The following is a 72,089-nucleotide window of genomic DNA, read 5'->3' as shown; positions in this document are numbered from 1 at the left end:
GATGCCTTGCTATGATAATCCTTCCCCTCCACCATATTTTTATGATTATGATACAACGGTGGAGGATGGTTATTACTCTGATGGATGGGATCGGGACGAGGATACTTATTATGAGCCAAGGACGGATGGACGATGTTTCTGTTGCGGTCGTTATCATACTTCTTATGATGAGGATGTGTGCGCGGTGTATTTGGAAAATCCAGAGTATTGGAATAAAAAAATGATGGATGCATACATCTCAACACCGTATCAGGGATACCGACAGTATCATCCCGAGGAATATCCTGAGCCCGAGGGTGTCTATACTTATCAGACCGAGGAGGAGAAAAAGCTTGCTACGTTGGAAGCGAGTTTGTCCAAACTCGAACAATATTTATTAGCACCCAACCTTTCCGATGAAGATCGAATCAGCTGCCTAGTTTCCAAGTGTCAGAAGTTAAAAATGAAGATAGAAATAGAAGAACGTCTCTCACCATTACCTGTTGATATTAGAGATTATTCTCACATGGAGGATGAGGTTGTGGAGGATAATACCACACCAATGAATCCTTTATCTGATGAAGAGTCACTGGTGGATCAGATGGTGTGTGAGGATGAGGAGGCAGAGCAGTCTGATGAGATGAATGTGTGTACCGAACCTCTCCCCATATCAGTCATTCAAATTAATAAGTGTAGGGAAGAGGGTTCGAGGAAGAAGATGAGAAGGGTGAAACAACAAGACATCAGGGTATATTGCATGAAGTGGATTAGCGAAACTCGCATGTGCTTTCTAAACATGCCAATTGTACTGATGAGCTTATGGAGATGGCATGTAAATTTCCGGGCATTCGTTGGAAATGTTTGGGGTAAATGTGCATTGAGACCACCGTAGCACATATCAGGTACGGTCTGGCTGAAGACCTTTAAACTTAGCGCTCTCGGGAGGCAGCCCGAGGATGTGGAGTTTGTACTTTGTTTTGGTTTCGTTTTGGTGTGTTTGTGTTTTGACAGGTTTCTACGTTCCATCTCCGCGGATGCAATGAGTCAAGTGTGGGGATGTTTGGCAACATCCCCGATGAGATATCAGAGAATCCAAGAGATCTTTACGGCCCTGTCTGATCACAGCAGCCGCACCGCTACAGACACTTGCTGATTGAATTATCAGGTTCATGTGTCTCTCTATCCTGTCTTTTATTTTTATTTGTACAATTGGTGGTGTGAATCTTTGTGTTGGGAATGGTGTCAATTGTGAGTCGTCCAGATTGTTAGCCGTTCATGGTTTGTAGGGTGGTATCTCTCGGGTTATGACTATAAAGTGCACCATACATTGGGGACAATGTATCCCAAGTGTGGGGATGCGGTAACTCGAAAGAGGGTTGGTAGGATTGATGATCTTAAATGCTTGACGGGTTGAAATTGAGCTAAAAATTGAAAAATTTTGAAATTTTTTTGTCTCGAGTATGCTTGAACTACATGAAAACCGAAATTTTCAATTGCTAATGGGTTCCTTGCTGATATTAAGCTAATCTAGATCCCTAGTCATGGTTGTCCCTTTAAGTTTCATGAGAGTATTTCTGACAAGTTTTAGAGAATAGTTGAGAAGAGATGCCTAACTAGGGGTAACATGCTTTAGGAATTACACATGCTACGTGTCGGTAACCCATATTCCTTTTGTTCGGTGAGATACTTGAGCCTACTAGATTGTTAGTTGAAATTGCAATAATTGTTCATTTGTTGAGTGTAGGCCATATGTTGCTTTGTGTTAGAACTTGTGTAGTTTGATACGTGCTGAGACTGTGGTTTAGCGTATACACATAGATGATAAAGGCATTAGGATCCTTTTATTGTGTTTTTGTTGATTGTTTATTCACCCACCTTAGTTAACCATGTTGAGCCTTTTACCTTTCGTTCATTACACCTTGTTTGACCCGTTTGATTACCAACCATGAATGACAAGTATGTTTAGAAGTATGTTATGAAAAAAAAAGAAAAAAAAAGAAAAGAAAAAAAAAGGAAAGAAAAATTATTGTTATGTTCGTGTTAAATAAATGGGTTGAAAATCACCCGAAGTGTTGGTATTATTGTGAATAAGTTGTCATGGTTTGGTATGTTCGTTTGTGTTCGCCATATAAATAAAAAAAATCGAAAAATACATCCTTACCTTTACCCTTAACCCAAAACCCAAAAGTCCTTTTGATATGTGCTACGTTATGTGATACAGTGGAGGTGTGATTGTCATACAAGCTTATGATTGCAAGGTAGCATATTTGGTTTTGAGCGAAACACATACTAGCACATTACACGCTAGTCTTGATTGAGCCGAGAGGAGTGATTATTGTGAGGGGCGTGTGGCATGTGTATAGTATCATAAGCATGTTAGTTTTAGTTAGGCAAGTCTTAAATTGTTTTAAATGCGTATCACTTACTTGTCAGATTGTCAACCTCGATTGTGTCAGTCTATGGGACGGGTATGACTTGGGACCTTAAATTGCTAATTCGGTAAGGGATTTAATGGTGATTTGTTAAGAAGGTGAGTAATGCTTGTAATGGTTGCTTGAGGACAATCAATGTTAAGTGTGGGGATGTGATGGAGGGTGTGAATCCCGAGTTTTAACGTACGTATTTTGTGTGATTTATTATGTTTTAAGTGATTATGTATCGTGAATGTGATAACTACGTGTATTGGTAATTTTACAGGTAGAACACGTAATACGGCGAAGTTAGAGAGTTTAGTGATGAAACGAGACAAGCACGGATAATTATTAAAGAGATATCACGTTAAACGGTGCTTGTTTGGGTCGAAATATGGTTTTGAAGCTAAAGAAATAAGAGATGATGAAGTTTAGGGGATAGTTGTGTACTTAAAGGGAAGTTGAATTGAAGATATATACAACAGAGAAAAAGTAACGTAACCTATGGTGGAATTTCGTAGCCTACGGTTGGACACAAGACAAAGAGACAGAATGTTAAAACTGTAAGCTACGGTTTTGTTGCGTAAGCTACGGTTAGAATACAACCTCAGTGCAAGTGTTGTTCAAGAGTTTAAAGGGTTTCAAAACCTTATATAAAAAGACACGCATACATGAGGCATAAAAAGGGAGCCATCAATCATCCATAAAGTAACATATATTATCATCATTCACGTGAGGGGAGGCAGCCAACACGCACATGTGAAGCTGCATGTGAATTTGGGAATTCTTGAACAAAAGTCAACAACTAAATAAACATCATCATCACTTCACTGTGGCAGTAGACTTCGAACAAAGGAAGAGGGATTGGCGGCTGTGATTGACGTCAGACACATGAGATTGGATGATGGATTTTATTAAATTATAATCTACATCACATGCTGGACTTCTTGGACTTTACAAGTGGGCCGACATCAAATTATCATCAACACATGTGTCGGCTGGGCTTTTGTTGTAAAGGGCCTACATGAAGTTTGGGGAATTAGTGGGTCGAGATACCTCTCGTGGACTTGTGAAGAACTTTGACGTGTTCTTTTTGGACTCTTGGGCCCACGCACACAGCCGACTTTTGAGAGATGATTTTAATATTAACACATCAATATATATGATGATTGGTTTCGACGGCAGAGAGGGGGGGCACCAAGATAGAGTTGGAGGTGAAGATCATTCAATCCACATGAGCGGCTAGTCTCTTAGTGGTTTCCTCTGGATGGAGGGTTTTTGTAAGTTAGACAATTCTATGTGTTTGCTACAATCGTTTTATCTTGGTGATCTAAGCATTCGATGCTTTTCACTTTGATTTAATTTGATTTATTGGTTGTAAACAATTGCATTTATTTAAACCTTAATTTCTAAGCATTCAGTTCCCGAGAGTTCTAGTAATTGGGATATATTTGACATGGGGTTAGGGTTTGTAAGTGTAATTGCTAATCATTCGATAACCTCCCGTTATGTATTGACCGGAGTACTTAGTCGTTGGTTATCACAATTAGTTAATCAGGTTTAACACCTATGTCTATGTAGGTAACGATTAAACACATAGTTGAAGTTAACTGGAAAACCTGAAATCTGGAGGAACCATTTTCTCACCTATTGATTTAAACCTTAGTTTTTATTCGTTAACTTAGACAATTCTCTCAAACAGTCAAACTCTCAATTGATTTTTATTTCTTAGCATTAGTTAATTAAATACTTAGCATAATAACACTTTCCACAATCCTCCTCTGGTTCGATATCCGACTTACTCTATCTACATAGTTTAGTTGGTTTTTGCATGTCCATAACGACAGACATCAGTGCCCATGCGGGAACGCATCGACACAAGGGTTGAATCCAATCTATCTAGTAACAAAGGAGGACTTACATGGAACAGGAGAACGGTAGAGTGATGCGACATAGCATCACATCTGGTGTACGAAAACGGAAGTATTCACAGCGACGCGGCATCGCACCGCGTCCAGTGAACACTTCTATCAATACAGGAAAGCCTTACCTTAGGCATAGAAGGAGATGAACGTAGTGGTACGGCTGACACCGCACCATACGGACATTTTCGTCACGACAAGGGATGCAGGCAAGACGACGATGCGGCTAGCACCGCATCTCGCGTATTCCTTGATCACAAGTAGGAGACGCGGTAACTTCAGATGTTACCGCACGTAGCGATGCGGCTTGCACCGCATCCTATGTACTCAAGCAAGTGGTACTGACACCACAGTGCAAGTGGCACCAATGACAGTTACCTGTCAGAGCTACGTAAGCAATGGACTGACATGGCGTAACCTCCATAACCGACGAGCCTGACACACCTGAAAAGGGGCAGCACGTCGTCAGTCCATCCATCTCCATCCTTCTTGTTACGAGTCACGGCTTGTTTCCTTGTGCAGGAGATCAACCACCGGTGATCCAGCCAGCGATCCTCGAGAGGAAGGGATTAACCCTTCTTGACGAGACCAGTGAGTTAACCCTGCCAGGTTAACCATTGTTTCATCAAAGCCCTTTGTGATATAATCACTTATTGATGAGGAACTTGATTTTCATATGCATGAGGGCACAGATGCAAGTCCGTGAACAGGTCAGTACTTCCGTACAGCAGAGAGACGAACTTGACACCCGGAAAAATGTGATATTTTATCACTTATTTGATATGGACATGTGATTGTTTATCACTTATTGAGGTCAAATGCAGTATGTAATATGTACACGTATGTATAGTATCATGGAAGATCTAGACTTGCGTCCCCGTTATTTTTTCGGTAAAAGATACAACCATGATACCCAGATGATAAGCAGCATAAAGACCGAATATCTCAGAACCTCGGCAATCTATCAAACGAAATTTCGGTACTAAGACCATATGCCAATGAGTGGTTCCCACCTGGTCTTCAGTCGATTAAGATTTATATCACCCTGCACACTTTAAAATGATTGTGAGCCTACCGATACATCTTATATAGAGCTGCTTATCGTTTTTCATTTAAGGTTTAAAGAGGTTTGGATAGACCACTGATGTACTATCATTTTCTCTTTTGCTCGCCAGGAAACTCATTTTTGTTTTTCTATTGTTTTTGTGTTTTTGAAATTTTTCGATGTTTTTGGATTTTCCGATTTTTGGATTTACTCCCCCTAAAATCAATAAACTAAGACAAATTCTAAAACACAAAGGTATTTACAAAAATGATTTTCCGATGTTGGTTTTACTCTTGCTTGACCTTAATGCCGTTTACCAATAATAAAAAGTCAAATCTTGATTTGTCAAATGCTTTGGTAAATAAGTCGGCACGTTGGTCATCGGTGTGGACCTTAACAACATCGATTAGCCTTTTCTCAAAGCAATCACGTATGAAGTGATATTTGATTTCGATGTGTTTGGTCTTTGAATGCTGCACAGGATTTCTAGTGATATCTAAAGCAGCAGAATTATCAACGTAAATAGGAGTAGTTAGGAATTCAAAACCGTAGTCCCGCATTTGTTGTTGGATCCAAAGAACTTGGGAGCAACAACTTTAGGCAGCAATGTATTCAGCTTCGCATGTTGATGTAGCGACACACGCCTGCTTCTTGCACTGCCATGTGACTAGGCGATTTCCTAAAAACTGGCATCCAGCCGTTGTGGATTTACCGTCGATTTTGCATCCGCCAAAATCAGAATCACTGAATGCTACCAATTCAAAGTTATTATCCCTAGGGTACCACAGACCGGTGTCAGGGTACGCCTTCAAATAACGAAAAATCCTTTTAACAGCTGCAAGATGTGAGGCCTTCGGATTAACTTGATATCTGGCAAGCAGGCATGTTGGGTACATTATGTCTGGCCTTGATGCTGTGAGGTACATAAGAGATCCGATCATTGCACGATAGTTTGAGGGACTAACAGCTTCTCCCTTCAAATCTGGAGTAATTCCATGATTAGTTGGCAATGGGGTGCCAATGGGCGTTGCATCAGACATCTGGAACCGGCTCAAGATGTCACCAACATATTTAGTCTGATGGATGAATATCCCAGACTCTGTTTGTTGTACTTGTAGGCCCAAGAAGAAGGTCATTTCCCCCATAGCACTCATCTCGAATTTATCCTGCATGATGCGCTCGAATTCCCTACACAAGGCATCATTAGTAGAACCAAAAATAATATCATCAACATATACCTATACCAGAAGAAGATCTCCATCTTGTTCTTTGATGAAGAGAGTACAGTCGATAAGACCTCTTCGAAAACCGTTCTCCAGCAGATAGTGAGATAAGGTTGCATACCAAGCTCGTGGTGCTTGATGAAGACCATAGAGAGCTTTGTTAAGCAACCAAACCCGATCGGGATGGATAGGATCTTCAAAACCTGGAGGCTGTTCGACATATACCTCTTCTTCAACCACACCATGTAAGAATGCACTTTTCACGTCCATCTGATAAACCTTGAATCCTTTGAAGGACGCATAGGCTAGAAAGATTCGAATTGCTTCGAGACGTGCAACTGGTGCATAGACTTCGTTGTAGTCGATCCCTTCAATCTGACGAAAACCTTGAACGACTAAACGTGCTTTGTTTCGGATAACAACTCCGCGGTCATCCTTTTTGCATTTGAAAACCCAACGGGTACCAATCTTCTTGTATCCAGCAGGTTTCTCTACTAGTTTCCAGACACCCAGCTTCTGGAATTGTTGCAGTTCTTCCTGCATTGCTTCAACCCAAGCGTTATCTTTCAAGGCTTCTTTCCACGTTCTTGGTTCTTCCTGTGAGACATAACACGCGAAGGACCAGTCGTTTTGTTGCCCGGATTCTCGAATAGCTGCATACAAGCCTGCATTGTTGTTGTTTCGCAACATGTTTCTTGTTTGAACGCCACTTTGCACATTTCCAATGATGTTTTGTTGAGGATGGGTATTATGAATCCTTGTCTCTGGATTATCTGGAACTGGAACATTTATACCCAGGTTGTTGAGGTTAAGATCAACAACCAATTCAAGGCCCGGAATTGACGAAGAGGATGATGCAGTAGCCTCAGCTGTTCTATGGGCATCCACTGGAGGAGTACCCTCTGAAGTACCATGAACTGCTGTTGTAGGAGCTTCCTGATCTGCATCTAGAAATTCATCATCCTCTGAAGATTCGTTCAATTCATTTGCATCATGAAAATCCTCATTGTTGAGAGTATTATTGTTCACCGAAGAAGATGGTTCTTGATTAACAAGAATTGGACGAACCACCGGTGAAACTGTTGCATTGTCACTCTCGAAAAACATCCTAGCCGCAACATTTTCTTCAACGGCTTCAACATTGATCGAATTGAAGAAGTCATCATACTCGAACATCCAAGGTTGACCCGGATTTTTGACTGGCAAGGTGTGCCGTTGTACTCTGACCTCAGACCATTCCTCGATCCTTTTAGTCTCTAGATTCCAGACTCGTAAGTTAGGGGTGGCATACCCAAGAAAGTATCTATCAATTGCTTTTGCCCCAAACTTTCCATTAGGATCGATGATTGTGCATGGAGCTCCAAACGGTTCGAGATAAGACAAATCTGGTTTCCGTTTTTGAAGAAGCTCAAAGCAGGTCTTGTTGTGCCTTTTGACTGTAAGGACTCTGTTCAATGTGTAACATGCAGAGGCCACAGCTTCAGTCCAGAATGGAATGGGCAACTGCGACTCTACCAACATTGTCCTAGCAGTCTCGATCAATGTGCGGTTCTTACGTTCAGCGACACCATTCTGTTGAGGAGTATAAGCTGCACTAAATTCATGAAGAATACCTTTTGAAGTGCAGAACTCCGTCATGGAATGATTTTTAAATTCAGTACCATTGTCGCTACGTATCCGCCTAACCTTCAACTTATACAAATTCTCAATCTGAATGATCAAGTTTTTGATAATACCAAAGGTTTCACTCTTGTGTGCCATGAACGCAACCCAAGAAAATCTTGAATAGTCATCAGTAACCACGAGGCAGTATTGATCACCCCGAATACTCTTGTGCTTGACAGGACCGAACAAATCCATGTGCAAACGTTCAAGAGGAACTGCCACCGTGTTGATCTTCTTCGTAGGGTGCTTCTTCTTCGTTTGCTTTCCTTTCTGGCACGAAACACAGACGTCTTGAAGATGGAAATTTTTGAGGGGAACACCATTCACCAATTCATTTGAAACCAAATGATTCATTTTGCGTAAGTGAATGTGACCCATTCGTCTGTGCCAAGAGATAGTGTCTTTTTCTGTGGCTTTGGAAACGAAACAAGTTGCTTGTGCAGACGTAGTAATATCTTGGCTCATGTCAAGGACGTACAAATCATTTATCCTTGGAGCCGACAAGAGAATCCATTCTTTTGGAATTTTGAAGCCGGGTTTCAGCACATAACATCCATTAGCATCAAAGTGTACTGAGAACTGCTTGTCACAGATTTGAGAAACACTGAGAAGATTGTGATCAAGTTGTTGCACAAAATTGATCTTGTCAAAGCTGACAATCCCGTTAGATATCATTCCTTCACCCGTTATATATCCACCTTTATCTCCAGCAAAAGCAACATAACCTCCTCTAATAGATTTAACGTCGTAGAGAAGCTTCATGTCGCCTGTCATGTGCCTGGATGCCCCACTATCAACAATCCAATGACTACTGATAGTTCCTCCTGAAGCACCCTGCACATGAACTCAAATGAATTAGTTGGAGATGGGGACCCAAGCCATTGTGGTCTTGGGTCTTCCATTTTCATCAATGACAATAACTTCTTGTCTTTGATGGTTGGTGAATTGTGATGGTCCCCCTGATTCAGTAACCGATTTAGGTTTCCATGTCTGTTTTGTTTTACCAGTGTCTTTCTTTAAAACTTTAACTTCTTGATTGTTTGAAGTTGTAGAATTGTCTGGTTTTACAGCAACAGATTGTTTTTGAACCACATCGATTTTAATTGCTTTTTCAATTTTCTTGACCTGTTGCCTTTTCTGTTTCTTTTCCCTTTCTTTTACAAGTCGGGGATCTTGTTTTGTGGAAACAGTTGGCTTATGGTCAGTTTTGCCACGGGGATCATCAACCTTTCCTTTTTGTTTATGAAGATATGGACAATTACGAATAATATGTCCAATGGTTCCACATTCAAAACATGATCTTCGTTCTACAAACCCCGAAGTATCATGTGATCGCTTAGCCGATGATGTTGAACTTTGTGAACCCGAGGTACTAGGCTTTGAACTGCTTGGTTCATTTCTTTTCTCGACAATAGTTTTCTTGACAAAATCTAAGTTAGATTGGTTTTCAAACTTTTCAATTTTGTCTGTTCCCGTTTATTTCACAAAGTTAACATTTTTCTTCTTCTTTTGGTTCGGCTTCTTTTGGACTTGAGCCGGTGATTTTCCTTTGGTCTTGGTGTGATTTTGCTGTTTTGGCACTGTTGGTAATTTCTTGTTGCCAAATTGTTTTCGAATTTCAGCCTTTGGAATAGGAGGACACTGTGTAACTGTAACACGTGGTCCTGTCTTTCCCAAAAACTTACTTGTCGAATTTTCAAAGACTTTGCAGATTAAGGATTGATTAACATTCTTAATGGGAAAATCTTTGTCTGAGTAAATTTTATCATCACCAACTAGAGTGTACAGCAAATTCACACTCTCCGGCTCTTCTGCAGTTGAGGACTCAGTTGCAACAGTCTTAGCGGGTTGTACAGGGGGATCACATAGAATGTGATTCTCAAGAGGTATGTCCTCATTTTTGACTACCGCATCAGACTTTGCTGGGACAGTATCATCAGATTCATCATCAGACGAATCAGCATCCTCAATCACAACTGGAGGATCTTGATTTTGTTCAGCACTCACAAATGTATCTGCTGACACATCTGAATCTGAGGATACTTCCTTTTGGTATCCGAGTCCTGCAGCAAACTCCTTAACATCTAGAGGCACAGAAGGTTCAAAGAATACCCTGTCCTCTTCATCAGGCATGGCATCATAATTATGTCTCACTGGTGGTGGACACTTCTTGTAGCCTATGCATGTGACATCTCTCTTTTCCTTCTGAACATCAATGATGTGATCTAACACATAGCTAGAGCTCAAATAACTGTCTAGCTTGAGTTGGATCGCATCACTTTCGGTTTTCACACAAGCCATCTCTTTTTGCATAATCTCAAGGCGAGATATATACAAATTAATATCAGTTTGTTTTCTTGAAACCATTTTAGTCAGTTCAGTTTTATCTTTCTTTAATGTTTCAATTACTGACTTAAATTCTTTTTCATGGTTTTCATAAAACATGTTGGCTTCTGTGCATTTAGAGAGATCCACAGTCAACTTCTGATTGTGGAGGAAAGTCACATCATACTTTTCTTGCAAAGCGTCATGCTTACTTTGCAAGTCACTCAAATTCTCATTCACAATAGTATGTTTGTCTTGCAAGTCAAACAAACTAGCTTGTAAAGCATCATGTTTGCCTTGCAACTCAGACATACCTTTTTCCATTTCAGCACATCTAGCATGCAACCTATCACATTCATCACAGTTAATAGCAATGGGTTCATCGACACATACCTGACTTGATGAACCGTCGACATTAGCCATAAAGGCTGAATGGAGAGAAGACGAAGAATAAGCAGCTTGATCCACCAGAATAGATCTTCTTTGAGTTTCTGCTGCAGCTTCTTCCAAAAGTTCATCAAAGTCAACATCATCCGAAACATTAGATGTCTCACCCACATGATCATCACCAGAGTTGGATGATTCTTCATCAACACTCCTGCTGTATCCAGAGGAGTCTTCATCTTCAGACGATTCACCACCACTGGCAGAAGATTCTCCACCACTGGTGTGAACTAGCTTCTTCACAACCTGAGCAAAACATGCTGTTCCATCGGGAGCATCACCACCCAACTGGATTGACCAGTCACAACCTTCATCCACCTGAACTGCAAGTGCCCGATTGGTTTGGTTGTTGACAGGCACCAATGTACGCTCATTGTTTCTGTTCTGCTGGTTGCCTTGGTTTTTGAAGGGGTTTTGATTCCCGTGTTGAGCTGGCTTTGTGCATTCCCTCTTAAAGTGACCCCTTTCACCACAGTTGAAGCACTTAACGGCCTGCTTATCGAACCCATACTTGGTGTCTCGCTTACTTTCCAAGCTGGTTCTGCCAGTACTTTCCATCCAATCCTTTGCTCTTCTCACAGCACTCGCAAAGGCCCACTTGATGTCCATCAAGTCCATCTCCTCTTTATCAATCTGCCTGTAATCTTCTTGTGTCAGATTAATGTTGCCAATCTGACCTTCTATTAACCCACAGTACGCGCTCACTACAGTGTTAAGCAGCTCCATGTGTTCCTTAGCTACTTCTACACTGATTTTAGAGAAGCTTGACGTGTCGAGCTGTACGGTACCTGACTTTGACTGTTGACCAGCAGATGATGTTCCTCCATAACATGCACGTTGTTGTTGAGCAGGAGGAGGAGGAGGTGGTTCTATTGGATTTCCATACATGTCTGTGGTGGGAGGTGGCTTAACAGGAACTTGCACCGGATTGCCATACATATCAGTGGTTGTGACAAACGCTGTTTGCAAAGGAGCATGTGGACCTGTTCTTGTAGACGAAGTATTGGAAGTTCCACAATACATTTCAGGATTTTGTGGCAATGGAACTCTCTTCGCCTTTAAGGTTTCCTCCTGATCCTTGTTTTCCAGAAGCTGCACGAAGTCGTTGATATTTGTAGTTTTCAACACTCCGTTATACTTCAGGATTTCCAAGAAGCTACTCCATTGTGGAGGCAAAGCATCAGCAAACTTTTTCACCACTTCTGCTTGAGTTGTTGTAACACCAAAATTATTCAGCTCAGTAAGCAAATGATAAAACCGACTTGTCATGTCTCCCAAAGACTCCTTATCTAAGCATGTGAAACAGTCGAATTCTTTCTTGAGCAGATCATGACGCAATTGACGTGTTGCTTCATTTCCTACTCCCCTGGTTTTCAAACCGTCCCATAGCTTCTTTGTAGTCTTGAAGCTGACAAATTGATGATAGATGTCTTTGCTTAACGCCTGAGTGAGAATGGCGTAGGCTTTCTTCTCCAGATCATATATTTTCTTCTGATCCTCTGGAAGATCGGCAAAACTAGCAGTTGTTGAAGCAGCGACCTCGATAGCTTGATCAAAGTCTGTGGTGAAACGTATCCACAGCTCTGTATTTTGACCCAGAACATATGTACGAAATCTGTCAGCCCAACCCGGATACTCATTTAAATGCATCAGCTTCGGAGGTCGATTCAAACTTCCTGTTTCGCTTTCGCTCAGTAAGATACTTTGGATACTAGGAGTTTGATTCGAGACTAACGCCCACTGATTTCCCTGAGAAGATGTCGATACCGGAGACTCGGCCCATGAAGGCGATAGACTTGTAGACGTGTATTTTCCACTGTCTGGCGCCGGTGTACCCCACCATGAAGGAGTGACACCTGAACTTGTATATTTACCACTGTCTGGGGCAGGATTCCACCAACTCGGATTCATGATTGGAAAGCAAAATAAATGCTAAGTGAATAATCCGAAAGATAACACAGTCGAAGGATCCTGGTCGAAAGATCTGAAATCACAGAAATTTGTTAACAATAAACTGACCACAATCGAAAGATCAACTATTGTTCGAAGGATCAACAGTACTCGAAAGATTACTGTTGAATCTCGAACAATAATTTCGAAAGATTCAAGAACTCAAAGGATTCCCTTTTGAAAGATCCTTATCTTTCGAGTTAAATCCCTATCTTTCGGACACTTATCTTTCGAAAAGATTCCTTTATCGAAGGATATGTTTCAGACTTCGAAGGATGGGTCGAAGGATGATAATCTTTCGAGCCTTCCTTGATCGAAAGATGGTCGAAAGATGATCTTTCGATGTCGAAAGATATCTTTCGAGAGAGTCTGACACACTGACGCTGATGTGACAGGTTGGTGAAAAGGTGATGGGTAGGTAAGGTCAACTTTCGGCAAAGAGTATGGCAGGCTGACAACTTTCCCACCAACTAAGATTTTGAAAGATAATTTGCCCAAAAAGGAAACCTTATCCTAAAACCAGTCACCGGAGCTTTAACCGGAATTTTCGCCGGAAAACACAAAGACACTTAAAAACAAGTTTTAAGTTACCCAACCCACTTATGAACACTCCCGGTAAGTTTAAAACACGTTTTCCAGTTTAATAGTGTAGAAAAACCAACAAAAACGGGTGTTAAACCAAGTGTTCAAACACACACCAAGAACTCGAATAACCCGGTTTTAAACAAGGTAAAGAGCCAAGCTCTGATACCACTTGTAGGTCCCTTTTCGCGGAGGATTACGAACCTAAACCTTGTTATACTAACCCACTAGCAAGTGCGGAATCCAAGCTAGTAGGCAAACCGGAATGATGCAAGTAGAGAAACAAACACACAAGAATTCACCGATTAACACCACTGTATTAATACGTATGAAGGTTCCAGTTACAAGCACAATGTTTACAATCAGTTTGCAAACTCTCAAAGTGTGTGTGTGAATGTTTCGGACAGAATGCTCTCCACTCTTGTCTGTCTCTCTAAGTGTGCATCCCTGTTTCACACTACACTGCATGGGTATATATATACCCAGCCCATGATGTCTGGTCGAAGGATCCGATAGATGGTCCGAAGGATCATCTTTCGGATATAGTGCTTTCGAAGGATCAGCAAGGACCTCGAAAGATCACCTTTCGAGGTCTATCGTTCGAAGCCTATCTTTCGATCACCTCGAAGGATCAACAGTATCCTTCGAGGCTATCCTTCGATACAGACAAACATATTACAACTTATTGGCCAAGTCAAACTAGGAGGATAGTTGACTTGGTCAACTTACAGACTAACTTAGGACATCGTTTACATACAGACCGAATACAGACAAAGTACAGACACAAGTGCACCAACACTAACACAAAATACGCAATACAACTACGAGGTATGGGGTGCAAAACCCAAGCCACCTCAGCCATTTTTCATCAATAGCGTGCCCTCCCCTATAGTGTCGGCGCCATTGTGGGGGGGTGGGGGGCTATTCTTGCTTCGCCACTGCAATAGCGACCAACAACGGGAGAAAGATGGTGAGCCTTGTGTTTGACTGTTGACTTTTTTTTTTCTTAAAAAAAGTAATTTCAAATTTAATTAATATCTACTCTATATATACACACTCTTCTATTTTATTTTGCTCAAACCTCTCCATACTCTTGACCTTTTTATACTCTCAATCTCTATATTTTCAAAGGCACGTCGTTGGACCTAGGCCATGGATATCACGTTAGTCACGGGTGGATACGGTCGATTTAGGATTCCCTTTTGATTCGCCTCAATGTTGGAGCAGGATTAGGACTACATTCTACCAACATTTAGGTGAGAATTTTTGTGGAAGAGAACAAACTCTAGGAAAGTTTATGCATCTAGGCATAAAGTGTACACATTTTAAGAGGTGCTATGACACTTCGTTGAACCGTGAGGAGGGTGTAGCCGAGGATGAAGCGCTTGCCGAGGCACGTATTGAGTTCGAAGCACAGTACGTAAGGTCGTTTGATCACATTGTGGCTTGGAGGATTTTGCGAGACCGGATTGGAAGGCTTGGTGCGACACGTCCTTAGTTTGCGTTTGCTTTATTTAAATGTTATCGCTTTATTTATGTGTTATGTTTATAATTTCTAAGTTATTTAAAAATTAGGTTTTTTATTTATTTTTTAGTTATTTAAATCTTATGTTCTTTACTTTTAATTTATTTAAATGTTTATATTTATTTCTTAAAATGTTACAAATATAAAAAAAAAAATAAAAATTAGGTAATGATGAAAGGGGCTCCATTCCATATGGTGACATTTATTGGCAGAAGGCAATATAGCCCCTTGTTGCGCCTAATAGATTAAGAAGCAAGAAACAAGAGGTCTAACATTTGAAATTGAAATCATTTGAAGATACAGGTCTCTCGTTTACAGCTCTCTTCATTAAATTAAAAAGAAAAGATTACTTGATATAACCAGTTCTTTGTGATTTTTTCCTGCATATATGGAGTGTTGTAAGTTGTAACTTATATTTTTTAGTCAGAACGACGAAATATAATCAACTAAGTTGTTTAATGACCGACAAGAAGAGCCACCTTCAGCGAGGGAGAGGTTCACCTTCTCCTTAAGAGAACTTACTCTCTCACGCATTTCTTCTCCTTCTTTATCCATCATTACACGTTTAATCGCCATCTTGATTCCCACCCTTTCAAACCCATCTTCCAACAATACGCCAATCTTCCAAACGTCACTCACATATCTTGCATTTATTGGTTGGTCGGCCAAACATGGGGAACAAATCATGGGAACACCTTCACATATGCTCTCTAATGTTGAATTCCATCCATTATGAGTCCAAAAACACCCTGTTGCTGGATGAGCTAGTACTTCTTGTTGAGGAGACCATTTCACTATTCGCCCCCTATCATCCACTCTTTCAAGGAACTTTTCAGGCAATGACTCCAACCATTCTGAACCAACAACCATCCCTGGTCGAACCACCCACAAAAATGGCAAACCGATATTAGCCAACCCATGCGCCACTTCTTGAAATTCTGACTCGGTTATATGTGCAACACTTCCAAAACTAACATACACTACCGACTTGGGAGGTTGTTTGTCTAGCCATGAGAGAATAGTCCGGTCTTGTTCAATCAGGCTGCTCGAAGACGCTGGGAAATACTTGTGGAATGGACCTAAAGTGAAGCTTGGAACTTGAAAATCTTGGGAGAGAGTTTCTAGATCAGATTCTTCGAGTTCTTTGAATGTGTTCCATATAATCCCTGATGATGCCCTCATCTGGTTAAGCATGTTGGAGGTTAAGACCCCCATACCTTGTGGGTTGATTGTGATATTTGCGATGTCTTTAAATTTCAAAAGTGGAAATTCTGGCACTGATGCTTCATAATCTGAATCTGGAAACATCGATCCAACATTTTGGAAAGTATACATCGTAAACACGAAAACAGGTTTAGTGTTACCCAGTTGGTTGATTTTGAGTTAGCAGACACGAAAACTTACGTAAAGTACATAGGGGATCACAAGTGAACCAATCAAATGCAACAAGTGTAAAACCCGGGCTAAGCCTTAGCTCATGGCTAAAAGCAGGGACCAAGCCTTAGCCGTCGGATAAATTTTAGCCGATCTTTTACAGATGTACTGATATGATTGGCACTTTCCGTGGAGCCTTAGAACTTTTGGTTTGTTTTGAATGTCTATTTAAAATGTGCTGGCTAAGGCTTTGCCGACGCTACTTATCTGGCGTTAAATGATTGGTTTGTTTTGAATGTCTATTTAAGAAGTTTAAAAGTCAATATCTTTTTTTTAAAGGTACGTTAATGTAATGTCTATTTTCGTAATTTTCCCTTTTATAAAAGTGCTTTGTCAGAGAATAGAATGAGATAAAAGTATTTGACTGACCTTGTCTTGTAAGGTAAAAGCAAGCTTTTTTAGAGCAAAAGGGTAAAGCGTCATAAGCAAGGGTGCAACCGAGACCGCTAGTCCGGAGCACTATCCGAGGTAGCTTCAAGTCATCTGCCACCGCCTGCGTGAAGTAGAAACACGCATCTGTGATTACACAAGCAACCCGTTCTTCACCGGGTTCCATCAACAACCCAGCTAGACAATCAGTAAACGAATCTACACAGCTTTCGTTTAAGTACCTAAGAAAATAGGTAACGTCTGGGTTCGTAGCCAACTGGTCAGCAATCTCAGAAAAGCGGTCCTTGATGGGCTTAAAGGCGAAGTGAGGATAGTTAGAAGGATTAGGAGAGTTGTATTCAGCGTGTATAATGGTAATTTTGAAACCGCGGGTGTGAAGAATGTTTGCTAGCTGAAGCATGGGATTGATATGACCCTGAAAAGGTAGAGGAAACAATATTATTCTCCGGCTCCGGAGAGTGCTAACGCTTCCAAGAGTCTCCATGTTCTACAAAGTTCAAAGGCAATGCAATAAAAATGTAGGCCTAATGAATTGCTTGTATACATGCTAATTTGCATTCATTATTGCGTCCCTTCATGGACCACTGGTAACCGAACACATAGCATGGCAGCTCGTTTTTTTCTTCATTAATCTTTTTCGTATGCGTGTCAAAACAGGAATCTGTTATATACATGATGTAGACGATAACCAGCATCACCAGGCCCCCACCCTACTCAATCTGTTGGATCTCCCTTTCTTGAACACAAACAATTAGCGCATGCCGAAAGTCCTGTTGCACCTCTGCGAGTCTTGTCACGCCCAGGGCCATTCCAAAGTTTTTGTAGACCCTAAGCAGACTATGAAGTGGAGGTCCTTTTGCATAACTTATTGAGATTAATAGAAAAATTAGCCGCTAAAATTAACCCATGTTGAGTAATTAGCCCTAATTTCGCCCATAAATTCTCCTTCAATCTTGACGGACCCGACGCCATGAGTGATTACTATTAGTGATAGCCGATAACCTAGAAAATCAAAAGAGTAGGTTGCGATGGGAAGCGGGAACGATGACTACGGCTCAGTTTTAGGGATTTTAGGCGTTGATTCGCTGAATTCGGATGAGGTTAAGTGGTCGATGGTTGGTGCATTTTGAATCTGGGTCTTGAATATGGGTCTTTTTTCCTAAACAATTTTTTTATCTGTGCAACTTAATTAAAAAAACATGGTTTAGTTTTACTTCAATTTAGGTCTAATACATATACAATAGGAAAAGCTTTACTAAAAAGTGGAGGCCCTTAATTTTTGGTGGCCCTAGGCTCGTGCCTAGATTGGTAAGCCTAACGGACCGGCCCTGGTCACGCCTCGGCCCTCCCTCCGGGTCTCCTTTACTGCTTTTCTCTTCATGTAGCCACCGAATGCGCCACATGACTACTGCTTCCGTCGCATGTAATTAATATATTACCTCATAGCAATGAAATGTAATATAAACAACTAGGTTAGAACCCCGTGTAATACACGGGTTGAATAAATGTAATTTTATATATCAAATAATATAAAATATATCTTTAAAAATCTTATTTATTACATGGGTTGATTAAATGTAATTTTCTATATTAAATAATAAAAAAGTTATATCTTTAAGAACCCTGTGTATTGTACGGGTTGAGTAAATTTAATTTTATATATTAAATAATGAAAAAAGTTACATTTTTAAGAACATCATATATTGTATGGGTTGAGCACATGTAATTTTATATACCAATCAATAAAAAATATATCTTATTATATCTTTATACACCCTGTGTATTATAAAACCTTTGGACTAAACTGACAAAATGGCCCAAACCACAGGGACTAAAATGACCATTTAACTCTTTACATTATATTAATTTATATTTAGTGTACATCTTTTGTTAATGTCAAGATAAATAATTTCGAAATCTAATAAATATTTTAAAAGATTATATGATCTCCTATTCGAATTGTTTAAATTTAATTTTATAATTATCTTTTAATTAATATTAATTATCTATAATTAATTAGGAGATAGAGATGAGAAAACTAAAAATTAGATGGCTCAAATGAATAACATGTGTCCCAAAGTTGGAACTATTTTTATTATTTGATATATAAAATTACATTTATTTAACCCGTACAATATACGGCGTTCATAAAGATATAACTTTTTATTATTTAATATATAAAATTACATTTATTTGACCCATGTAATACACGGGGTTCTAATCTAGTAATAGTATAAATAATTTATTTATCATTTTTTGTATGAATGAATTTTCATTTATCATTTTTTGTTTTTTATATGAATGAATTTTCTGGAAAAAGTTCCACTTTTAGAGGTTGCTTAGTGGAAATGTACATGATATTATAGATAAAATATTTTTAACGGGTTTAATGATTTCATCTACATATGTGGATTGTTAACTAAATAATATTGATAATAAAAATTTGTATTAGATTAGATTTTAGATTTGATTAAATATTATTAATAATAAAAATTTGTATTAATTTAAATTAAATATTATTATTATTAGTATTATTAATAATTTTAATCAATTAAATGAGAGAATGACAAGTGTCACAAAACAGGTTTTTTTTATTATATAGTATAGATATAGATATAGATTGATAATACATCATCCAAATCACAATATATTTTAGATTTGATTAAATAATAACATAAGTACTTACTTATCTATAATAAACAAATGTCAATAACAAACTATTGATACCATAACACAAATAAAAGATGGATAAATAGAACCCACCAAACGGTAAACCTGAAACATGGCAAAAAATAAGGCTCGAAATATCTTTTAATAATAATATTGATAATGATAATTATGATGATGCGAGAAAACACCCATCATCCAAAGTTATGGATATATCCAAAGTTATGGATACAACTTAAGTTGTTTCAAAATATACAATGAGTAACTTTTAAATCTATTTGTATTAATTTAGATTAAATATTATTATTATTATTAGTATTATTAATAATTTTAATCAATTAAATGAGAGAATGACAAGTGTCCCAAAACAGGTTTCTTTTATTATATAGTATAGATTTAGATAAATAGACTAAACAGGGTCGCAGTTCGGACCTAGAAATTTTTGTTACGAGGGTAAAAATGGGTCGGGCCAAAGTGAATCGGTTATGAAAAGATAAACAGCCTTTCATATTTTTCTTTCTTTAATAGCACAACTATTATAAAACCTAGTTGGGCCAACAATTGACAATGCTTGTGTTTTTGTATGTTTAGTGGTTGAAAAAAATGGATTTATGATGTTTAACCTTTAATTTCAAATTTGTAAAATCTATTTAAGGATATATCGTATTGGATTGTATAAGTTAATACCTCTTAGTCCTTCAAATTGAAAAACTATAGTGCTTATATTATGTCAAAACAAAATGGAGGCTAGTAAGTAATTAGTTTTTTTTTTTTTTTTTTATAATTTAGGGGTAGCAAGGTGTGGTGAATGGTGTTCGAGGGTTTGAGTCTCATGTTAGACAATGGTGGAGACAATGGTGGAGATTAAAGAGTAGGATTAATGAGGTGTGTGTTAGTCGTTAAAAAAAAGATAATTTAGGTAAGAGCGGGCGGGGTGGTCCGTTATGGACTACCTATAACGCGTGATCCCATCACGAACACCGCCGCCACCCATGATATAACGCGTTATACTTTCAACGCGTTGAATCCATCACGCGTTGAAAGTTTGAAAAATTGGACGGTTGTTGATTCATTCAATTGATCGGCCCAATCATATTATTTCATCAAAGCATCTTGTGTAAGCCCATTATTTGTTTTGGTCCAATCACATTTTAGTATCAAAATTGTTGTCGGCTAGTATAATTAGAAATTCATTTCAGTCAAAGATAGTGTATCGGTAGGGATAGATTTCTATCACTAGTGACCACCCCTCCTCCCCTAAACATATAAATAATATAAACTAAACGTCAACAATTGTAATAAAACAAGAAATGACAAAGTTAAAATATAATTACAAAACACATATACCAGTGCAGGTCATGTGGAGACGGTACGGTCGGTGGCGGTCCGGTCGAGACGTTGCGGGTCAGCACCGGTCTTTGTCAGGCCGAGGCGGTGTGGGTCAGTGGCAGTAGTAAATAAGGAATTGAAAAATTAGTTGTGAGGGGCCTCTTTTTATTCATGGCTGAAAAGGAGGCTAAGGAGGGCTAGTGGCTTACAATGTAACTTTTAAATAAATTCGTGTTAATGAATTGACCAAGAATTCATGTTAAAATGAATGCAATATGTATAATTCATGTTGCAACATGTTGTTTCTATCAGTTGATATTTTGTTATTTTGTTATAACAACTTTTATGGTAGATATTGTCAAGTTGTATTGTTCAGGGTTTAAAGTATAAAATTTTAGATGCTGTATTGTCAAGAATTAAAATGCAGGGGCTTTTTAGAAACTTGAGATATTTTACATCATAAAAGAGGAGTTCAACTGTAGATTCAATCATTCTTCATCTTCTCGAAGTCTCTGTTCTCTCTCATCAAAGTATTAGGGTTTTGATCTTGTATTTTGTTTGATCTCTTGTGAGATCTGATCTCGTGTGAGATCTGGTTGTATCAGTTGGTATAGATTAACTGATTGTATCAGTTAATCTCTGTATTTCTTTTCTTTGTACTGTATTGATCTCCGGTTTATGAGATCTAGGGTTTCAAAGGGGTTTTTTGGGTTGACTAAATAATAAAGTTTTGTCACCGTTTTGTCGCTTATGTTTTGTTGTTCATATTGATCTTTGATTTGCATACCATTTTACATGGTATCAGAGCTTTCTTGGCTCTTGTTTTCTAGTTGTCTTGAAACTTGCTGTTAATAACAATTGGCCACTTTATCAAATGGATGTTAATAATGCTTTCTTATATGGTATGTTATCTGAGGATGTCTATATGACACAACCTCAGGGTTATAGTTCACAAGATAATAATAAAGTGTGTAAATTGGTTAAGTCTTTGTATGGTCTTAAGCAAGCTCCAAGACAATGGAATGAAAAGTTAACTTCTGTGTTAACTGCTATGGGCTTTGTTCAAAGTATTTGTGACTATTCTTTGTTTGTGTTGTCTAAACAAGATGTGTTTGTTGTTTTGCTTGTATATGTTGATGATATAGTCATAACAGGAAATAATAAGTCTGCTATTGAGAAAGTTAAAGATAGTTTAAGAGAAAACTTTCATATTAAAGATCTTGGATTGCTTAAATATTTTTTAGGCATTGAGGTCTTATATTCTGAAGGTTGTATTTGCTTGTCTCAGAGAAAATACTGTCTTGAGTTACTGAATGAGTTTGGATATTTGGGTTGTAAACCTGTTACAACACCAATTGAGCAAAGTTTTTTAGTTACCAACAAGTGTAAAAGTGATCAAAAAGTTTTAGAAAATGTTAATGGATATCAGAGGTTGATAGGAAAACTAATATACTTGTCATTGACAAGGCCTGATATTAGTTATGCTGTTCAATTTCTGAGTCAGTTCATGCACAGTCCTTATCAATCTCATCTTGATATTGCACTTAGATTATTGAGATACTTAAAACTATCTCCTGGAAAAGGAATTAGTTTTAAGAGATCTAGTAGTATGGACTTAACTGGGTTTGTTGATAGTGACTGGGCTAAATGTCTAAAGATCAGAAGGTCTGTCACTGGGTATGGGATTTTCTTAGGAGAAACTCTTGTTTCTTGGAAGAGTAAAAAGCAAAATGTTGTTGCTAGATCAACTGCAGAAGCTGAGTACAGAGCAATGTGCTCAGCTACCTGCGAGGTTATGTGGATGTTGAATATTTTGTCTGAGTTAAAAGTGACCTATAGTCTACCTGTAAAATTGTACTGTGACAGTAAATCTGCTATTTCAATTTCTCAAAATCCTGTATTTCATGAAAGAACAAAACATTTCTGTAGGTCCCTTTTCGCGGAGGATGACGAACCTAAACCTTGTTATACAAACCTACTAGCGAGTGCGGAATCCAAGCTAGCAAGCAAACCGAGTTAGTAGCAAGTAGAGAAACAAACACACAAGTTCACCGATTAACACAACTTGTATTAATGCAATGAGGGTTCGGTTACAAGCTCAATGTTTACAGAAATGTTCTATAAACTCTCTAAGTGTGTGAGTGTGAGTCCTGGACAGAATGCTCTCAAAGCTCTCTATCTCTCGGATGTGCAAATGGCAGAACTCTACTCACACTCAACACATGCATGGGTATATATACCCAGCTCATGAAGTCTGGATCGAAGGATCCGAAAGATGGTCCGAAGGATCATCTTTCGATCACAAGTTGTTCGAATGATCAGCATTGACCTCGAAGGATCATCCTTCGTGGTCTAATCAGTCGAACCATATCTTTCGATGCCATCGAAGGATCTACAATATCCTTCGATTGGCTATCCTTCGACACAGAACATCTTTCAATCTTTACCAACTTTTGTCCAAGTCAAACCGGAGGATGGTTGACTTGGTCAACTTACAATACAAGAACAGGACATCGTTTACATCGTGACCGAATACAGACAAAGTACAGACACAAGTGCACCAACAAACTCCCCCTTGGCTGTAGCTTTGTCTTTATCTTCTATGGTTGTAGACTCGTCTTGAACTTCGACGGTCTTTGGTCTTCGAGTTATCAAAACTCTGATGTCCTTTCAAGTCTTCAATGTCGGAGGATCTTCAAAGTCTTCACATCTTGAAAGAAGAGAGTGTATCAACAAACTACCCGTATCATGTAGGAAGTGTGTTGACAAACTCCCCCTTAACATAAGCTCCCCCTTGAGTTATGCTTGTGAATGGACTTTATCTTTATGAAGTGAGATCCTTGTGGTGTTGATGATGGCCAACGGCAACTCGATCATTTTCATCACTTGAGCGCCTTCTCGTCGTATCTTCATTCCAGAGCTTGTCATCGACCATGTTCTCCTAGCCTTTAGAATCTGCACATGCAAGAAATCTAAACGCGTAATGAGAACAACTGCTTGGAATATAGTATAAACAAATGACACACGAATGACCATGTCACAATCAAACACCGTCCGACAGTTTGAAAGTTTTTCAAATTTATCAATTTCAGATTTTAACTTTCAAAACATGCAAATTTCGACCGTTTATGAAGATTTAGTCACTTTGGTTTTCAGTCAGGTTTCAGGCAACGAAGACTCGAGCTCCAACATCGTACGATCGAAAATAAAGTAGAAAGAAAATCTTTTTGGCTTTTATAAAGTTTATATTAAAACAAGCCTAAAATCTTTTTGGTATTTTTTTGAAGTTAAAAGACAACAATTTAAAATCTTTTGAGTGTTATCAAACGACATCACCGCTAATGTCGTGCTGATATGCACCAAACGACGAAACTGTTTAAAAGAAAAACAATAAAAGTTAAGCAGTAAATAAATATATACAAACATTCTTTTTGCGAGTTTCGAGGGTAAGAGAATCATATCAGTGTACGGTCATGCCAAAACACTCTTGTTGTTCAGTTAGTTAACATTAAGATAAACATCCTATAACAATTATCGGTATTGTTGTCCACTTAAGCTCAACTTATCAGATGTAATCATGGCGAGGGGATACGTTAAGGTATGATTTATACTTACCGACCGGTGTTCATCCACATCACGACACATTCCCGTATCAAGGTATGCACGAGAGTTCATCTTACCGGTGAGTATACCGATTATCATCTGTTTGACCGTATAAAATGTGAGATACTCACTTATTTTGATTTGAAAACAAGTCCTATGTGATATAATCACTTATTGATGAGGAACTTGATTTTCGTATGCATGAGGGCACAGGTGCAAGTCCGTGAACAGGTCAGTACTTCCGTACAGCAGAGAGACGAACTTGACACCCGGATAGATGTGATATTTTTATCACTTATTTGTTTTGGACATGTGATTGTTTATCACTTATTGAGGTCGAATGCAGTATGCAATATGTACACGTATGTATAGTATCATGGAAGATCTAGACTTGCGTCCCCGTTATTTTTCGGTAAAAGATACAACCATGATACCCAGATGATAAGCAGCATAAAGACCGAATATCTCAGAACCTCGGCAATCTATCAAACGAAATTTCGGTACTAAGACCATATGCCAATGAATGGTTCCCACCTGGTCTTCAGTCGATTAAGATTTATATCACCCTGCACACTTTAAAATGATTGTGAGCCTACCGATACATCTTATATAGAGCTGCTTATCGTTTTTCATTTAAGGTTTAAAGAGGTTTGGATAGACCACTGATGTACTATCATTTTCTCTTTTGCTCGCCAGGAAACTCATTTTTGATTTTCTATTGTTTTTGTGTTTTTGAATTTTTCAATGTTTTTGGATTTTCTGATTTTTGGATTTACTCCCCCTAAAATCAATAAACTAAGACAAATTTAAAAACACAAAGGTATTTACAAAAATGATTTTCCGATGTTGGTTTTACTCTTGCTTGACCTTAATGCCGTTTACCAATAATAAAAAGTCAAATCTTGATTTGTCAAATGCTTTGGTAAATAAGTCGGCACGTTGGTCATCGGTGTGGACCTTAACAACATCGATTAGCCTTTTCTCAAAGCAATCACGTATGAAGTGATATTTGATTTCGATGTGTTTGGTCTTTGAGTGCTGCACAGGATTTCTAGTGATATCTAAAGCAGCAGAATTATCAACGTAAATAGGAGTAGTTAGGAATTCAAAACCGTAGTCCCGCATTTGTTGTTGAATCCAAAGAACTTGGGAGCAACAACTTGAGGCAGCAATGTATTCAGCTTCGCATGTTGATGTAGCGACACACGTCTGCTTCTTGCACTGCCATGTGACTAGGCGATTCCCTAAAAACTGACATCCAGCCGTTGTGGATTTACCGTCGATTTTGCATCCGCCAAAATCAGAATCACTGAAAGCTACCAATTCAAAGTTATTATCCCTAGGGTACCACAGACCGGTGTCAGGGTACGCCTTCAAATAACGAAAAATCCTTTTAACAGCAGCAAGATGTGAGGCCTTCGGGTTAACTTGATATCTGGCAAGCAGGCATGTTGGGTACATTATGTCTGGCCTTGATGCTGTGAGGTACATAAGAGAACCGATCATAGCGCGATAGATTGAAGGGCTAACAGCTTCTCCCTTCAAGTCTGGAGTAATTCCGTGATTAGTTGGCAATGGGGTACCAATGGGCGTTGCATCAGACATCTGGAACCGGCTCAAGATGTCACCAACATATTTAGTCTGATGGATGAATATCCCAGACTCCGTTTGTTGTACTTGTAGGCCCAAGAAGAAAGTCATTTCCCCCATAGCACTCATCTCGAATTTATCCTGCATGATGCGCTCGAATTCCCTACACAAGACATCATTAGTAGAACCAAAAATAATGTCATCAACGTATACCTGTACCAGAAGAAGATCTCCATCTTGTTCTTTGATGAAAAGAGTACAGTCGATAAGACCTCTACGAAAACCGTTCTCCAGCAGATAGTGAGATAAGGTTGCATACCAAGCTCGTGGTGCTTGATGAAGACCATAAAGAGCTTTGTTGAGCAACCAAACCCGATCGGGATGGATAGGATCTTCAAAACCTGGAGGCTGTTCGACGTACACCTCTTCTTCAACCACACCGTGTAAAAATGCACTTTTCACGTCCATCTGATAAACCTTGAATCCTTTGAAGGATGCATAGGCTAGAAAGATTCGAATTGCTTCGAGACGTGCCACTGGTGCATAGACTTCGTTGTAGTCGATCCCTTCAATCTGACGAAAACCTTGAACGACTAAACGAGCTTTGTTTCGGATAACAACTCCGCGGTCATCCTTTTTGCATTTGAAAACCCAACGGGTACCAATCTTCTTGTATCCAGCAGGTTTCTCTACGAGTTTCCAGACACCCAGCTTCTGGAATTGTTGCAGTTCTTCCTGCATTGCCTCAACCCAAGCGTTATCTTTCAAGGCTTCTTTCCACGTTCTTGGTTCTTCTTGTGAGACATAACACGCGAAGGACCAATCGTTTTGTTGCCCGGATTCTCGAATAGCTGCATACAAGCCTGCATTGTTGTTGTTTCGCAACATGTTTCTTGTTTGAACGCCACTTTGCACATTTCCAATGATGTTTTGTTGAGGATGGGTATTATGAATCCTTGTTTCTGGATTATCTGGAACTGGAACATTTATACCCAGATTGTTGAGATTAAGATCAACAACCAATTCAAGACCCGGAATTGACGAAGAGGATGATGCAGTAGCCTCAGCTGTTCTATGGGCATCTACTGGAGGAGTACCCTCTGAAGTACCATGAACTGCTGTTGTAGGAGCTTCCTGATCTGCATCTAGAAATTCATCATCCTCTGAAGATTCGTTCAATTCGTTGGCATCATGAAAATCCTCATTGTTGAGAGTATTATTGTTCACCGAAGAAGATGGTTCTTGATTAACAAGAATTGGACGAACCACCGGTGAAACTGTTGCATTGTCACTCTCGAAAAACACCCTAGCCGCAGCATTTTCTTCAGCGGCTTCAACATTGATCGAATTGAAGAAGTCATCGTACTCAAACATCCAAGGTTGACCCGGATTTTTGACTGGCAAGGTGTGCCTTTGTACTCTGACCTCAGACCATTCCTCGACCCTTTTAGTCTCTAGATTCCAGACTCGTAAGTTAGGGGTGGCATACCCTAGAAAGTATCCATCAATTGCTCTTGCCCCAAACTTTCCATTTGGATCGATGATTGTGCAAGGAGCTCCAAACGGTTCTAGATAAGACAAATCTGGTTTCCGTTTTTGAAGAAGCTCAAAGCAGGTCTTGTTGTGTCTTTTGACTGTAAGGACTCTGTTCAATGTGTAACATGCAGAGGCCACAGCTTCAGTCCAGAATGGAATGGGTAGCTGCGACTCTACCAACATTGTCCTAGCAGTCTCGATCAATGTGCGGTTCTTACGTTCAGCGACACCATTCTGTTGAGGAATATAAGCTGCACTAAACTCATGAAGAATACCCTTTGAAGTGCAGAACTCCGCCATGGAATGATTCTTAAATTCAGTACCATTGTCGCTACGTATCCGCCTAACCTTCAACTTATACAAATTCTCAATCTGAATGATCAAGTTTTTGATAATGCCAAAGGTTTCACTCTTGTGTGCCATGAACGCAACCCAAGAAAATCTTGAATAATCATCAGTAACCACGAGGCAGTATTGATCACCTCGAATACTCTTGTGCTTAACAGGACCGAACAAATCCATGTGCAAGCGTTCAAGAGGAACTGCCACCGTGTTGATCTTCTTTGTAGGGTGCTTCTTCTTTGTTTGCTTTCCTTTCTGGCACGAAACACAGATGTCTTGAAGATGGAAATTTTTGAGGGGAACACCATTCACTAATTCATTTGAAACCAAATGATTCATTTTGCGTAAGTGAATGTGACCCATTCGTCTGTGCCAAGAGATAGTGTCTTTTTCTGTGGCTTTGGAAACGAAACAAGTTGCTTGTGCAGACGTAGTAATAGCCTGGCTCATGTCAAGGACGTACAAATCATTTATCCTTGGAGCCGACAAGAGAATCCATTCTTTTGGAATTTTGAAGCCGGGTTTCAGCACATAACATCCATTAGCATCAAAGTGTACTGAAAATTTCTTGTCACAAATTTGAGAAACACTGAGAAGATTGTGATCAAGTTGTTGCACAAAATTGATCTTGTCAAAGCTGACAATCCCGTTAGATATCATTCCTTCACCCGTAATGTATCCACCTTTATCTCCAGCAAAAGCAACATAACCTCCTCTAATAGATTTAACGTCGTAGAGAAGCTTCATGTCGCCCGTCATGTGCCTGGATGCCCCACTATCAACAATCCAATGACTACTGATAGTTCCTCCTGAAGCACCCTGCACATGAACTCAAATGAATTAGTTGGAGATGGGGACCCAAGCCATTGTGGTCTTGGGTCTTCCATTTTCATCAATGACAATAACTTCTTGTCTTTGATGGTTGGTGAATTGTGATGGTCCCCCTGATTCAGTAACCGTTTTTGGTTTCCAAGTCTGTTTGGTTTCACCAGTGTTTTTCTTTAAAAGTTTAACTTCTTGATGATTTGAAGTTTTAGAATTGTCTGGTTTTACAACAACAGATTGTTTTTGAACCGCATCGGTTTTAATCGCTTTTTCTATCTTTTTGACCTGTTGGCGTTTCTGTTTCTTTTCCCTTTCTTTTACAAGGCGGGGATCTTGTTTTGTGGAAACAGTTGGCTTACGGTCAGCTTTGCCACGGGGATCATCAACCTTTCCTTTTTGTTTATGAAGATATGGACAATTACGAATAATATGTCCAATGGTTCCACACTCAAAACATGATCTTCGTTCTACAAACCCCGAAGTATCATGTGATCGCTTAGCCAATGATGTTGAACTTTGTGAACCCGAGGTACTAGGTTTTGAACTACTTGGTTCATTTCTTTTCTCGACAATAGCTTTCTTGACAAAATCTAAGTTAGATTGATTTTCAAACTTTTCAATTTTGTCCGTTCCCGTCGATTTCACAAAGTTAACCTTTTTCTTCTTCTTTTGGTTCGGCTTCTTGTTAGCTTGAGCCGGTGTTTTACCTTTGGGTTTGGTGTGATTTTGCTGTGTTGGCACTGTTGGTAATTTCTTGTTACCAAATTGTTTTCGAATTTCAGCCTTTGGAATAGGAGGACACTGTGTAACTGTAACTTTAGGTCCTGCCTTTCCCAAGAACTTACTCGTCGAATTCTCAAAGACTTTACAGATTAAAGATTGATTAACATTCTTAATGGGAAAATCTTTGTCTGAGTAAATTTTATCATCACCAACTAGAGTGTACAGCAAATTCACACTCTCCGGCTCTTCTGCAGATGAGGACTCAGTTGCAACAGTCTTAGCGGGTTGCCCAGGGGGATCACATAAAATGTGATTCTCAAGAGGTATGTCCTCATTTTTGACTACCGCATCAGACTTTGCTGGGACAGTATCGTCAGATTCATCATCAGACGAATCAGCATCCTCGATCACAACTGGAGGATCTTGATTCTGTTCAGCACTCACAAATGTATCTGCTGACACATCTGAATCTGAGGATACTTCCTTTTGGTATCCGAGTCCTGCAGCAAACTCCTTAACATCTAGAGGCACAGACGGTTCAAAGAAAACTCTGTCCTCTTCATCAGGCATGGCGTCATAATTATGTCTCACTGGTGGTGGACATTTCTTGTAGCCTATGCATGTGACATCTCTCTTTTCCTTCTGAACGTCAATGATGTGATCTAACACATAGCTAGAACTCAAATAACTGTCTAGCTTGAGTTGGATCACATCACTTTCGGTTTTCACACAAGCCATCTCTTTTTGCATACTCTCAAGGCGAGATATATACAAATTAATATCAGTTTGTTTTCTTGAAACCATTTTAGTCAGTTCAGTTTTATCCTTCTTTAACGTTTCAATTACTGACTTAAATTCTTTTTCATGGTTTTCATAAAACATGTTGGCTTCTGTGCATTTAGAGAGGTCCACAGTCAATTTCTGATTGTGGAGAAAGGTCACATCATATTTTTCTTGCAAAGCGTCATGCTTACTTTGCAAGTCACTCAGATTCTCATTCACAGTAGTATGTTTGTCTTGCAAGTCAAACAAACTAGCTTGTAAAGCATCATGTTTGCCTTGCAACTCAGACATACTTTTCTCCATTTCTGCACATCTAGCATGCATCCTAGCACATTCATCACAATTAACAGCAGTGGGTTCATCGACACATACCTGACTTGATGAACCGTCGACATTAGCCATAAAGGCTGAATGGAGAGAAGACGAAGTATAAGCAGCTTGATCCACCAGAATAGATCTTCTTTGAGTTTCTGCTGCAGCTTCCTCCAAGAGTTCATCAATATCTGCATCGATTGCTGCATTCGATGTCTCATCCACATGATCATCACCAGAATTGGATGATTCTTCATCAACACTTCTGCTGTACCCAGAAGAGTCTTCATCTTCAGACGATTCACCACCACTGGCAGAAGATTCTCCACCACTGGTGTGAACTAGCTCCTTCACAATCTGAGCAAAACATGCTGTTCCATCGGGAGCATCACCACCCAACTGAATTGACCAGGCACAACCTTCATCTACCTGAACTGCAAGTGCCCGGTTGGTTTGGTTGTTGACGGGTACCATGGTACGATCATTGTTTCTGTTCTGCCGGTTGCCTTGGTTTCTGAAGGGGTTTTGATTTCCGTGCTGGGCTGGCTTGGTGCATTCCCGTTTAAAGTGACCCCGTTCACCACAGTTGAAGCACTTTACAGCTTGCTTATCGAACCCATACTTGGTGTCTCGCTTACTTTCCAAGCTGGTTCTTCCAGTACTCTCCATCCAATCCTTTGCTCTTCTCACAGCACTCGCAAAGGCCCACTTGATGTCCATCAAGTCCATCTCCTCTTTATCAATCTGCCTGTAATCTTCTTGTGTCAGATTAATGTTGCCAATCTGACCTTCTATCAACCCACAGTACGCGCTCACTACAGTGTTAAGCAGCTCCATGTGTTCCTTAGCCACTTCTACACTGATTTTAGAGAAGCTTGACGTGTCGAGCTGTACTGTACTTGACTTTGATTGTTGAACTGGATTTACATTTTTTAAGGGAAAAAATAGCAGCAGGTATAGTAGAACCTGTTAAAATTAGTACAGATAAGCAGGTAGCAGATGTCTTTACAAAGGGATTGAATGTTGTTCAACATCAGTCTCTTTGTGAAGATTTGGGTCTTTATAACATGTTTGCTACTTGAATTAATGTTAAAATGAATGCAATATGTATAATTCATGTTGCAACATGTTGTTTCTATCAGTTGATATTTTGTTATTTTGTTATAACAACTTTTATGGTAGATATTGTCAAGTTGTATTGTTCAGGGTTTAAAGTATAAAATTTTAGATGCTGTATTGTCAAGAATTAAAGTGCAGGGGCTTTTCAGAAACTTGAGATATTTTACATCATAAAAGAGGAGTTCAACTGTAGATTCAATCATTCTTCATCTTCTCGAAGTCTCTGTTCTCTCTCATCAAAGTATTAGGGTTTTGATCTTGTATTTTGTTTGATCTCTTGTGAGATCTGATCTCGTGTGAGATCTGGTTGTATCAGTTGGTATAGATTAACTGATTGTATCAGTTAATCTCTGTATTTCTTTTCTTTGTACTGTATTGATCTCTGGTTTATGAGATCTAGGGTTTCAAAGGGGTTTTTTGGGTTGACTAAATAATAAAGTTTTATCACCGTTTTGTCGCTTATGTTTTGTTGTTCATATTGATCGTTGATTTGCATACCATTTTACATGGTATCAGAGCTTTCTTGGCTCTTGTTTTCTAGTTGTTGATCTGGTTTTTTTTCTTGATTGAGTCTTCCGCTGTTTCTTGTTGGTTATTTTACTGATTGTTGTTGATTCTGGGATTTTTTGAAGGTTCTATTCTCAGGAACTGTTGGTGTGGATCAAAGGATCTTGGTAAAGGTTAAAACCCTAGTCTAGGGTTTGGTGAGAAATCATTGTTATCTGGTGCAGTTGAAGACCCGTGTTGGTCTCTGTAACCCTAGAAGGATACAGAGCAAACTGACCGGTTGTATTGTCTTCTGATCTGTAACTATAGCCCTAAGTGAAGGCTGTAGTTCTGATCCTATTAAAAGAAAACGCACCCACTGTAAGATCGTTCACTTTGTTTCTTGTTTTTTTTTGTTGTTGTTGGCTAGTTGAAGTCGGGGTAGTGAGGACCGGCACCATTTCTTGTTATTGTTGTGTATTATATCTTGTTATTGTTGTGTGTTATATCTGTTATTGTTGGTGTGTAGTTAAGTGATTTTCTTTGGTCAATTTGATTGTATTTTAGAAAAAAGCTCCTGAGTTAAGACATGTCCAGGCACCTGTGAGTGATGAACCTGGAGTCTTGACACTGACTCAGTTTCGCTTATTAGGTCTTGTTATTTGTAATTGATATTTGTGTTATCTTGTGGATTGGCTGTTGTGTGGTTTTGTTTGTCTGTTGCTTAAATGGGTGATACTAGTAGTTCTACACCTACCTTAATTGGTAAATTGGATATAGGGGATCCTCTATATCTGCACCCAAGTGATTCTAGTGCTTTGACTATAGTAAATATAAAACTAAAAGGTACAGAAAATTACTCAGTATGGTCTAGTGCTATGAAGTTAGCTTTAGAAGCAAAGAATAAATATGGTTTTATTGATGGAAAATGTGTCAAATCTGAGAATGATTCTGTTTTAGCTAGTCAGTGGGATAGGTGCAATTCTGTGGTTCTTACTTGGCTATTAAACTCAATATCTGAGGAACTGTTCTTAGGGCAAGTGTTTTCTAAGTTAGCTTCAGAGGTATGGAATGACCTCAAAGAGTCCTTTTATAGGGTTGATGGTTCAATTGTCTATGATTTGTATAAGAAAATTAACAGTGTTTCTCAAAATGGCACAACTGTTGCAGAATATTATAACAAACTTACTACAATGTGGAAACAGTTTGATGCCATGTTGCATTTACCTACATGTTCTTGTCAAGCTGCAAAAGAGTTTAATGATTTTTCAACATTAATAAAGTTAATGCAGTTTCTTATGGGACTTGATGATGTATATCAGTCTGTAAGAACAAATCTTTTGACAAGAGAACCATTACCCTCAGTGAAGGTGGCCTTCTCTATAATTTCTAGAGAAGAGTCACATAGAATGTCTAGTACTGGATCAAAAGTTCAAAGTGTGTCTTTTGTGTCTAAACCTAGTCAATCTTTTGATCCAAGAAAGAAAAATAATAGAGGTTCTAATACTGGTTTTAAGTGTACTCACTGCAACATGTTAGGTCATACTGTGGATAGATGCTTTGAGATCATTGGCTATCCACCTGGTTTTAGAAAGAGAACTAATAATAATAATCAATCTAATAGAGTAAATATGGCTAATAGTAATAAAACCAATTCTGGAAATGGTATATCATCATCTGTTGGAACTTCATCTGGTGGAAGTTCTGGTTTGCCTTTTACAACTGAACAGATTGCTAAGTTGTTGAGTCTAGTTGGAGAGAAAAATGGATCTGAGCCTCAGAATCAGAATGTAGGAGGTGAGTTTTTTAATGTGTCTTGTTTTGCTAGTTGTTCAAGTACTGTTAGTTATAATATAAATGGGTGGATTGTTGACTCTGGTGCCAGTCAACATATGGTCAAAACTGATAGAGAGTTAATAAATGTCATTGATGTGTCTGAGTTCAACATTACTGTTGGTCATCCTAATGGAACAAGTGTTAAGGTTTTAAAAATTGGAGATTTGAAATTGACTAATGAAATAGTGTTAAAAGATGTTTTCTATGTTCCTGGTTATAGTGTCAATTTACTTTCAGTATATAGACTGTCAAAAGATAATAGTGTGAATGTTCTGTTTAATGATACTAGTTGTTTCTTACAGGATTCCAGTTCAAAGAGAATCCTGATGAGTGGTAATCAGGATAGTGGTCTGTACTTTGTAGGCAATTCTGGTAATTTGAGTCATAATTGTTTTAATAGTGTTGTAAAATCTGCTACATGGCATAGTAGGTTAGGTCATCCCTCAGATCAAGTATTAGCAGTATTAAAACAAACTCTTAATATTCAAACAAGTGAACATGGACCCTGTGACATATGTCACAGGGCTAAACAAGTTAGAGTACCATTCCCTTTGAGTGAACACAAGTCTAAGTCTGTTGGTGATCTTATACACTTAGATGTGTGGGGTCCATATAAAGTAACAAGTTATGATGGATATAAATATTTTTTGACAGTAGTTGATGATTATTCAAGAGCTGTATGGTGTTATTTTATGTTCAGTAAAGCTGAAGTGTTTGAAAATGTAAAACTGTTTTATGAACTTGTGTTGACTCAATTTAAGAAAAAAATAAAAGTTTTCCGAAGTGATAATGGTACAGAATTTGTGAATAATCAAATGCATAATTTTTGTATATCTAAAGGAATTCTACACCAAACATCATGTGCCTACACACCACAACAAAATGGTGTGGTAGAAAGAAAACACAGACATTTGTTAAATACTGCTAGAGCTTTGATGTTTCAGGGTGGTCTACCTCTTAGGTTTTGGTCAGATTGTGTTTTAACTGCAGTTTATCTTATTAACAGGTTGCCTTCTTATGTGCTAAATGGTAGGAGTCCTTATGAAATGATGTTTGAATTTAAACCCTCATTGTCCCATTTAAGAAACTTTGGATGTCTATGTTTTAGTACTGTGTTGCATGATTCAGATAAGTTTTCTTATAATGCTGAAAAATGTGTGTTACTTGGTTATTCCAGTTTTAAAAAAGGATATAAATTGTGGAGTTTAGATAATAAAAAAATGTTTTTTTCAAGAGATGTTAAATTTTATGAAGATGTATATCCTTTCAAAGTTAAAAATTTTGATAATCAAGAACTAGTTTTTGATAATCAGCTGAATCATGTAAACTTTTTTGATAGCATTGTGTCTGAAGTTTCTAATATACCCAATGATGAAGAGGGTACAAGTGGTTCAACTGATCCTAGTAGTGTTGATCAGCAACCTTTGTCTCCCTCTACATCAGCCCCTGTTTCAGGTGTTGAAGTGTTTCAACACACTGAACAGGTGAGCAGTAGTGGACAGGAAGCAAATGAGATGGCAGATATCATTATAGGTTAAAATGTTGAAACAGATCAGTCTGAGGGTAATCCAAGTATTAGAAAATCTTCTAGAAGTACATCTATGCCAAAAAAGTTTGGTGATTTTGTTGTTGAAGGCAAAGTTAAATATGGCATAGAAAAAGTTGTTAGTTATGCACATTTGTCTTATGATAATAAGTGTTTTGTTGCTGCATTAAATAAAGTTTGTGAACCTGCTTGTTATAATGAGGCTGCTAAAGATTCTAAATGGGTTGATGCTATGAATAGTGAGATGGAGGCTTTGTATAGAAATAATACATGGATATTGGTAGATCTTCCTAAAGGAAGAAAGCCAATAGGTTGTAAATGGGTTTATAGGGTAAAATACAAGGCAAATGGGGAAGTAGAAAGGTATAAGGCTAGGTTAGTAGCCAAAGGTTTTAACCAAAGGGAAGGGTTGGACTTTGGTGAAACTTTTTCACCAGTAGTTAAAATGACTACTGTCAGAATTGTCTTGAAACTTGCTGTTAATAACAATTGGCCACTTTATCAAATGGATGTTAATAATGCTTTCTTATATGGTATGTTATCTGAGGATGTCTATATGACACAACCTCAGGGTTATAGTTCACAAGATAATAATAAAGTGTGTAAATTGGTTAAGTCTTTGTATGGTCTTAAGCAAGCTCCAAGACAATGGAATGAAAAGTTAACTTCTGTGTTAACTGCTATGGGCTTTGTTCAAAGTATTTGTGACTATTCTTTGTTTGTGTTGTCTAAACAAGATGTGTTTGTTGTTTTGCTTGTATATGTTGATGATATAGTCATAACAGGAAATAATAAGTCTGCTATTGAGAAAGTTAAAGATAGTTTAAGAGAAAACTTTCATATTAAAGATCTTGGATTGCTTAAATATTTTTTAGGCATTGAGGTCTTATATTCTGAAGGTTGTATTTGCTTGTCTCAGAGAAAATACTGTCTTGAGTTACTGAATGAGTTTGGATATTTGGGTTGTAAACCTGTTACAACACCAATTGAGCAAAGTTTTTTAGTTACCAACAAGTGTAAAAGTGATCAAAAAGTTTTAGAAAATGTTAATGGATATCAGAGGTTGATAGGAAAACTAATATACTTGTCATTGACAAGGCCTGATATTAGTTATGCTGTTCAATTTCTGAGTCAGTTCATGCACAGTCCTTGTCAATCTCATCTTGATATTGCACTTAGATTATTGAGATACTTAAAACTATCTCCTGGAAAAGGAATTAGTTTTAAGAGATCTAGTAGTATGGACTTAACTGGGTTTGTTGATAGTGACTGGGCTAAATGTCTAAAGACCAGAAGGTCTGTCACTGGGTATGGGATTTTCTTAGGAGAAACTCTTGTTTCTTGGAAGAGTAAAAAGCAAAATGTTGTTGCTAGATCAACTGCAGAAGCTGAGTACAGAGCAATGTGCTCAGCTACCTGCGAGGTTATGTGGATGTTGAATATTTTGTCTGAGTTAAAAGTGACCTATAGTCTACCTGTAAAATTGTACTGTGACAGTAAATCTGCTATTTCAATTTCTCAAAATCCTGTATTTCATGAAAGAACAAAACATTTCGAACTGGATTTACATTTTTTAAGGGAAAAAATAGCAGCAGGTATAGTAGAACCTGTTAAAATTAGTACAGATAAGCAGGTAGCAGATGTCTTTACAAAGGGATTGAATGCTGTTCAACATCAGTCTCTTTGTGAAGATTTGGGTCTTTATAACATGTTTGCTACTTGAATTAATGTTAAAATGAATGCAATATGTATAATTCATGTTGCAACATGTTGTTTCTATCAGTTGATATTTTGTTATTTTGTTATAACAACTTTTATGGTAGATATTGTCAAGTTGTATTGTTCAGGGTTTAAAGTATAAAATTTTAGATGCTGTATTGTCAAGAATTAAAGTGCAGGGGCTTTTCAGAAACTTGAGATATTTTACATCATAAAAGAGGAGTTCAACTGTAGATTCAATCATTCTTCATCTTCTCGAAGTCTCTGTTCTCTCTCATCAAAGTATTAGGGTTTTGATCTTGTATTTTGTTTGATCTCTTGTGAGATCTGATCTCGTGTGAGATCTGGTTGTATCAGTTGGTATAGATTAACTGATTGTATCAGTTAATCTCTGTATTTCTTTTCTTTGTACTGTATTGATCTCTGGTTTATGAGATCTAGGGTTTCAAAGGGGTTTTTTGGGTTGACTAAATAATAAAGTTTTATCACCGTTTTGTCGCTTATGTTTTGTTGTTCATATTGATCGTTGATTTGCATACCATTTTACATGGTATCAGAGCTTTCTTGGCTCTTGTTTTCTAGTTGTTGATCTGGTTTTTTTTCTTGATTGAGTCTTCCGCTGTTTCTTGTTGGTTATTTTACTGATTGTTGTTGATTCTGGGATTTTTTGAAGGTTCTATTCTCAGGAACTGTTGGTGTGGATCAAAGGATCTTGGTAAAGGTTAAAACCCTAGTCTAGGGTTTGGTGAGAAATCATTGTTATCTGGTGCAGTTGAAGACCCGTGTTGGTCTCTGTAACCCTAGAAGGATACAGAGCAAACTGACCGGTTGTATTGTCTTCTGATCTGTAACTATAGCCCTAAGTGAAGGCTGTAGTTCTGATCCTATTAAAAGAAAACGCACCCACTGTAAGATCGTTCACTTTGTTTCTTGTTTTTTTTTGTTGTTGTTGGCTAGTTGAAGTCGGGGTAGTGAGGACCGGCACCATTTCTTGTTATTGTTGTGTATTATATCTTGTTATTGTTGTGTGTTATATCTGTTATTGTTGGTGTGTAGTTAAGTGATTTTCTTTGGTCAATTTGATTGTATTTTAGAAAAAAGCTCCTGAGTTAAGACATGTCCAGGCACCTGTGAGTGATGAACCTGGAGTCTTGACACTGACTCAGTTTCGCTTATTAGGTCTTGTTATTTGTAATTGATATTTGTGTTATCTTGTGGATTGGCTGTTGTGTGGTTTTGTTTGTCTGTTGCTTAAATGGGTGATACTAGTAGTTCTACACCTACCTTAATTGGTAAATTGGATATAGGGGATCCTCTATATCTGCACCCAAGTGATTCTAGTGCTTTGACTATAGTAAATATAAAACTAAAAGGTACAGAAAATTACTCAGTATGGTCTAGTGCTATGAAGTTAGCTTTAGAAGCAAAGAATAAATATGGTTTTATTGATGGAAAATGTGTCAAATCTGAGAATGATTCTGTTTTAGCTAGTCAGTGGGATAGGTGCAATTCTGTGGTTCTTACTTGGCTATTAAACTCAATATCTGAGGAACTGTTCTTAGGGCAAGTGTTTTCTAAGTTAGCTTCAGAGGTATGGAATGACCTCAAAGAGTCCTTTTATAGGGTTGATGGTTCAATTGTCTATGATTTGTATAAGAAAATTAACAGTGTTTCTCAAAATGGCACAACTGTTGCAGAATATTATAACAAACTTACTACAATGTGGAAACAGTTTGATGCCATGTTGCATTTACCTACATGTTCTTGTCAAGCTGCAAAAGAGTTTAATGATTTTTCAACATTAATAAAGTTAATGCAGTTTCTTATGGGACTTGATGATGTATATCAGTCTGTAAGAACAAATCTTTTGACAAGAGAACCATTACCCTCAGTGAAGGTGGCCTTCTCTATAATTTCTAGAGAAGAGTCACATAGAATGTCTAGTACTGGATCAAAAGTTCAAAGTGTGTCTTTTGTGTCTAAACCTAGTCAATCTTTTGATCCAAGAAAGAAAAATAATAGAGGTTCTAATACTGGTTTTAAGTGTACTCACTGCAACATGTTAGGTCATACTGTGGATAGATGCTTTGAGATCATTGGCTATCCACCTGGTTTTAGAAAGAGAACTAATAATAATAATCAATCTAATAGAGTAAATATGGCTAATAGTAATAAAACCAATTCTGGAAATGGTATATCATCATCTGTTGGAACTTCATCTGGTGGAAGTTCTGGTTTGCCTTTTACAACTGAACAGATTGCTAAGTTGTTGAGTCTAGTTGGAGAGAAAAATGGATCTGAGCCTCAGAATCAGAATGTAGGAGGTGAGTTTTTTAATGTGTCTTGTTTTGCTAGTTGTTCAAGTACTGTTAGTTATAATATAAATGGGTGGATTGTTGACTCTGGTGCCAGTCAACATATGGTCAAAACTGATAGAGAGTTAATAAATGTCATTGATGTGTCTGAGTTCAACATTACTGTTGGTCATCCTAATGGAACAAGTGTTAAGGTTTTAAAAATTGGAGATTTGAAATTGACTAATGAAATAGTGTTAAAAGATGTTTTCTATGTTCCTGGTTATAGTGTCAATTTACTTTCAGTATATAGACTGTCAAAAGATAATAGTGTGAATGTTCTGTTTAATGATACTAGTTGTTTCTTACAGGATTCCAGTTCAAAGAGAATCCTGATGAGTGGTAATCAGGATAGTGGTCTGTACTTTGTAGGCAATTCTGGTAATTTGAGTCATAATTGTTTTAATAGTGTTGTAAAATCTGCTACATGGCATAGTAGGTTAGGTCATCCCTCAGATCAAGTATTAGCAGTATTAAAACAAACTCTTAATATTCAAACAAGTGAACATGGACCCTGTGACATATGTCACAGGGCTAAACAAGTTAGAGTACCATTCCCTTTGAGTGAACACAAGTCTAAGTCTGTTGGTGATCTTATACACTTAGATGTGTGGGGTCCATATAAAGTAACAAGTTATGATGGATATAAATATTTTTTGACAGTAGTTGATGATTATTCAAGAGTTGTATGGTGTTATTTTATGTTCAGTAAAGCTGAAGTGTTTGAAAATGTAAAACTGTTTTATGAACTTGTGTTGACTCAATTTAAGAAAAAAATAAAAGTTTTCCGAAGTGATAATGGTACAGAATTTGTGAATAATCAAATGCATAATTTTTGTATATCTAAAGGAATTCTACACCAAACATCATGTGCCTACACACCACAACAAAATGGTGTGGTAGAAAGAAAACACAGACATTTGTTAAATACTGCTAGAGCTTTGATGTTTCAGGGTGGTCTACCTCTTAGGTTTTGGTCAGATTGTGTTTTAACTGCAGTTTATCTTATTAACAGGTTGCCTTCTTATGTGCTAAATGGTAGGAGTCCTTATGAAATGATGTTTGAATTTAAACCCTCATTGTCCCATTTAAGAAACTTTGGATGTCTATGTTTTAGTACTGTGTTGCATGATTCAGATAAGTTTTCTTATAATGCTGAAAAATGTGTGTTACTTGGTTATTCCAGTTTTAAAAAAGGATATAAATTGTGGAGTTTAGATAATAAAAAAATGTTTTTTTCAAGAGATGTTAAATTTTATGAAGATGTATATCCTTTCAAAGTTAAAAATTTTGATAATCAAGAACTAGTTTTTGATAATCAGCTGAATCATGTAAACTTTTTTGATAGCATTGTGTCTGAAGTTTCTAATATACCCAATGATGAAGAGGGTACAAGTGGTTCAACTGATCCTAGTAGTGTTGATCAGCAACCTTTGTCTCCCTCTACATCAGCCCCTGTTTCAGGTGTTGAAGTGTTTCAACACACTGAACAGGTGAGCAGTAGTGGACAGGAAGCAAATGAGATGGCAGATATCATTATAGGTTAAAATGTTGAAACAGATCAGTCTGAGGGTAATCCAAGTATTAGAACGGATTATGAAGCAAGTCACTAGAGGTTTATTATTTGAAAATGAAATCATTTGAAGATACAAGTCTCTCATTTACAGCTCTCTTCACTAAATGAAAAACAAAGTATTACATGGTATAACTAGTTCTTGTGCCTTTTTACCTGAATGTATGGAGTGGTGCAACTTGTTTTTTTACTTTTTACTCACAACGACGAAATGTAATCGACTAAGTTGTTTAATGACCGACAAGATGAGCCACCTTCGGCAAGGGAGAGGTTTACCTTCTCCTTAAGAGAAGTTACTCTTTCACACATTTCTTCTCCTTCTTTATCCATCATTACTCGTTTAATCGCCATCTCAATTCCCACCCTTTCAAACCCATCCTCCAACATAACGCCAATCTTCCAAACGTCACTCACGTATCTTGCATTTATCGGTTGGTCGACAAAACATGGAGAACAAATCATGGGAACTCCTTCACATATGCTCTCCAATGTTGAATTCCATCCATTATGAGTCCAAAAACACCCTGTTGCCGGATGAGCTAGTACTTCTTGTTGAGGAGACCATTTCACTATGCGTCCCCTCTCGCCCATTCTTTCTAGGAATTTTTCGGGCAATGCCTCCAGCCATTCAGAACCAATAACTATTCCTGGTCGAACCACCCACAAAAACGGCAAACCAGTATTAACCAACCCATGTGCCACTTCTTGAAATTCTGACTCGGTTATATGTGCAACACTTCCAAAACTAACATACACTACTGACTTGGGAGGTTGTTTGTCTAGCCATGAGAGAATAGTTCGGTCTTGTTCGATCAAGCTGCTCGAAGACGCTGGGAAATACTTGTGGAATGGACCTAATGTGAAGCTTGGAACCGGAAAATCTCGGGAGAGAGTTTCTAGATCAGATTCTTCGAGTTCTTTGAAGGTGTTCCATATGATTCCAGATGATGCTCTCATTTGGCTAAGCATGTTGGTGGCAAAGTCCCCCGTACCTTGTGGGTTGATTGTGATCTTTGCTATGTCTTTAAATTTCAAAAGTGGATATTCCGGAACTGATGCTTCATAATCTGGATCTGGAAACATCAACCCAACATTTAGAACAAATGAATTTATAAACTAAAAATACCTAAAAATATATAATTGCTGTTAGAAGGATATTGACAAAAAAACAATCCTGTTATTTCATATTGAACAAATGAATGTATAAAATATTTAACAGACCTTGTTTTGTAAGTTTAAAGCAAGCCTTTTTGGAGTAAAAGGGTAAAGCGTCATACGTAATGACGCAACCAATACAGCTTGTCCGAAGAACTATCCGAGGTAGCTTCAGGTCATCCGCCACAGCCTGTGTGAAGTAGAAAGCCGCATCTGTGATCACACAAGCAAACCTTTCTTCACCGGGTTCAGCCAACAGCCCAGCCAGACAATCCCTAAATGGTTGTTCACAGCTTTTATTTAGGTAGTTGAGAAAGTAGCTAGCATCCGGGTTCGTAGGCAACTGGTCAGCGATCTCGGAAAAGCGGTCCTTGATGGGGATAAAGGTGAAGTGAGGATAGTTGGAAGGATTAGGAGAGTTGTATTCAGCGTGTATAACGGTAATGTTAAAACCGCGGGTGTGAAGCATATTTGCTAGCTGAAGCATGGGATTGATATGACCCTGGAAAGGTAGCGGAAACAATATCATTCTCCGGCTCTGGAGAGTGCTAACGCTTCCATTGGTCACCATGTTCAGCAAGGCTCAAAGTAAAGCCAAGAAGAATGAATTGGTTTGGACAGACTAACGTGCTTTCTTTTGGCCTTTTATACCATGTGCAAGTCCATGTATAGAAATTGAATTTGACAATTGACTGTTAATCTATTTTCCTCCACATATAAAACGAGTGGTCAAAATGTCAAAATAGGAATGCCGAGTATGATTAAAAAGTTTCATCGACTTTTAAATATCACTGTGTTTTAATTACTGGACTTTAAATATCACTATGTTTTAAATTCTCTTAGATTAAGTGTACCTAGCAGGGGCCCATGTACACATTAGCTGCTCAAGACATTAACCACCGCTCCAAAGGTGGCGCTAAAGAGGGTGGGTGGTGACGGTGCAGGCAGGTGATGGCGATGATAGAAGGTTGTAATGGGGTGGTGGTGGGAGGTGGTAGTGGTGGTCGATGAAAATGACAAAAAAAAAAAAATGATAAAGCCAAGGACTAAAATGGCACAAAACCGAACTTTTTGGACTAAAATGACAAGAAAAAAAATATTTAGACTAAAGTGCCAATTTTAATTAAACGTTAGGGACTAAAAAGGCAGTGTACTCTATTTTCATGTTAATACTCTAAATAAAACTTAAAATGTATAACAAAAGTCATAGAGTAAAAAAAAAAAAAAAAAGAAAAAAAGCCATACACTCATTTATGATAATTATCCATCAGAAGTGTGGTAGTTGTGTCTACAGAAAACAAAAAATGAATAATAAATATTGACGGGAGGCAAATTTGTAAAATTATTGAGGGATAATAATTATTTGCAAAATGGGGTCAGTGTCCGGTATTCCAGATCTCTTGTCCGCCCACTGTTTCGGTGTGTCGGGCCCATTGTTCTAAAACTGAGCCCATGCCTATTATAAATTACAAAAATCATCATTTATCTTCAAAACATGCAAAAAAAACGTACTCGATGTTTGCAAAACCTTTCACGTTATGTCGTTTAGTCCTAACTAAGTTAATTTTTATGATTAAATCTAACCAAGTGGACCCCATTTAAAGGTAAATTAGTCTTTTTACCATATGTATTTATATAAACCAATATTAGAAAAAGCATATAAAAGTTTCTTCAACAAATTCGCCGGTGAGGGTTCTGTTTCTGTGATGGTCGTTAGATCTATGGTGATTGTGGTTGGGTCGCAGGTCAAGATAGAGAGGGTGAATGTGATGGGGCGGTGATGGCGGCAAATCCGGTGGTGGTTAGGTCACGGGTCAACCGGTCAAGAGAAGTAGAGGGTGAAGGTGATGGGGTGGTGATGGCGGCAGATCTGGTGGTGGTGGTGATTAGGTCACGGGTCAAGAGATGGAGGGGGTGAAGGTGATGGGGTAGTGGCGGTGGCAGATCTTGGTGGTGGTGGAAGATTTTGTGGTGGTGGTGGTTGTCACAGTTAGGTGTCATGGGTAGAGGTGGTACGTTACAGGTGTTATGGTACATTATAGGCGTGGTGGTGGTAGATTAGGGGTGATGGTGGTAAGCGGTGCTTCTTATGGTGGTGACAGAATGGTAAGAAAGATAGCTGATGGAGAGGGAGAGTGAAAATTTAAGTAAGACTGAGAAGTTAGGTGTTGTATTATTTTATTTTATAATTTTAGTATTAAAAAGGTGAAAGAACTACTTTGCCCTCATGTGTGATTCATGTGACTTGATTTGACTACAAAAATTAACTTGGTTATGGTCAAAGGACTTAGATTGTAATGGATTATACAAATAAAGTACTATGACTGTAATTATTGAAGTTAAAGGCTATCCATTGCAATCATCATCAAACATGAAGGACATAAATTGTGGGTTGGGGAGGTGGTGGTGGGTAGAGTAGTTGCAGGTGGGTTGGGGAGGTGGTGGTGTGTGGAGAAGAAAAACAGGAAGAAAGAGAGGTGTTTTATTTTATAAATAAAAATAGTGTGTCCCGTCTATTCTTTCTTAAATATTAAATCTAGGTTTTTATGTTTAGTAAGGACAATTTAGTAATTTCATACCAACTTAACTAACCAAACTAACAGACATTTACTGAGGGGACTATCCGAGTAACAAAATAACAAACTATAGGGAGCATACCTGCTATTTCTAAAAGGTGGGGACTAAACGTGAAAAAATGTGAAATCACAAGGACTATCCGGGCAACTAACTCTTCTTTTTATAATATAAAAAGTTTTCATTAATTAAAAATAAAATAATGTAAACGGTTGGGATGGTGGGATTTGAGATGGTTGTGATTGCATTTACATTTGCATAACATGTAGTTGATGTTGGTATTGCATTTACCAAGGATTTTGCGCTTGACTAACACCACTAAACGAAAACGGATCCATGGGTGTTGTGACGTATACGAGTGGAGGTTGAGTCGAGGGAGTGGCGGGTGTGTTTGGAAAGAATGGACGCAGGTTCGATCGGCTTGGATCCATGACTTTTTTGGATAAAAAAGTGACGGATGATTGAGAGAATGAGAAAGTGTTTGAAATTGTGAATTGAAAAATGGAATGTGTGGTATTAATACCAAAAATAGGAAAAAATAATGAATTTAAGTTTTTTTTTTATTAAAATGGACCGTTGGCAACGGTCATAAGCCAAACGGTCAATTTTTGGAGCTCGGGATGGACGGGAGAGAATCATCGATGGCACATAGGGGGGGGGGGTTTCCCAATCGCGGACCCCTCCACCTCAGCTCCCGAGCTTGTTCCCGATGCCACACCCCAACGTCTAAGTGATACATAGTTGAGATTTCAAACGTTGTGACAAGTTTTAGCATAAAATATATGAAAAATAAAAAAAATCAAGAATCTGAATAGTCTAGTCACCAAAAACTAAGTAATAAACTTAACAATACACTTGGAATAACGCCTATAGAATCTTGTAATTATCCAGAGAATGTGTATAATTTGTATATGCTGTTATGTTTTTCAGGTAAGATGTGAATATGTGACCCAGTAGAATATTATGTTATATGATGTTATGTTTATTTTAACTTTTACCTAGAGACATGTAACATGCAACAAGCTTGTATATATAGTAATAATCATTATCACATGTGTTCCGAGATTATTAGTTAGGTAGCTACACTATCTCTCAGATTTTCAGTACTCTATTATCTAAGCATGTTCTTACGTGTGGGGTGTGGATGAATTATTATACATTATACATATTAATAGAAACTGGTGATAAACAGTTAAAGATTTTTTTAATATTATAATTTTTTAAATTTTTATTATTTTATTACTTTAATTTATTATTTTACAGTTTCCTTTATCTTATTATTTTAAGTTTTCTCATATAATATTATAGTTTTTTACGTTTCTATTATTTTAAGTTTTCTCATATGACATTTAAGATAATGTCTTAGCAACATTGATGCCCTGTCAATCTCAACTGTATAACGTCGGTATCGATATTCTTATTATCAGAACTCTGATATTCGTATTTATGGTTTTTGACCGATGTAAAACACATATCGATTTTATTTTGGTCATATCATGACTATATTTTTTGGGTTTTATTTTTTGCTTGATATACCGAGTGGTGATACTGTACCGATGTCGTAATGAATCGAACCCATATCAAATGAATACCCGCCGCAACGTGCGGGGGAATTTAACTAGTTAGAATGATGTGGAAGTATTTGACTAACCTTCTTTTGTAAGGTAAAAGCTAGCCTTTTTAGAGAAAAACGGTAAAACTTTACAAGCAAGGAGGCCACCGAGACTGCTTGTCCGGAGCACTATCCGACATATCTTCAGGTCATCCGCCACCGCCTGTGCAAAGTAGAAACCCGCATCCGTGATTACACACGCAACCCTTTCTTCCGCCAACAGCCCAGCCAGACAATCCCTAAACGGATCTACACAACTTTCATTCAGGTACTTGAGATAATAGGTAGTGTCAGGATTAGTAGGCAACTGGTCTGCAATCGCAGAAAAGCGGTCCTTGATGGGCTTAAAGGTGAACTGAGGATAGTTAGAAGGATTAGGAGAGTTGTATTCAGCGTGTATAATGGTAATTTTGAAACCGCGGGTGTGAAGAATGTTTGCCAACTGAAGCATGGGATTGATATGACCCTGAAAAGGTAGCGGAAACAATATTATTCTCCGGCTAGTTGTTGACCGGAGCGTGCTATCATGGGTCTCCATATTCAGTAAGGCTTAACGCAGAGTGTAATCTGGCTACCTTCCTGAAGATATAACATGACTGCTTGTTTTATTATGAATATGTTTGTATATGACCTGTCAAAATAGCCTGCTGAGTATGATTATAAAATTACATTAATTTATTATGTGACATTAACTTTAAGTTTGGAATTTTCTTCATTCAGTGTTAATTTAATAGGAATCTGATATCATTGTTGTGCTTAATTTCATAAAATATAGTGTTAAATCGGTGACTCACCTAGAATTGACCCGACCGGATACCTTAGAGCATGACTCTGCACTGAACAATTTTTATGAGATTTTAACCTTTGGACAAATTTTATGAAAATAAATTAAATAATATCATGCATGATCTTGTAAGCGTTTGATAAATATCTAGTATTTGGATTTGCAATTGTACGAACGTCTAGCTTGTATTCTTTAAATCTTTTTAGCATTTTGACATCCGGTACACTTGGAACCAATCTAATTAGACATTCATTTAAGTTGGATATTATGTTATCTAATTGTTATGCTTGTGCTAACATGTTATAGGATTATTGTTTTTGAGACCTTTAACATACTAGGGGATTATTGTGTTATCATTCGTTATTACTTGTAATTTATTTTTATTTTTTTGAACGGTAAATTTGGATCACTGACGGACCACTGGAGTATCATCGTGCCACCAGCAGAACCACCTGATCATATCCATCTCCACTAGACAATAATGTCTATACACCAATTCAGGAGGAAACCCAATAAATCTGGGAAAACCCCCTTTTGTGGGAATCGAACCCATGACCTAATGGTCATAAGCCTTATTCCACCCCAAGATACCACTAGGCTATAATGTCATGGGTTATTACTTGTAATTTATTGGTTAGGTAGCTAGGTTGTCTTCCTTAACTCCGATACCTGTCATTCGATCATGTCCCTACATGTGGAGTTTGTTCATATGCATGTCATTATGACATTTCCGTGACGATAAAATGGAATTATGGTGTCTCCATTTTGCGCTCGAGGATAGGGTGATGGCATTCGTGTTGGGTTAGCCAATCAAAAGGATAAACCAAAAAGGCTTCTATGTTTGGCTAAGCTTTTTCACAACTCATATAAAGGGGGGTGTGATAAATATACTCAAGATAAAGATTAATATACCCAAAAGTCAAATTTTGTAATCTTGAGTAATGATTAGCTACTTTATTATATTATTTTATTATAAAGTTAAAAGTAATAATTATGTTTTTTTTATCTTATTTTATTTTATAATACTTTTGTTACTTTTTTATATTTTGTCATACTATTATGTATTAATATCAATATTAATAAATAAATAATCAAGATACTTTATTATAAATACGAAAGTGAAAAAAATTAATCATAAATAAATAACGAGTCTCTAATAAAACAGTAAACGTGCAAACATTAAAACAATTAATCACTTACATCGACAAAACCACTTTCACGACGATAAAGTTGGGTATATAATTCTAGACGCCACCTATACATGGTCTCCCATCCAGCCACAAACATGCTAATGTTGCGAAATATATAAACAACTCAAAAGGACATCTGGTAACCTTCACCGGAGAAACCAGCCATCATCCACCGAACTAAGACGGTTCTGGCGAAAAGACAAGAAAGAACTCCGGTAAAAACGAGTCTCTAATAAAAAAAAAAAAGTAAACGTGCAAACAATATTAATATTAATAGTATTAAAACAAAGCATTTTGACAAAATGATTAATAAGTCAATCATCTGGTCATCCGATTGCTAATATAGTAGTTTTATTTTTTTTTCAATTGTTTTTTTTAACTTTCAAACTTTTTTGTTTTCACAAATATATATTTTATAAATCTAACACACATTTTGTTGTTTATAATTGACACTGTTTATAATTTTACTATTCTAAAGTATAATGTAATGTATTAAAAAAATTTGAATACACGGTTACGATGTATATATATATTTTTAATCTACATTTGAATAAAGGTTTTGTTAAAAAATATAACTATAAGATATTAAAAGAAGTTTATGAAAAAAGAAATTATTAGTTAGACTTGCGGGTTCATTATTAGTTTATAGAAAGTTGAAAAATTGACTTGTAGGAGAAAGTAAAATGAAAGTTGATTTTTGGGTGTATTTATCACAACCCTTTATAAAAAGTTAATAAGGACAAAACGTGTTTGTCAAACTCAAAAGGACTTTTTAAAATTACTTCTTGTATAGAGATGAAAAGTCAGTTTTGAAAAGTTAGAACATTGTGACTTTTTGAAGCTCCTTATAACGTTTCATAGAACATCGTGGCTTTTTGAATCTCCTTAGTCATTTTACATGAGTAAGCTAAGCCAAACACTTTTTAAAAAAACAACTTATTAACTTATTATGTTTTCACACCACATAAGCTAATCAAAACACTTTTTTTAAAAACTTCTTTTCAAAAAGTCATAAGTCAATAAGTTCTTTTAATAAAAAAGTCATTTTTGAGTTAAATAAGCTTAGCCAAACACCCTTGTCTTTTTAATAGGCAAATTTGGATCACTGCCGGACCATTAGAGTATCATCGTGTCACCAGCGGGACCGCCCGATCGTATCCATCTCCACCAGGCAATAATGCTTATACATCAATTTAGAGGGAAACCAATAATCTGGAAAACCCCCTTGTGGGAAGCAAATTGAGGACCTAATGGTCGCTAAGCTTTATCTCACCCCTAAAATGTTGCTAGGCTATAATGCCAAGAGGAATCATGTCTGATATATTAACCCTAATCATTTTAGTGTATAGTATAATATCATATCGTATAGTGTATAATATAGTATAGTACAATACAGTACAGTATAGTATAGACCTATACGAGACCTAAACTACACATATACGAGACTTATAAGCCTATACGGGACCTAAACTACACATATAGTTCTATACGAGACGTATACTACACCTATAGGCTTATACGAGACCTAATATATTATACTATACGATAGAATACTTAACCATGTTTTTTACTACACTATACAATACAATACAATACGATACGATAGGATACAATATTATGTTATACGTATAGGCCTATACGAGATTTGTACTACACTATATGATACGATACTACATCCATACGCCTATACGAGACATATATTATACTATACTATAGAATACTTAACAACGTTTTTTATTTATCTATTTTTAAAAATTACTTATTATAAAAGTTTACTAAAACAATATATAATGTATAACAATGTTTCTTTAAGAAAAAAAAACTCACCCTTTATATACGTTGCGTATAGGTCTATACGCGGCGTATATAAAGGGACAATTTCCACATCATATTAAAGATTCTCTTGGAAATTGAAAAAGATGGCTATACCCTGCGTATAGATCTATACAACATATATAAAGCTAAAGTTTTGTATGTAAATAGTCATTTTAGTGTACAAATATGTACATCCTTTCAAAACCACGGGTGTGAAGAATGTTTGCTAACTACTGAAGCATTGAGATTGATATGACACTGAAAAGGTAGCAGAATTATTCTCCGACTAGTTGTTGACAGAAGAGTAGCATTGTCCTTGACATATAACGTGATTGTTTGTATGTATGACTTGTCAAGATATGAGTGTGTAATATGATTAAAAAATTCATCAATATATATAATATGGATGACATTAACTATAAGATCATGTGTAGTAAGGGAAGTGACAATGCTCATCCTTGGACATAAACTGACATATGGTATATATGGTATTATTGGGATGAAGTTAAAAAATGGTGTATTGGAGATTTTTGAAGATGTGGGGAATCTGATTTTTTATTTTTTAAGTTAAAAAGAGGTGTAGTAGAGATTTGTGAAAATGTAGGGGAATCTAATTAGCCATTCAAATTCATTTCGGGCGTGTTTGAGGAAACGCCATTAAAAAAAGGGTAAAAACGCCCCGAGGCCGGTGTAGTGGGCGTTTTGGGGCAATCCACGCTCAATTCCACCCTCACTGCGGATGGTGTAAGTAATAACTTTTAAAAATAATTAGAAAAATTAAACTTCATTATTTTTCTATAATTAATAGTTAATATTAAATAAATGGAAAGTATTATTGGTCGGTGAATTGTATTTATTAGCAATCCAAACAAAAAATAAATATTGTAAAACTACCATAATAAAAAAATAGAAAGCCAGTTAACCATGTCGTTTTCATCTTTTCACAACATTTTCCAACTTCCTAACATTCACGGCTTCACATAAAAACTTGAGCGACTTCGCACCGCCGGCAACCGCCACACCACCACCCAACAGTCTCTCATAGTACTCCACACAAAACAACGACAACGTCAGCTCCATCTCATTCCGGTCCCACACCCGCCTCTCCTTTAGTCGACTCACCAGCGGCCGCACACACACCATGTACAGCCTCCGGTACCCACCCAGCGCCATAACAACCGACCGACTTCCAACAGACAATTTCCGGAAGCACAAATGTTCCCATAACGAGTCGTTGCGAACGATGGAGCACCATTGTCGACACACGCAAGCGGCCACACTTAACGACCGGCCGTCGAGTCTCTGCAAGACTTCAGTTAATATATCTACGTGATCGGTTATGGTATGTGGAGACTTATGTTTCTTTCTCATGGGTTCTCTCACGTTGGCATGTGTATGCAACATTTGGTGATTAGTGAAGTGTGATTTGTGAGGTGGAACTGATGAGGGTATTCGTAAGATGAAGAAGGTATCGATGGGACTGGTGGAAAATGACAACTAGCAAAAGTCCAAGGGGGTGTGAGGGAACAGTGACAATTGCTTAGGGGTGTGTTTAATCGATGTTAATTAGTTTAGACTAGGGGTGATCATCACTTGTTGAGGTATTAGGGATGGTTATATGTTTCAACATAATCGAATCAAACCAAACCAAACACTTGGAAATTAGGTTTTGTTTCGGTTTTGAATTGTAATTGAATTCTATAACTGAGGGGCTGTTTGTTTACCTGTTAATGAGACTTTTAATGGTTTAGACATCTTACTAGTTCAGCATTTAATGGTTCAGACTGTTTGTTTCACGAGCAGATGTCTGAATGGTTCAGATATTTGCATCTGAATGGTTAAGATTTATACAGAGTCTGAATAGTTAAGAACTCTAATCTGAATTGGTCAGACATTTGCCTCTGAACGGTTAAGCATTATACAGGCTCTTAATGGTTCAGACCTCTTACTGGTTCAACACTTAACCATTCAGATGTTGCCAAACAGCCCCTGAATCTGAATATATTTTTTTTTAAATATGTAGTATAAAAATTGATATTAGAATTAAGGTTTAGGGTTTTTGGTTAGGTTTCGATGAACCAGTTTCAACGCCGCTAATGACCTCAATCGGAGTTCGTTTGACACGGTTTACTACACTTCCTAGGTTAAAATCTTTACCCATTTTTTATTTCCATAAATATATTCAAATATGTAATCAAATACTAAGAGACAAGGAATGAAGGAATATCAGCATTCAAAATGAAGGACAAGAGACTGTTGCTACTCAGCACAATTTCGTGTCGTAATCTCCGCTTACCACAGTGGTGTTGTTGGTGCACTCATAGTTTATTATATGTCACGTAGCAATACTTTTTACGGCATAACTTGTTGATTCAGAGAACTTCAAAATAGTTTCAATATGTTAAAAAGAAATTGTCACACTGGGTATTTAGAAATTTGAAGGTGTAAATAGATTACATAAAGGAAATTGCTTACGAATAATGTGGATGCTCACTCTACATTAATACCATACTTCGTAGTCTTCCTCTATTGTAAGACTCTGTTGAGTAAGTTTTAATGTTCTTGATTACCAATGCCATACCATTAGTGTTTATTAGAGGGGCAATCTTGACCCAAAGCCTTCTAAGTGGGTCAGTTTGGGTTGCTTTTAAAATTATATTGGTTGGTTTAGGTAAGATATTTTAACTAAATGGGTCACAATGAGTCACTTGAATTCCATCTTGTTATTTTTTCGGGTCAAAGTGGGTTGACAACATTAAAGAAATGGGTTGATGCGGGTTAGTGTCTTAAAGAAACGGAGCAGGTTTCGGATCGGAATGGGTTTCGAGCCGGCACAAGTATCCGGACGAGACGGGTTACGGCACGAAACGGATTTTGGATCAGAACGGGTTCAGTTCGAATTGAGTTACGGGCCGAGACGGGTTACGGCACGAAACGGGTTTTGGATCGGAACGGGTTCAGTTCGAATTGAGTTACGGGCCGAGACGGGTTTCGACGCGAGCCATTTCGACACGAGTCCTTTCGACGCGAGCCGTTTCGACCCGTACCGTTTCGACATGTACCGCTTCGACGCGAACCTTTTCGACCTGTACCGTTTCGACACGAACCATTTCGACCTGTACCGTTTCGACGCGTACCGTTTCGACGCGAGCCGTTTCTACCTGTACCGTTTCGATGCGAGCCGTTTCGACCTGTACCGTTTCGACGCGAGCCGTTTCGATGCGTACCGTTTCAACCTGTACCGTTTCGACGCGAGCCGTTTCGACCTGTCCCGTTTCGACGCGTACTGTTTCGACCTATACCGTTTTGACCTGTACCGCCGTACCGTCAACATTAGGAAGACGTGGAGAGGTTATAGCTACCTTATAAGTGCAGATTTATAACGACTCAATTAGGCCACTAGGGGTGGTTCACTAGTGATGGAATTCCATCACTCCCACTATCCAATCAAGTAATGCCATGTCATCAATCAAATTTCCATCACTAGTGATAGAAATGTAGGAGGGGTGGAATCACTAGTGATGGAATTTTATCACTCCCTCCCAATTTTTTTAATTTTTTATTTTAAATTAGAAATTAACAATAAAACACTAAAATTAAAAATTTCATTAATTTTAAAACATACTACTTCAATTTCACATACTAGAAACATACAATTTGTAAAAAAAAAAAAAAAAAAAAAAAAAAAAAAAAAAAAAAAAAAACCCTACTCGAATTTAACATACTAGAAACATACAATTTAAAAAAAAAAAACCCTACTCCTCGTCCGAATCCGGAAACTCCAAACCTAGAGAACCTACTAGTTCGATTAAATCGAATCTCAACCGAAAGTGAGTTTCTTCGTTACGCAATTGTAAATTGATATCTTGTGGAACTTGAACTTGTGTAGGAGGATCCGGTACCCAATCCGGGGATATTGCACGTCCGTCGTGTTTGATCAACATATTGTGCAATATGATACATGCATACACTATGCTATGTATTGCTTTCTTGGTCATCGAACGAACCGGTCGGTGTAGTATACCCCATCTACCCTTTAAAACACCAAATGCTCTCTCAACATCTTTTCTTGCCGATTCTTGCAATTTTTTGAACGCCTTTTCTTTAGCCTCGACAGGAAATGAGGGAGCTTTTACAAAAACAGACCAAGACGGGTAGATACCATCCACAAGATAAAAGCCTCGTCTGTAATGTCGACCGTTAACATAGAAAGGAGAGGAAGGTGCGGTACCATCCGTTACGCTTTGGAACAACGGCGACGTGTGCAACACATTGATGTCGTTGTTTGAACCTGGGACACCGAAATACGAATGCCAAATCCATAAATCATTCGACGCCACCGCTTCTAGTATGATGGTTGGTCTTTTGGTGTCTCCCCTCACATACGCCCCTCGCAACTCTCTTGGACAATTTTTCCACTCGATATGTGTACAATCGATGCTACCGAGCATCCCGGGAAAATGCCATCTAGCCTCGTGTGCGGCGTAAATACGTGAGATGTCGTGGCTCGTCGGTTTACGTAAAAACTCGTTAGCATACAACTTAATGACCGCATTGCAAAAAAATTGCAAACATTCACGTGAAGTTCTTTCAGACATAGCTAGGTATTCATCATATTGATCGGGTGGGTTACCTGTCGCTAGTTGGCGAATGGCGGACGTGCATTTTTGTATCGGCGTGAAACTTGGTTTGCCCCTCGCATCGTAACCTTCTTGAAACCATCCCTCGCTTGCCTCAATGTCTCCAACAATCTTTAAAAATAATTCTTTGGGTAAACGAAACCGATCTCTAAACGTTTCGGCATTGTATAGCGGGTTTTCCACAAAATAATCGTTCATCAAAACTTCGTTGGCACTTATACGATCACGGGCGACCATCTTCTTCTTTGGGCGGGATGACTCGGCATCAAGCTCGTTATACACCGACACAAAAAAGTTTAGCGTGTCGTTGTCGGAAGACGACTCGGTATCGGTATCGCTAGACATCGGAAACGTCGAATCCGTAGGGAATTCCATTTGAGAAGATATAAAAATTGTGTGAAATGGGTTTAAAATGGTAAAAAGATATAGTTTGGTGTGTGAAAAATGGTTTAAAATGTAGATATATATAGATAAATGGTTTAATTTTTTTTTTTTATTGAATTTACCGTTCATCAACGGTCATATACAAGTGCCCAACGGTCAAATTTTTGAAATATTAACGCGTGATCTGTGTAACGCGTTGATGTTATCACGCGTGACCACAACACCGGCGGTGGTGTTCCGTTAATTTTCAACGCGTTATGGAAGCCCATAACGCACCCGCCCCGTGTGGCCTTAGAGAGACACTTGTAGTGAAGACCAATGGTTGAGCGTAATCCACGCATCTACTTGAATTACTTTCGATCATTAGGATAACACTCTTCTGCTATCAACTTTTGACACTGTTTCAACCTACAATTTCTTACAAGAATGATATTCTTAACAAGCAAAGAGTTTCTACAAACATAAAAGTTTCCAATTAACCCTCTCATGATTCTTAGACAACATTCTTAACAAACTTTTGACTCGAACCCGTCTTGACCCATGACCCGACCCAACCCGACCCGTTTACCAAGTCTAGTGTTTATAGTTTAATTTAGATCTGTTATATTTGTTGTTGGGAGGTTTGTTTACTGATAGATTTAGTGGTTTGATTTACAAGTATTTACAACAAGAATTCATTGGACTTTCAACAAAAAGAAAAGGAATTAAAGATAATAGTGCAGAAATTGTGGAGGAAACAAATAGCAGTAAATCACAAGAATCTAAAATCATAGAATCCTACCGTTAAAAAAAACAATAACCTAAAAGGAAGAAATATAAGCAACTAGAGACTCTAATGACTCATAGGAAGACCCACCCTTCACTAAAGAATCATCTGCCTTTTGTTTCAAATCTCTTGCATTCTCTCTAATGTGTTCTCCTTCTTCATCCACCATTACTTTCCTTATGGCACTCGCTATCTCTCGTCTTTCCCACCCGTTTCCCAAATACACCCCTACCTTGGAAACATCACTCATGTATCTAGCGTTCAACGCTTGATCGCCCATAAAAGGCGACATTATCATAGGAACACCTTCACAAACGCTTTCCAATGTCGAGTTCCATCCACTATGAGTCCAAAACGCACCTATTGCTTCATGAGCTAGCACTTCTTGCTGAGGAGCCCATTTCACAATACGCCCCTTTTCACCAACGAACCCATCATCCAACAGTTCGATCCAAATCGGACCCTTGACATACCCAGGTCGAACCACCCATAAAAACGTCTGCTCGCTATCAACCAACCCATGAGCTATTTCCAAGAAATCTTTCTCATCCACTTCAGTCGTGCTACCAAAACTAACATACAAAACGGAATTAGGCGGCTGTTGGTCTAACCATGGAAAAACGGTTCGATCTTGGTCTAGTAAGCTGCTGGATGACGCTGTGAAATGCTTTGGAAATGGTATCAGAAAACTCGGTGCCAGAATATCACGGATAACAGTTTCAACCTCCGGCTCTTCGAGTTCCTTAAACGAGTTAAAGATAATACCCAAAGACGCTTTCGTTTGTTTCACCATATTACCAAGCATCATTCCAATAGAATCTTTCGAGCTCTTAAAGCCCAACTTTATAATATCTCTCACTTTCAACATAGGAAACTCAGCCACTTGTTCGTCCAGACCTTAAAATCAAGAAACTGATTGTCATCACTCATCAACAAGTTAACTAAAAAGAAATATTAATTCAATAAACATACGTGTTTGATCAGCAAGATTAAGGTAACCAAGATCATCAAAAACAGGAAATGAAGCATAAGCAAGAAAACAAAACAAGCTGCTTGTCCTCAAAACAAGCCGTGGGAGGTTAAGGCTGTCAGCGACTGATTGCGTGAAGTGCCAAAGCGCATCGGTGATTAAACACGATACATGTTCGTCATCTTCTTTCGAAGCTAACATTAACAGTTCAAGTTCATGGCGCAATTCATCTGCACCATCTTCGTTGAACACGAAAAGGCGGTTAAAAGCGCCCATGCCATGTAACGGTAGATTGGAATAGCGTTCGTCGTGTGGATCGTTGTCCAGGATGAATTTGAAAGTGAAGTGAGGGTAGTTGGATGTTTTGGGCTTGTTGAAGTTGGTGTGGAGGATGGTGATACTGAAGCCTTTGGAGTAGAGTAGATTGGCAAGTTGGAGCATTGGGTTTATGTGGCCTTGATATGGTAACGGGAAGAATATTATTCTCTGGTTCCGGCGAACGGTGTTGGTGGTTTCTGTTTGGGTCTCCATGGGAATTGAGAGATAGATGTTTTGCAATGAGGGTTTGGTGACTTTTTTTTATAGAGTGGAGAGGTCGAAGATTCTCAAATAATATGCTTCTGTACACCTCATTTCCTAATTTTTTATTTTCAGATATATGTCTGAATGGTGTCTCTTAGAGGTCGAGTGTTCGAGTCTTGTTGTAGACAATAAAGTAAAATTCAGTGCTAGATTAGATAAGTGTGTGAGTTATATAGTTCTAGAAAAACTCTCCTGATAATTTTTATTTTCACTATGTAATGTGAACTCAATTAAGAGCTCTGGCCTTTGGGTTTTTATATGTCAATGGGTAATATTAGCGTAGGATACATTTACCACTTTCAGTGTGTAGGTCCCTTTTCGCGGAGGATTACGAACCTAAACCTTGTTATACGAACCTACTAGCGAGTGCGGAATCCAAGCTAGCAAGCAAACCGAGTTAGTAGCAAGTAGAGAAACAAACACACAAGTTCACCGATTAACACAACTTGTATTAATGCAATGAGGGTTCGGTTACAAGCTCAATGTTTACAGAAATGTTCTATAAACTCTCAAGGTGTGTGTGTGAGTTCTGGACAGAATGCTCTCAAGGAATACTCTCTCTTTCTGTCTGTGTGTCTGTCGAAACTCAACACATGCATGGGTATATATACCCAGCTCATGAAGTCTGGATCGAAGGATCTGATAGATGGTCCGAAAGATCATCTATCGATCATAGTTCACACGAAAGATCAGCATGGACCTCGAAGGATCATCCTTCGAGGTCTAATGGTCGAACCATGGTCGAACCATATCTTTCGATCACCTCGAAGGATCAGGTGTATCCTTCGAGGCTATCCTTCGATCAGAACATCTTTCAAATGTTGTCCAAGTCAAACTAGGAGGATAGTTGACTTGGTCAACTTACAGACTACCAAGAACATCGTTTACATACAGACCGAATACAGACAAAGTACAGACACAAGTGCACCAACAAACTCCCCCTTGGCTGTAGCTTTGTCTTTATCTTCTATGGTTGTAGACTCGTCTTGAACTTCGACGGTCTTTGGTCTTCGAGTTATCAAAACTCTGATGTCCTTTCAAGTCTTCAATGTCGGAGGATCTTCAAAGTCTTCACGTCTTGAAAGCAGAGAGTGTATCAACAAACTACCCGTATCATGTAGAAAGTGTGTTGACAAACTCCCCCTTAACATAAGCTCCCCCTTGAGTTATGCTCGTGAAAAGACTTTATCTTTATGAAGTGAGATCCTTGTGGTGTTGATGATGGCCAGCGGCAACTCGAACATCTTCATCAGTTGAGTACCTTCACGTCGTGTCTTCATTCCAAAGCTTGTCATCGACCATGTTCTCCTAGCCTTTAGAATCTGCACATGCAAGAAATCTAAACGCGTAATGAGAACAACTGCTTGGAATATAGCATAAACAAATGACACACGAATGACCATGTCACAATCAAACACCGTCCGACAGTTTGAAAGTTTTAAAAATTTGACAATTTAAGTCTTCAACTTTCAAAACATGCAAATTTCGACCGTTTATGAAGATTTAGTCAGTTCGGTTTTCGTTCAGGTTTCAGGCAACGAAGACTCGAGCTCCAACATCGTACGATCGAAAATAAAGCAGAAATAAAATCTTTTTGGCTTTTAAGAAGTTTATATTAAAACACACCTAAAATCTTTTTGGTATTTTTGAGATTAAAAGACAACAAGTTAAAATCCTTTGAGTGTTATCAAACGACATCACCGCTAATGTCGTGCTGATATGCACCAAACGATGAAACTGTTGAAAAAGAAATAATAAAAGTTAAGCAGTAAATAAATAAATACAAACATTCTTTTTGCGAGTTTCGAGGGTAAGAGAATCATATCAGTGTACGGTCATGCCAAAGCACTCTTGTTGTTCAGTTAGTTAATATTAAGATAAGCATCCTATAACAATTATCGGTATTGTTGTCCACTTAAGCTCAACTTATCAGATGTAATCATGTTTAGAGGATACGTTAATGTATGATTTATACTTACCGACCGGTGTTCATCCACATCACGACACATTCCCGTATCAAGGTATGCACGAGGGTTCATCTTACCAGTGAGTATACCGATTATCATCTGTTTGACCGTATAAATTGTGAGATACTCACTTATTTTGATTTGAAAACAAGCCCTATGTGATATAATCACTTATTGATGAGGAACTTGATTTTCATATGCATGAGGGCACAGGTGCAAGTCCGTGAACAGGTCAGTACTTCCGTACAGCAGAGAGACGAACTTGACACCCGGATAAATGTGATATTTTATCACTTATTTGATTTGGACATGTGATTGTTTATCACTTATTGAGGTCGAATGCAGTATGTAATATGTACACGTATGTATAGTATCATGGAAGATCTAGACTTGCGTCCCCGTTATTTTTCGGTAAAAGATACAACCATGATACCCAGATGATAAGCAGCATAAAGACCGAATATCTCAGAACCTCGGCAATCTATCAAACGAAATTTCGGTACTAAGACCATATGCCAATGAATGGTTCCCACCTGATCTTCAGTCGATTAAGATTTATATCACCCTGCACACTTTAAAATGATTGTGAGCCTACCGATACATCTAATTTCAGAAATCCAACAAAGTGGTATCAGAGCCATATAGATCCAATCCAAGAAATCATCAAACTCTCGAGATATGAATCAGGGACATGGAATTCAAACTCAACTTCCTAAATTCACAGGGCAAAACTATTATCACTGGCACATTCAAATTAAAGTTTTACTTGAATCTCAAGAACTGTGGAACGTTGTTGATGAAGGAATTCGCGAACTGGGCACTAATCCAACGGAAGAAGCGACATCAGCGCACAGAGATGCAGTCAAGAAAGATAAGCGTGCACTATATATCTTATTTCAATCAGTGAGTGAAACCATTTTCGAGAGGATTGCGCTTGCAACATCATCGAAAGAGGCGTGGAACATTCTACACAAATCCTATCGTGGAGAAAATCGGGTAAAGACAATTAAAGTTCAATCTCTTCGATGTGAATTTGATTCGTTAAAAATGAGGGAAGGGGAATCTGTAGAAGATTATTTTAATCGAACAATTCTTATTGTCAATCAATTAAGGATGAACGAAGAGTCAATTAGTGAACAGAGAATTGTAGAAAAAATTCTACGAAGCCTGACTCGGAATTATGAGTCTGTGGTAATAACTGTGGAAGAAACAAAAAATTTAGAAAATATTTCGACTGAGGAATTAATGGGCATTCTACAATCTCATGAACTGAGATTGAAACGCTATGAAGATATTCCAACCGAACATGCATTTCAAATGCATAATTCCAATCAAGACCGCAGCAATTCATCACGGAATGAAACAAAGGGACGCGGTAAGAACAAGAGTCGAAATTGGAGCACAGTTAGATGTTATAATTGTCAGAAATTGGGCCACACAGCCAAGTTTTGTCATAGGAAGGATGACTATGAGAAATCTGACAACGCATTAATTCACAGAGATGAAGAAAGTGATGAACAAGAAGACACAATGTTCATGATCTTCAACATGGAGGAAACAATCAAGGACGATTGTTGGTATTTAGACAGTGGTTGTAGTAATCATATGACGGGAAACAGAGAACTATTCATCAAATTAGATGAATCAATAAAGAAAGAAGTGAGAACCGGGGACGACAAGCGACTGGAAGTACTAGGATGCGGCGAAGTATCGATCACAATTAAAGATAAAACTCGTAGAATACCGAAAGTATTCTATGTAAAGGGCTTGAAACATAATCTTTTAAGCGTAGGGCAACTCATCGAGAAAGGGTATGGAGTTTTGTTCAAAGAGAATCAGTGCATAATCAAAGATGCAAACGACGAAATCATTGGAAATATCAACATGACAAGAAATAAGATGTTTCCATTTCGGCCAGGCAGTGATATACATCTTACAATGACTATGACAATAAAGGAAACGTCTTCACTCTGGCACAAGAGATATGGTCATGTAAACATGGACACATTAATCAATATGGAAACTAATGGATTGGTTCTCGGTTTACCAAAGATAATGAAGGATGGAGATGTATGTGAAGGATGTGTCTCGGGTAAACAGTCAAGGAAACCTTTTCAAAGGAAAAATACGTGGCAAGCCGGTAAACCCTTACAACTAGTTCACTCCGATATTTGCGGACCCATGAGAACTGAATCAATAGGAGGATGCAGATATTTCATTACATTTATCGATGACTATTCAAGGAAAACTTGGGTATACTTTCTCAAATTTAAATCAAAAGCATTAAATTTCTTCAAAACTTTCAAAGCCCTGAATGAAAGACAGTCTGAACATCTAATCAAAACCTTAAGAACAGATCGTGGGGGTGAATACTGTAGTAAGACATTCCAAGATTATTTAAGAGCAAATGGTATACGTCATCAACGCACGAATAGTTACACGCCTCAGCAGAATGGAGTGGCAGAAAGGAAAAATAGGACGTTAATGGAATTGAGTAGAAGCATGATGAATATTAAGCAATTACCGAACAGTTACTGGGCAGAAGCAATAGCTTGTGCCACATACATTTTAAACCGAACTATCACCAAGACCAGGCCCAATGTAATTCCATATGAAGCCTGGTACGGAGTTAAACCAAATGTAGAACATCTAAAGATCTTCGGTTGCTTAGCCTATGTCCATGTTCCTAAGCAACATCGAGGGAAGTTGAATGAAAAAACCGAAAAAGCTGTGTTCGTTGGGTACAGTGAGTATAGTAAAGGTTACAAGTTATACAATCCTCAAACGAATAAAATTATTATCAGCCGTGATGTAGTGTTCGATGAAAACAAACAATGGGTTATACCTTCAGAGAGCTCCGAGGCTCCATTCATAATATCGGATGGTAATGAAGGTTCAGTACAAGGACGTGCAGAATCGGATAAGACACATGAAGAGCAGATACAAACAGGTGATGTTTCGGAACATAATAACTCAACAACATCAGAGAATGAAGAAGCACTTCCTGAGAACGAATCCACAGTTGCATCAGCGGATCATGAAGATAACTCTTCAACGTCAGACTCGGAGAACGAAGTTATTCGTACAAAAACTGTAAATAATGTTTATCGAAGAACGAAAGCGCTGACAGAAGCAGAAATTAGACAGAAATATCGAGAGAATCAAGTGGTTAATTTCGTTCTCTTCACTAGTTCAGATCCTACATCATATGAAGAAGCATGTCAAGATCCAAAATGGTTAGAAGCAATGAACAAAGAGATAGAATCCATACATAAAAATCAAACATGGGAACTTGTAGATCCTCCATCACAGCAAAAGCCGATTGGAGTTAAATGGATTTACAAAACAAAAATTGATGAAAAAGGTAATGTGGATAAGTACAAAGCCAGATTAGTTGTAAAAGGATATAAGCAGAAGTATGGCATAGACTACCAGGAAGTCTTTGCACCAGTGATCAGATTCGAGACAGTTCGTTTAGTGCTAGCACTTGCAGCAAAATATGGTTGGCACCTCCATCAAATGGATGTGAAAACGGCGTTTTTAAATGGCAACTTAGAAGAACGAGTGTATATAGAACAACCTCAAGGGTATGTAAAGGAAGGAGAAGAGAAAAAGGTATGCTTTCTCAAACGAGCATTGTACGGTTTAAAACAAGCTCCTAGGGCATGGTATAGTCGAATAGACGCATATTTCGTTCGAAACAAATTCAATAAATGCGTCTACGAACATACACTGTATATCAAAGATACAAATGAGGGAAAGATCATCATTTGTTTGTACGTGGACGACTTAATAATAGCAAGTAGTTCGGAGAAACTCATTTCAGATTTTAAAGAATCAATGAAAGAGGAATTTGAAATGACAGATATGGGTCGATTGCATTATTTTCTTGGCATGGAGGTTACTTATGAGAAGGGAAATATCACTCTGTCTCAAAGGAAGTATATGAAAAATCTTTTAGAAAAGTACAGAATGACACATTCTAACACGGTATCAACACCAATGGAATACGGGTTAAAACTAACTAAAGAAGATCCAGAAGAATTTGTAGACGAAGGGTTATATCGTAGTAGTCTGATAGGAAGTCTGATGTATCTGACAAATACAAGACCAGACATTATGTTTGTAGTTAGTAAAATAAGTAGGTTCATGGAATGCCCAAAGAGAAGTCACTGGGAAGCAGCAAAACGTATACTGAAGTATATCAAGGGGACCCAAGAACAAGGAATTACTTATTCGAAGGGAGGAAAGAAACACTTAACAGGATTTAGTGACAGTGACTACGCAGGAAACATATATGATAGCAAGAGTACTTCAGGATATATCTTTCATCTAGGAACTGGACCCATATCATGGCAATCAAAGAAACAAAAGGTAGTCGCATTATCTTCAACAGAAGCAGAATATATGGCCCTCTCTCTAGCAGGATGTCAAGCTTTATGGATTAAAGGAATCTTAAATGATCTGCTAGGAAAGGAAGAATATTCAATTCCAATATTTTGTGATAACAAGTCAACCATATGTCTTGCCAAAGACCCGGTGTATCATGGTAAAAGTAAGCACATAAGAGTCAAATATCATTTCATTAGAGATCTAATAAAGAAGAGGGAAGTTGAAGTCTTGTTCTGCACAACAAAGGAACAATTGGCAGACATTATGACAAAAGCTCTCCAGCCTAAGGACTTCGCTCGGATAAAAGAATTACTGCATATGAATTTGACATGATCAAGCTTACGGGAGGGTGTTAGACGAATGTTTATAAGCTTAGATCATATTATTATTATTATTTATAATTATTTATTTATAATATGGCAGTTACTGCCGTGTTATGTATGTATATATATACTTATGTAATGTGACCGAATTCTTCACCAATTCATTTTATGAACACAAGATCTGTTCGATATTCAAAACCCTAATTTCAGAAATCCAACAAGAATTGAATCTGAACATTGGTTTCAATGTTCCATTTATATTGCAGTTGCTATTATTTTTAATTTAGCATTTCATTTGGCAGCAAATAGTAGGTTTTGGTTGAGATAACATGTTCATAGCACTTCACACAGGTTTAAAAATTGTAACTGCTCACAGCAATAGCTATTTGTTTACTTAGTATTGACTATTGAGTATTCAACAAGTTCAAAATTTGCTATATATTGATTATTTTTTAAATTTGCTACTGAGACTGTTAAGTAGTTTTCACATCAACATTTTGATAACCCCTGTTGTTGATGAATTGATTCACTCTGTGATTTTTTTTTCCAACTGTTTGTCGGTTTGTGTTTGTTCACGATAAATGTACTTGTGTGTTCTTTTGAAATACACTCGTATGTATGTAAACATACACCCTAGGTATATATTTGCCTACTTATATTAGTTTTTTATTGTTTAGATAATCATGTGTGATAATGGAGAAAGGACTTGTTTACATTGAGCTGATGGGTTGCATATACCAACAGCTCAGGCGTTGCCATTATGTATGTTAGTATGCAAGTATAATATTGTTCTTTCTTAGTTCATACATATCAGTCTACCCGTTTTAATTCTCAGGAAGGAGTAATATTGTACTTTAACCGGACCCATGCTGACCTGTTTACTTGTTTTAATGAACCCGTTTTCGGGTTTTTTTTTCACCCACTAACAAAATATCCTAAATTCGCCACTGATTTTATTACTAAAGAATAGTATCATTAGAGCAAGAGATTCTAATTTTGTCTCCTGATATAGAAACCAGTTGACAAAATTAGTCTCCCGTCCCCTAATTGTTGGGGATCAGAGTTTATATTTGCAGCGGATTCATAAGACATGGTTGAGTTCTTGTTCATGAGTGATCCGAATTGTATTTCCATGTTCAGTATATCGAATGAATGCAAGGAAATCAAACAGAGAATAATGGACAATTCGAGATAAACTTGAATGTCTTGATGCCGGATCATGTTGCCGGCAATCAGATATAAATACATAAGTTTTTGGCGGTTGATTTTGGCGGGTAACTGCTCCGGCAGTTATTTGAATCTTCACCCGCTTATCAAACCGAAAATACATAAGCTTATCATTCTAATATCCGAATACATATCATATCTACTTATATAAGTTTGAGTAAATATATAAAACATAATAAAGTTTAATAATTCTAACATAACCCCCTTAAACTTTAGTTATGTTTCTGAGCTTGCTCCATGACACTCATGTTGGCTTCTTCGACAACCCATCTTGCATGATTGAAGTTGAAACGTTTCCTCCTCTTCTGTTGATTCCAGTCATCCTCCCCTTCGTTTCCGGCAAAGAGTGCAAAGTGGGCCGAAGCAGCAGTCTCATTTTGAACATCACTTGCACTTTTCCGTCTCACATGGCAGCCATGAGAGGAACCCTTTTCTTCATTCACCATCTCCTTGTCATGCACCTTTTCTTGCCTGTAGTAATACTCCAAGACGTCGAGATACATGGCATAAATAATCCTCATGTAATCTCCGTCTTGGTAATCAAATCCTAGATCTTTTGCATCACCGGCCATAAATTGTCTGTTGTGACATCCTGGTAGCCGCCGTCTCTTGCCACTGATGTGTGTAAAATGCAACATATAAATCACATCAATTAAGGCATAAAACTAACCCTTTTTAAGTACTAATGTTGGAAAAAGAGTGTTTTTGTCTTCCTTTTGTATTTTCAGAATGAAATGAGCTCAAAATCACAAAAGAAGCAAAAAGACAACTAATTCTACCATAAAATACAAGAAAAGGAACAAAAGTGGACTGCCCGGACCCTCAACGGCACCTCCCAAGGCAAAGGGGAAGAAACAGAGTCTGAACACGCCCCGTGTCCAGCGAACACGGGGGCGTGCCCAGGAAGCAGCAGAAAAGACAAACCAGTAGAAGCTTCCATTGCCCACCACGGGGCCGTGTCCAGCGAGCACGGGGGCGTGGTGAAAGTACAGCAGGCGCATTAATTGTAATTCACAATTACAATTAATGAGGAGAGAGAGTGTCAGGCGGGCACGGGGCCGTGTCCAGCGGACACGGGGCCGTATCCAGCCTTCTGTTCAGCCTATAAATAGAGGAGCTTGGCTTCATTCTCTCTCATCCCTTGGCACACCACCTCTCTCACACTTCATCCACCACCCACCACCACCATAACACCATCATCCACCACCATCATCCATTGTCCATCGTAGAGTGTGTGAGTCGTCTCGGGATCCAAGATTGATCGTAAGAGTTCTTGACAATCAAGGCCATGTTTGCCTAAGTCTCTTACATCACTTGGTGAAGACAAGTGTTTAGTATAATACTTTTTATTTTTAATCTTTTGCACTTTTTATTTGGTTTTGTATTAATGACTTTAATAACTAGTTACTTATGTTGAAGGTGATCTTTCCTTATCGTTTGTCCGTGGTGTCTTGGCATTATTTTACTGTCTATATAAAATAAAAGATTTTCACCATTCATATCTCCACGGTCTATATGGAGGTATGTTGGCTACCTGGTCGGGGGTTAAGGGAACGGTTTGGTAAGGGTCTTGCCCTTGTTCAGCGTTTAGAGGTCCTGCTTGGGACCTGGGTCAAATTTAGTAGGATCTCCTTCAATGCCCATAGGTATTGGATGGCGGGGATCCAAACTCTTTGACCCCCTCATAAGTTAACTACTATTAATACTATAACCCGGCTATTTAGGACTGTATCCCTGCTGACTCAGACTACTTAGCCGAGGGTAACGTCACCGCCAAAAGCGGGGCCTACCACAATTTGCATTAATAACTTAATTCATTATCTTTCAATAATCCGACCCTTTAGGATTGTATCCTTGCTGACTCAAACTACTGGGTTGAGGGTAACGTCGCCTTCAAAAGAGGGGCCTACTACAATAACTAAGATAATCTCTTAAACAAGTGCAAAAATAATCAAAGGTTATACTAATACACGTGTCGGATCCAAGTGATTCATCTTGTCTATCTGTTTTTATTTTTATTTTTATTTTTCAGCATTTAGTTAGTTTTTATTTTCTTAGTTTAAAATCATTTTTCTAACTTTTTGATTTGATTAGACGTTGAGGATAAACCGGTATTAAAAGCTCTTGTGTCCTTGGACGACCTCGGTATCTTACCAACACTATACTACGTCCACGATGGGTGCACTTGCCCATATGTGTGTTTAGTGTTAGTGAATATCGTGTTTTATAAATTTAAAACTTGGATAAAAGTGTAAAAAGGGCTTAAAAACTCATCAAAATAATAACACACTTCACGCACATCAAGTTTTTGGCGCCGCTGCCGGGGACACAAGGATTTTAAGAAAGTTAGGAATCAACGGCCTAATCATATTTTTATTTTTCTTTAATTTTTTAGGATTTTTTCTTAGATTTTTAGCTTCTGCAGAGCTCAACACGGGGCCGTGCCCGCAGAACACGCCCCGTGCTCAATCATTGGAACTGGCAATCCTGTTTTAAGTCAGACAGTAGGCTGAACACGGGGCCGTGTCCACTCAACACGCCCCCGTGCCCAAGATTCAGTTGCTGAAAACAGAACCGTTAGATCCCGGCGGTTGGTAATTTCTGACACAAACATGAGTGATAGTAATTCTTTTTACTTTCGGCACTCTTATGGTTTGTGGTGTCGAATATGTGGAGGCGAACATGAGGAATTAAAATGTTTTTCCTCACTTATAGGCCCCACTATATAGACCCACCGATTCCTTGTAACCTTAAGAGGGGCGAAAGTAAAAATAAGCACTATTTCTCCCTCGAATGCGCCCAACCAGATATTCTAGGAGAAATGCTCCTTGACGAGCTATTTCAACTAGAAGAACTACTTCTTAAGTGGTCAAAAGAACTTAGGAAGGATTTTTTAGATCCATCCCAAGATGATGACCATGAGGAAATGTTGGAACCGCATTCCGACAACCTCGTTGCTCCCGAAAATACCTTTTTACCTAGAAAAGACGCGGACGATAGTCGTCCCTGTGTCGATTGTGCCGTGAAGGACTCCCCATCGACTTCGTTCGATGCATACATAGACCTGAGCGATTCGGCATACACCTTCTTTAACGAGAGCCCGGGAAAGGGTTGTACTTGTCCACCTAGAATGAAAATAGGAATTACCCTCACCGACAACCTCTTGCGTTCTCGCCTTAGTATAGGACAATTAAGGTATCTTAGGCACTTTGGGGTTGTTCCAACAAGTCAAGAGCCACCCGATATAGATTAGCTCCTTAGTAAAGACAAAACTTCATAAGACAGCTTTCCGACACGGGGCCGTGCCCGGTCAACACGCCCCCGTGTTCACTCAGAAGATTCTCTGCTGATTCTATCAGAATACGGACAAAATGTGTGAGGATTTTCTCTGCACACGGGGCCGTGTCCAGTGTGCTGTCGTTTTCTTTAAATGCAGCCTGAATCCTGCTCATTTTTGACCACTTCACCAAGCAGAGATTCCTGGGATCTTCACATATACCATCCTAGGTAAGTGCTAAAAGAAGGTTCCTAAGGACCATCTTGTCTTTTCCACTTTTGTTCATTTCTCCTTCTTCCAAAAATTTTTCAAACCTTACCTCCATGGAAGCTTGGAAACCCATGATTCCAACCTTCTATGAAAGGTTTGTAGGAGTTTTTTGCTAAGGATTCTTGTCTAAAGTTAGTTCTATAACTTTGTTTTAAATTATCTAAGCTTAAAACACAATAAAAGTGTATTAAAATAATTTAAAAACCTGGAGTCGTTAGACAAAAATCCTGCAGATAGCTGAACACGGGGCCGTGCTCACTGAGCACGGGGCCGTGTTCAAGGTACTGTTTTGCAAAAGTTTAGTTATCTTCGGATTATTTCGCAGAAAATGGCCAGCAGAAACAGCGGAACATCTTCGAGAAATAACCGAAATGGAAGGAGGTCGTCTACGGCAGAGGATTCCCTAGTAAACTACGTTTACGCTTTGAGGGAAGCCATAGACGAGATGACGGGAGTAGAAGAAGCTTTGGTGGATCGTATTAATCATCTGACGGTAGGTTTGGAGGGCTGCCTACGAGAAGTAAATCTCCTGCACCAGAGATTAAACCTTCTCGCTTCCCCGCCTTTGGTCCCGGTGATAACCCAAAGGGCGTGGAATGTAGTACCCGAGGTTATCATTCCAGCAGAATGGCACGCCATGCACCAAGTACCTCAACCGAGGGTGGTGCAAGGAATCCCGGTGAGCGTTCCTCCTCGAGACACCGAAGAGAATGAAGCTACCTTTTACCTTCCAAGGGAGATAGAAGAATGGCTTTGAATGACAACCGAGGAGCCATCGGCTAGAGAGAGTTACTACATCGGGAAGCTATTCCCGAAATTTTCTTAAATAAGTAGAACCCTTATGATAACCTTATGTACCCCCTAGTTATTTAGCTAACTTAACGTAATGTCTCTCTATAATTAGCAATGTTATGATGGTTTTTATGATTGATGGTTGTTTTGAGTATAAAACACACTCATGGTGGTAATGGATGAAAAAGGGAACGAGAAAAATGAAACCATGCACGAAGAACAGAGCAACCCGACAAAAATCTCCATTACAGAAGGCTCAACACGGGCCGTGCCCAACCAACATGGCCCCGTGCTGAGCCCCTGCAGAAAAATCACCCAGTTCAGGTAACTGGACACGGGCCGTGTTCAGCGGACACGCCCCCGTGTCCAGGCTTCTGTTTCAATTCTGTAATTTTTGTTACTGGCACTTGACCACGGGGCCGTGCCCGGTGAACACGGGGCCGTGTCCAGGATGCCAGTAACATAAATCTTTGCTTTTTAACCCACTTTTATACATTCTAATCAACCAAAAACATTATTTTTGGACACATTGAGGACAATGTGTAATTTAAGTGTGGGGGGGATGCTAAAACCTTGAAATTTTGCAAAATCCTAAACACAAGCCTTACACAAAACTCTATTGGAACCGCTAAACACCCCAAATTTTTTCAAAAACTTTTTCATTTTTTTTATTTACTTGTCTTAGTTTAAGTTGGGAATAACAAGTTCTAAAAAGGTTATATTTTTACAAGTTTACAACCGATAGCGTCGTGATAAAAAAGGAACCAACATAAGAAAATTATGAAACGGCATAACAAGTCTAGCTTAAAATTCGATTATATATGCTTGGTCACATTAAAAACCCATTCCCACAAAAGTGAGTTTTGAGCCTTTATTGAGCATAAAAATACACATATTTAGATTAAATGCTCATTTTTCGTTTCTTGTGTGAATAGCCGCTCGGTCCTTACAAATCTAGAACTTGCCACGACGATACATTCCCGGTCCTTACCAACTTAAACCCAAGTAAGTAAATGATGGAGGCATTAGGACTAACCATTTTTTTACTTTCAAAACCATTATTTTTCATTTCTTTTTTACCTACTCAAAATCCCCCTAGATAGCCCCTTTGAGCCTAAACCTTTCATTTCATTACCCCAAAACCCTTTTTACCCACCAAAAACCTTTTTATTTATTTTTTTTTAGTAACAAGTTCGCTTTTTCGTAAAAATCACCTTTTTATGTGACGAAAAAAAAAATGATGATGAAGTCAAAAACAAACAAAAGCTATAAAAAGCTTTGTTGGTGCACTTGTGTCTGTACTTTGTCTGTATTCGGTCTGTATGTAAACGATGTTTCCAAATCAGTCTGTAAGTTGACCAAGTCAACTATCCTCCTAGTTTGACTTGGACAACATGATGTTTATCTGAATCGAAGGATAGCCTCGAAGGATACGCATCATCCTTCGAGGTGCTCGAAAGATATGGTTCGACCATGGTTCGACCATGGTTCGACCATTAGGCATCGAAGGATGATCCTTCGATGTCCATGCTGATCTTTCGGACACATTGTCATCGACAGATGATCCTTCGGACCATCTGTCGAATCCTTCGGACAGACCTGTTATGTATGGGTATAAATACCCATGCAGTGTGTTAGTGTTAGACAGATGCACATTTGGAGAGTTAGAGAAACTCTGCTGGAAAACACACACACACACACACTTTAGAGAGTTTGCAAACAGATTGTAAACCTTGTGCTTGTAACCGTAAACCTTCATACGTATTAATACAGTGGTGTTAATCGGTGAACTTTGTGTGTTCTTGTGTTTGTTCTTGCTTCATCCCGGTTTGCCTAATAGCTTGGATTCCGCACTCGCTAGTGGGTTTGTATAACAAGGTTTAGGTTTGTTCTCGATCCTCCGAGAAAAGGGACCTACAAGTGGTATCAGAGCCTCGCTCTTTACCTTGTTTAAAACCGGTTTGTTCAAGTTCTTGGTGTGTTTGGACACTTGGTTTAGCACCCGTTTTTGGTAGTTTTCTGCATAAAAACGCATACTAAACCTATCGGGAGTGTTCGGGGTCGGTTTGGGTAACATAAAAATCGTTTTTGTGAAACCTTGATTTTTCCGGCTATATCTCCGGTGTGTTTC

At 38.2% G+C, this 72,089-nt stretch overlaps 4 protein-coding genes across 5 annotated transcripts; all 4 read right to left on the bottom strand.

The window, feature by feature from the left end:
- Positions 1-15,325: 15,325 nt before the first annotated feature.
- LOC110904793 (UDP-glycosyltransferase 76B1) lies at positions 15,326-17,388 on the bottom strand. Its single transcript, XM_022150654.2, has 2 exons — positions 16,875-17,388; positions 15,326-16,369 (listed from the first exon to the last, which is right to left on the bottom strand). The coding sequence occupies exons 1-2, from the start codon at positions 17,377-17,379 to the stop codon at positions 15,495-15,497; spliced, it is 1,380 nt and encodes a 459-aa protein (XP_022006346.1). The 5' UTR covers positions 17,380-17,388; the 3' UTR covers positions 15,326-15,494.
- Positions 17,389-41,262: 23,874 nt separating this feature from the next.
- LOC110904794 (UDP-glycosyltransferase 76G1) lies at positions 41,263-47,145 on the bottom strand. 2 transcript variants are annotated; one of them, XM_022150656.2, is made up of 2 exons: positions 46,619-47,145; positions 41,263-42,311 (listed from the first exon to the last, which is right to left on the bottom strand). In XM_022150656.2, the coding sequence occupies exons 1-2, from the start codon at positions 47,115-47,117 to the stop codon at positions 41,437-41,439; spliced, it is 1,374 nt and encodes a 457-aa protein (XP_022006348.1). In that variant the 5' UTR covers positions 47,118-47,145; the 3' UTR covers positions 41,263-41,436. The 2 variants fall into 2 exon arrangements, with proteins under 2 accessions (XP_022006348.1, XP_022006347.1); XM_022150655.2 differs by lacking the exon at positions 46,619-47,145 and adding an exon at positions 42,460-43,627.
- A 4,082-nt stretch (positions 47,146-51,227) lies between these two features.
- Positions 51,228-51,794, bottom strand: LOC110904795 (F-box protein SNE). The gene has a single exon (XM_022150657.2). The coding sequence runs from the start codon at positions 51,770-51,772 to the stop codon at positions 51,302-51,304; it is 471 nt and encodes a 156-aa protein (XP_022006349.1). The 5' UTR covers positions 51,773-51,794; the 3' UTR covers positions 51,228-51,301.
- Positions 51,795-56,069: 4,275 nt separating this feature from the next.
- Positions 56,070-57,699, bottom strand: LOC110904796 (UDP-glycosyltransferase 76G1). The gene is made up of 2 exons (XM_022150658.2): positions 57,131-57,699; positions 56,070-57,055 (listed from the first exon to the last, which is right to left on the bottom strand). Exons 1-2 carry the CDS (start codon positions 57,657-57,659, stop codon positions 56,193-56,195), a joined length of 1,392 nt encoding a protein of 463 aa, XP_022006350.1. The 5' UTR covers positions 57,660-57,699; the 3' UTR covers positions 56,070-56,192.
- Between the last annotated feature and the right edge of the window lie 14,390 nt (positions 57,700-72,089).

Source organism: Helianthus annuus, chromosome 14, assembly GCF_002127325.2.
Source record: "Helianthus annuus cultivar XRQ/B chromosome 14, HanXRQr2.0-SUNRISE, whole genome shotgun sequence".
NCBI classification, from domain to species: Eukaryota; Viridiplantae; Streptophyta; class Magnoliopsida; order Asterales; family Asteraceae; genus Helianthus; species Helianthus annuus.
Note: the sequence above shows the minus strand (reverse complement) of the source record. Positions and strands in the feature narration are given on the sequence as shown.

Excerpts from the sequence above, each read along its gene's own strand:
- LOC110904793 (XM_022150654.2), bottom strand. The coding sequence starts at position 17,379 with ATGGAGACTCTTGGAAGCGTTAGCACTCTCCGGAGCCGGAGAATAATA. Across the intron at positions 16,370-16,874 it reads CTTTTACCTTACAAGACAAG|ATTCAGATTATGAAGCATCA; the intron begins GTCAGTCAAATA and ends CGATGTTTCCAG.
- LOC110904794 (XM_022150655.2), bottom strand. The coding sequence starts at position 42,964 with ATGGTGACCAATGGAAGCGTTAGCACTCTCCAGAGCCGGAGAATGATA. Across the intron at positions 42,312-42,459 it reads CTTTAAACTTACAAAACAAG|ATCCAGATTATGAAGCATCA; the intron begins GTCTGTTAAATA and ends TGATGTTTCCAG.
- LOC110904795 (XM_022150657.2), bottom strand. The coding sequence starts at position 51,772 with ATGTTGCATACACATGCCAACGTGAGAGAACCCATGAGAAAGAAACAT.
- LOC110904796 (XM_022150658.2), bottom strand. The coding sequence starts at position 57,659 with ATGGAGACCCAAACAGAAACCACCAACACCGTTCGCCGGAACCAGAGA. Across the intron at positions 57,056-57,130 it reads TAATCTTGCTGATCAAACAC|GTCTGGACGAACAAGTGGCT; the intron begins GTATGTTTATTG and ends CTTGATTTTAAG.